Genomic DNA, 72,089 nt, shown 5'->3' on the forward strand with positions numbered 1-72,089 from the left:
AGTTGCTCTGAGGGTGCTGATAGAGCAGCGTTTTTCACCCTTTTTCTAGCCACTTGTGCTTAAAGTCATATAGAAAATCCCTGTTCATTTGTGAAAAACTGTAGCTACTGACACTCGGTTGTTATTTCGCCAGCCTATTTGCAGAAACAAATTACAGAAAATGTATTTGTTTCAAATGTGTCCAGAAAGAGGCGGGCAATATGGCAAAGTATGTCATGATTTTTTTACATACTTTAAATAACTGTTTCCATTTTATCACTTCTCTTTTAGATGATTTTATTGTAGTTTTCAGTTTCCAGACACATTCTTTGCCTGAACCTGCTTCATACAAACAATTATTCTTTCTCTCTTCATGTTTTGGAGCGCACTTATTTTGTTGAGCATTAGGTTTTAAACTTAAACTTTTAAACCACTAAGCAAACTTTGGCAGACCGTGAGTATAAATGAAGTTTTGAAGTGAGATGTTAGCTCTGTGAGCTCTGTGGTGCAGACAGTATTTGCTGTCGCGGGTCTGACATGGATCCCTCTCTCGATGGTTCTGCGGTGAAGGTGTGAGGTCAAGTTAGAAACGCATCAGGTTTAAACACAGCTGGAAGCTGCGCATGTGAGTGGCTTCTCCGCTGTGAGTGTGTGGAAGAGGAGCGCCGCGCACCACAGCAGCGCTGCTTTGACTGACGGACAGATCAGCGCATCAACACACTGGAGCGCTACTGTATAGTGTATAGAAAGACTGTCAGCGAATCCATGTGATCTCCATGTGAAAATTCAAAAACACACTCAGGTTTATGACTAAGCAACGCTCTGCTGCAGGTTTGGCATTTCCACCACACTTTATTGACTAGACCGGAGAACTCCTGTACAAACCTGGGCAGGTCCAACCTGTATTGTTGTAGAGGGCTTGTCATGAGGACAAGCATCGAAGACAGAAACGGCTGATGGATTTTGTTTCCAGACTGCAGTCAACAAAATTAGCTAAGGTAGCTAAGAAATATACCGCAACTAGACCCCAAATACACCTTTAAATTCTTTGGAAAAAAAAGCAAACGCCAATATTTATGACTTAATCCAGCATGTGAGCTTTCAAAAAAGATTTATTTGAGTAGCTGTTAGGTTAGAAATGTTTTGTGTATCAAAAATAAACACTGCTTAACATTAACTCTATATTATTCCACTTTCAAATGCTATAAATTAGAGTTGAAACCTGGAGGAAAAAAAATCCACATCCGGGAAAGTCAGCAGTCGGGTTCAGACAGTAGCCGTGATAATCTTCTTGATCAGTGAGCTGAGACCAGAACCACGCTGGTCCACCTCCAGCTGGGTGGTCCGCTGCTCTCTTGGGTCAACTGTTATTTAACAGTTTCATCTCCACAAAACATTTAAGCCAAACAACAAACAACATCCCTTACATCTTTGTTTTTATATACTTGTTTTGCCATACTCTTGAGGCAAGCCGCCTTCTTGTGTGGACATTTTACTTTGTGAGGACATTTTGGCTTGTCCTGACAAGGTTTAGTGGGTTGAAACGTCAGTAAAAGTAGTGCATTATCATCAGGCGCAAGTTTGGTTCGGAGTCCTGGTTAAGGTTAGCCATGTGTTTTGGATGGTTAAGTAAAGGGTGAGAGGCTGGGGAAAGGGTAATGCCAATGAGAGGTCCTCACAAAAACAGCAAAACAAACGTGTCTGTGTGTTTGTCTGGCCTGGCAGAGGTTTAGTGAACAAGAGGAAGTTGAGTAGATTCTATCTAAAATGCTCTTTAATGGCTCTAAATTGTTTCCGTGTCTATAAAACAGGACGACGTGGATCCTGAAGGATCTGACCAGATTCTTCAGTCTCTCATGAGGCTGCAGCAGCCTGGAAAACACCCCGAGGTCAGCCGGCCTCTGTGTGTGGCCCCGCTGGCGCTGCAGCAGCCACTCGCTCCACAGACCATTCCACCCTTCTCATGCTAACTGAACTTCTCAACCTGTTCAACATCTTGGACCAGGCTCAAGGCTACAATTGATCAGGGTAGAGCCCACAAACACTGCACACACGAAATGACTTGGCCCATGTGGACGGTCAGGGGTTTCAGATGAGCTCATTTTTTGTTGTTCTCTCCATGGGTTTGATGTATGGTTAGACTTAGACTTTCTTTATTGTCATTGCACAAACACATATCACTGTATTATGGCAACGAAATTTCGGTCTCTCTATACTAAATATAAACAAATTGAAAATGTTGCAAAGATGGCTCTTGCTGTTTGACTTAAGGACTTTGGCTGCCGAAGCTCCTTTGTTGCATTGCTCCATGGGTTTTTTCCTGCAGTGATATCATTTCTTGGCGGTGGTAGCTGAGGTGAAGGCCCATCCATAATGCTCACAGTTGGATGTATGGTTTGACAGACTAGGTCTGAGATTCAAAAGGTCGTGCCCTGGTGAGGAGAAAATAATGAAATCATTGCTGGAGGATCAATGGGAATGCGCCTCGTTTCAATTGTACTATAAATTGTATTTGCTTTTTGTTTTTTTGGGGGGGGGGTCTCTTCGGCCATGATGGCTCAAGGGGCCATGCAGTGTCCAAGCCAGAAAGTCCTCCATAGTTATGAGAAAGGACACCACGCTATTCAGCGAATGTTCTTCAGAAAGGCTTATAAATGTCCAGAAACTGAAAATGCAGAGAGGGGTATCTAAAATCTCTCGTGTCACGAAGTCCAGTCATGGTGAACAAGCACCATTTTTACATTTTGAAATAATAATAATCATTAGACGGGGCTTAAATGTGGAGGGGTTTGCTTGATTATTCCTTCATTTTAGCAGTTGAATAAAACTGATTGTAAAGCAAAAACATCGTGGAGTCTACGTTCCACTGCTCTACGGACTTTTCTATTCTCCAAACCTCCCCACCTTTTCTAGTGCGAGGTGACGTCGTCCAGCTGAAATAAAAAAAAAAAAACAAAACGCACTAATCTCATAATGTGACACTTATAGTGGCTTCAGTGCGTCCGTTGAACTCTGACCAGCAGGGGGCGCTGTACAAAGGGCGGAACCAAAGTCAGCAATCAGATCATCGCTCTGTTTCTTCTGCTCCCATGACCAGTTTATCCAGACGGCCACCGCTCCGGTCATCGCTGTGTGTCTCACTGATGGTTGTCTGTGTCCACTTCCTCTTATCTGAGCGTGTGTGTGGCTGGGTGTACGCGCGCTGTAGCTGCAAGCCATGTGTGTTTCCGGGAACTGCACAGTCGCACCATCTTTTTGGTGACCTCTCATTGCCATAACTCTTTCCCCAGCCTCTCACCCTAAACCAGACCTGGGCAAAGTGCGGCCCGGGGGCCAAATGCGGCCCTTTGACTGTATTTATGTGGCCCTCCTGGAGTCAGAGCAAAACTATAAAACTGACATTGTTGTTGTCTCTGACGTTTTGTCTTATGGATTGTTTTTTGTTTATTATGATGTAACTGAAACATAACCTTCTTGTTTAATTATTTTTCTAAATCTTTTCTGTTGGCTATTTTAGGAGTATTTCTTGTCCCTTAAAATACATCAGAATTGAAAGTAAATTTTGAAATGTATGAGCCACATTGACAATCTTTAAATGGAATGTGGTTTACATTAAATAAAACACAACAAACCAACAGTTTCTATGCATTTTTACAGTGTAGATTCATAATCACACATGATTTTTATTTTCAATTTTCTCTTGTTCTCCTCTCTTTGTGTTTGACGGCCCTTCTCAACGGTCACAATATATAACCCGGCCCCTTGGGAAATTTAATTGCCCACCTCTGCCCTAAACCCAACCATCCAAATACATGGCTGACCTTAACCAGGACTCTGAACCACACTTAGACCCAGTCATAATGACCCAGTTGTTTTGAAGTTCTCATCCTCAAATTGAAGCATAACCTTCAGCAAAAGGGCCCCACATGGAGGAGGATAGATATGGTTAAACACACACACACACACACAACCTCTGTAGCTCAGTCAGGTTGTTTTTCACTTTTATTGCACTTTTACCATGATGCAAAAAAAATCAGAAAGAATCCACAGAAACAATGTGTCGCATAAAAACACACACACAAAAAAATAGCCTCCTGCAGCACGTGAGTTGCCTCACACACACACTCACACACACGCATACTAGTGAAAAATGGCAGCATCGAACCTAAATGGAACCAGAACACACAGTTGTTTACCTCTGCGTCTTACATATTTACACTCAGGACCTTTTCCTCTCGCAAGACATTCAAGTAAAGTTCAATCATTGCACAGGCACTAGAGTTTCTATCAGACGCCACGTTCAGTGGGTGAGGCGACACACACACACACACACACACCCTGAAGAAGAATCTCTTCACAACGTTGATATGTCACAAAGAAACGACAACGTCAAACTTTCTGCGTCACATTTGGTTTCTGGGACCAAAAATGAGTTATTGTACTGAAGGGGTTTGAGAGTGCATTCACTTGGAAAAATGGATCTTAGAGCATTATGTTACAAAATAAAGAGTAAACTCTCTTTGGAGATCAAGATAGCCAACTCACCTGAAGGAAACAGAGCAGATCAAAGATATTAGCATGGCGTCTAGAAATGTTCATGAACTTGGTGAGTTTGCTTTTGTTTAAAATAAATAGAAATTCCAGTCGTGAAGAATCCAATTATGATTCTCATTTGATAACTGAGATTGTTAACTGCATGTTCGCCAACTCCAATGGAATTTTGAAAAGGTATGGAGTTTTTTTGTTTTTTGTTTTAACAAATGAAACAATTTCTCTGACGTGAATGCAGCTGTTGATGTGACACTAGGCTTGAGCCATATTTCTCTTTCATGTGAATGCAACTCGCATTATAAATTAAAAACAAACAAAAATATTTGAATTAAACAACAGGATCTGTGTGTTTGCTGTGGCTTGTAAAACAGAATCTCAATCTCTGACTTTTTATTTAAAATAATAAATAATTTTCTCTTCAATAAATAATCTGGAAACGACAATTATGGGACAAAGAAAAGATAAAGCCAGGAGTTAGCCTGCACTCCAACTCAACAGCGTTCCATTCTCGGGAACAAAATAAAGACATTCGAGCAGAAACATAAAGCGAAACATTGAGACGACACATCTTCTTCCCACTGGTCAAATAAAAGACTACGACGATACGTAGGACGCCTAGCTCTGCTTGTGGAGGGGGGCGGAGGGGGAGGGTGGTGCTGTGGCGTGTCCATGTCCCTCAGAATTCACTGAATTCAAACAAAAGGGTCCTGAAAGCACAGAGTTCTGTGGTTTGGTTGTGTTGCAGTGGGTCACGTCGGTGGTTCTGTCCTACAGGTGGGATATTCAAACAAGCCCCGCTGATTCAAAAGTCCAATGAAGTTACTGATCCAGCACCACGTCCTTCAAGACTTCCTTGACGTTAGGAAAGTTCAAAGGCTCGCTCAGTCTGGTGCACCCCCTGAGAGGTTCAGGCGATCGGATCAGTTCATGAGGTTCCGCTCGGATCCGGTCTGACTGACCCTCAGGCAGCTACCTCATGGAGCGGTCCGACCCTCTGTGGCCGCTGAGGTCGTCCTCCACCACGTAGCCGTAGCCCTCCTTCTCTACACACTCGGACAGCACGTTCAGCACCTGTCAGACAGGGAGAGATATTCCCAGGAATAACGTGAATAGAACGGCACAGTAGAGATCAGTGACAACCGACTGCACTGAAACTCAAAAGTGAATCATTTCATTCATTTTCACGATTAAAAAAATGAAAATAAAACAGATCTGATTGTATTTCCATGATTACATTTGCTTCAGTGTCAACAATTAGCTTCCTATAATTCCTTTCCATCATGTAACGGTTGTAATTTGAAGCGCGTCTCTGAAGCATTTGAAGGCGAGCTCCTGCTGCCCTCTAGTGTCAATTATACCAAACTGCAACTACTAGTCACCAACACGACATCACAACATTCCAGTAGTTTCAAGATACGTGTTGAGTGAAGCACTCACCTGACGCAGCCGTCGGTCCATGGCCTCCAGGTGAGGCTGGATCAGGATTGGACTCAGTTGGTCCCTGACCAATGATTCTGACATCAGAGAGGAGAGTTTGTACTCCTCTTTAGCCAACAGCTGCAGACGCAGGTGAGTGGACTTCCTGACCCTGAGGACAGAACAGTGGTGATGCTCATTCAGCAGGTTTCCTCAGTGAAGCCAGTCAAAGCTCACGAATGGTCACCTGCAGCACTGGATCAGAGGCACCAGGATGGACTTTTCATCGTGGGAATGTTTGCCAAACCTGACCAACACAGACATCACTGTCATGCATTTGATACTATTCAAAATACAAGCAACAAATCTTTTTAAACTATGTCAAATGATGATAAACTTCAAGTTGAAGCCAGTTGGCAAGTAAGTCAAACTTAATTTCTGCCTGAGAAAGTCTCCCAGAACGTCTGCCTTCATCATCTGGGCTCCGCCACGCTCACCAGCGGTGGTGGTCTGTGTCAGGCCGTTTTGAGCGAGTCCACGATGTAGTAAACATAAACTAAAAATGACTTGGTAAATACTAACATTTAATGTTATTTTAATGTCAGTATTTTGAATGTAGTATTTCAGATGCGACACAGAAGAAAAGAAAAACATCCCAATGAATGTAAATATACTTTTGGGATGTTGGGCTGTTATAAATATCGATGTTGGGTCAAACAAGGATGATCCAAAGTAAGGAATGAGTTGACTATAGCTATTTCATACTGACCAACTTGCTTCTGTTTCTTACGTCAAGTGCAGAAAAAAACCTAACGTACCCCCTGCCGTTATCAAGGTGGATGATGAAGGTCTCATTTCCAAACTTTTCAAAAGTCTCATAATGATGACGATCCATGTTCCCTGGGGGCGAGAAAAGAAACGTGGTGTCATTTTGAATCCCTGTTGGATTCTCACCTGTCAGTCAAATGACATGGACGTACCCATGAGGAAGTCAAAAATGGTCATGTCCATGATGTCCAGCAGTCGCGTGCCACTGTCATACGGCGGGGTCTGTTTGACCTCTTCACAGTAGTCAGGGTCAACCTCCCACCTGTGGTCAAAATCATTTGGATTACATGCAATATTCATATACAAAGATGATTTCCGGACCGTACAGTTTGCCCTCCATGTGCCTACTTGACTGTAGCCAAAGAGTGCGAGTTGAACTCAAGTGATTTTTTTCTGCTCTTACTCTGCCTTCTTGCGTTTGTGGTACGACCTCCTCCAGGGGTTCCGCCAGGTCTTGCGTTTGGCTAGAGCCAGGTCTGGGAGAAAGGCTGCCAGAGAGCCTTCTATCTGGTCGGGTTTCCCACAGAGAGCATGTTCGGTGGAGCAGTAGTACGAGCACTCGCCGTAGAAACACACATTGTTGGCTGGAAAGAAGAGCAAACAAACCGCGCTGACTGAACTGATCATCAACAGGCTTTGGACAGCAGATAAAAATAAAGATGTGGTATAAGCGGGGAGCAGTGTTGCTCCCAGGAGACACATCCTCATGAATACTATGTGACTGTAGTATCTGTCTCTGGGGAGAACCTGATCACAGGGAATAAAACTTGTGTTCTTTTAAGCAGATTGAAGACCTCAACGTGAGTCGTGTGTTTACCCGGGGATATGAAGAACGTCCTCCACAGCTTCTTGTCCCGGGTCACGTCCCGGATCTCCTTGGTCATGTTGACCACACGACCAGCTACAGGAGGGACTCGACGGAAATCCAGAATCCTGCAGGAGAAGACGGAAAATAAAAGAGATCTTTATTTGTCGAAGATCATTGTGCATGTTTAATTCACAAGTACAAATGTAGTGTATGTTTACACTAGCTGGTAATTCATTTGAATGAAAACCTGGACCAGGAGCCACTTTAATTCATTTCCTCATTGATGTCCTTTCTTTTTTTTTTTCTTTTTATTATAAATTAATGAAAGTGATTATACCTAACATTCTTGTTTATTTGAGCAAGTTGATGCAGTAGGCTTACATTTTGAATAGGAAATACTACTCTTATGAAGAAATAATCACCATAAGGAACATTTATTTAACAAAAAGGTGATTACAAAATAAAAAAAACAAAAAAAGGTTTAAATTATAAGGTTTAAAATTATTAAGATTAAAAAATTAACACGCCTTTTGAAAGTAGGACAAGAAAAATTTTGGCATTACTATCCTATATAATATTGTTTAAATGTAAATTCACCAAATCATTTGAAGAGCGAATGAAATGGTATTAAGTGGTTCGCTTTTTTACGAGAGAAAAAGGAGACACCCCAGATGGGACTCGAACCCACAATCCCTGGCTTAGGAGGCCAGTGCCTTATCCATTAGGCCACTGGGGCAGACGGCTACGAGGGAGGACACGAGGCATTACAAAGATCAGCCACTAGGTGTCAGTGTTCACCATCGTAGCACTAATGCTTTGAAGAGCGTTTCTTATTCATTACTTATTGAACTGCAGTGTGGAATTAAGATTATGTAATGAACAGGAAGAAGAAAGACGCTGACGTGTGGGGTGAATGGTTTCCTGGCGAGCGCATTTTAAAATTGAAAGCCCTCGACTACATAGAGGGCCAGGGCCTCGGGCTGCAGGAGAGATTGGAGATAGATGGAGGACAGAAGGAGGCTGCGGCCTGTTGTCAAGCAGACGTGAGGATGTGACACCGTTTGACTTTGAGGGTGATGAGCTCAGCTGCATCTTCATCACACACTAAGCCTTTCAATTGGCTGCATCCAGAACAGCGCACAGCTGGTTAAATCACGGAGATTAAACACATCATCTCTTAAGTGTGTGTGTATACGGTGGTCAGCAAAACTGGCCTACGTCTGCGTCTACGCCACATGGGTGTTCCCCAGTCAGAGTATGAAGAGAGGGTGCCACATCCTCGACCTATAGAGGTCCAGTCCAGAGGTCCAGATCCACAGAACAGGCAGGTTAACTGCTGTGGAGAAGATTGGCAAAGGTCGTGTTGTAAAATACCAGGACGTTTAAGGGAATAAACTGGGAATTTTCAAAACCGAAGATTGGCACGTCATAGGGTATTTACATAGAGTAGAGAGAAATATATTTTTGTATAATCTTGAGCAAAGCAAACAGATGCCATTCAAACACACCCGAACACTCACGCCATCCCTCAATCACGTGCACAGAGCACACTGCTTACTGGATGGATCCACACCCCCTGCTTGGCACTGTGCATGCCTCCATCATGTACATGTACTGAAGCTTTTGAGTATGACGCACAAAGACTGTTTAAAGGCACACATTCGAGCCAGTGGACTTAACAAAGTGAGGTAAGTTTTGATGACATTATGGGGAAATATATTGGTGAAATGTTGAGATCAAATAAATATGGATTTTTTTGTTTGCTGCCGATCACTGACACAGGATGCATGCCGATCTTTCACAGATCACCCAGATAACTTAACTTCCCAAAACATCCTCACTCCCATGGTGTCATACATTGACGTTGGGAAAGTTGACGTTTGCGTCCTATACTGACGAAAAAGTCATCCCATGTTGACACATTGGCAGCACGACACATAAAAAAAAGACACAGGTTGGGGTAAGGGTGATCTAAGTGATGGTGCTCCATTAATTCTATGTTTCAAATATGCCACATTGGTATTTAAAGGCCATCAAACGCTGTGTGTTTTAGCCACAGTGACTCAGTATTGTCACTAAGGAGGAGAGCCACGTAAAGGGTTATTAATAGCAACTGACATCCAGTGTCTCCCTGCTATGCTCCCTGCATTCCAGCATGCCCACATGTGCAGCTCCACACGCTCCACCATGTGAGTTATATGGAAGTCAAGCGCAAGATTCCCCGCCTGGAATGCTACGGAAGGAAACCATTCTTTCAGTCCATTAAAACAACAAGAATCATTTTACGCTGAAGGCTGCTTTTTTCCTCAATATAGTACACAAAAGTCCACTTTCCCAACGTCTGTGTATTACGCCATGGGAGTGAGGATGGGTTGAACTTCCCATGGAAATGAACATAAATGACAAACAAAGAAAAAATGCAATACGTTGGTTGTTGTGTGATTTTTAGAGAGTCCAATTCCAAATAATGCCGGCAGGTTTAGATTTCAGATCACTAACATGATGTGACATTTCAAACATTTGCTGTCTACTTTTAGTTCTTATCCAGTTTCAATCCAATTACATAATTAATGATATCACAGTACTGAGGCAGACGTGTGTGTGCGCGGCCCCCCTGGGAGGCAGCCTTAGCCTCGTCTCTGCATCACCAGCAGCTCTGCAGCCTGCTCTCACTGAGAACAGACAAAATAAGGGAAAAATATAATACACTGCTTTTGGCGAACCCTGCCTGCCTTATATTTAGAACGGGCGCAGGGCCTTTCGTGCCTTTGGTTTCCTGCGCTTCCCTTTAACCCACACATATGTCACGAGCGTGTGTGTGTGTGTGTGGTGAGGAGCACCAGATGTGTTGCAGACTGGTGAAAGCTGCTGCTGCTAATGCAATCGCTGCTGAACTGTGTCATTGCGCCTGAAGCAAGAGCAGATTCAACACTCCCGATACTCAGCGTGGCCACGTCGTGTGCGAGTGTGCGCGACCCCAGCTCCATCTTGTGTCACTGCAAACACACCCCAGCTCTCACACGATCCCTCAGCCCATAACAACACACACAGACAGCAGCGATTCTGACACCCCAGTGAAGAGAGAGCCTCATCTTCTCTCTCTTTTTTTTTTTCCATTAGAATCAGACCAGCAGGGGGCTGCGCCAGAAAGTGTTCGCTGGTGAAGTCGGGGAGTGTGTGCGGTTTGGTTAGAGCGGAGGATGCAGTCATTGTTCAGTCAGATGCTCGCAGCAGGAGGGCAGCATTCATTTTCTGTGACTCATGATTTGCCTGGGCTCCCAGTGCCACACACAGACACACAAACGCAAGCGCTCGCGATAGGAACCCTGAGGGGAACTCAACTCCAAATGGTGTGTCGACAGCAAAGGTGAAGAAGAGAGGTTCCGCCTCGCATTTTTGGTGCGACTAGCTATTGACATAGCTTGATAAGTGTTTTGAATGTAACACTGATCTCGATTAAATGCTGCTTTAGATTAGCCTTTATACAGTATTAGCTGTTCAAAGATCATGCGTTCAGTGACGCCAGTTACTGCCTCTGGATATTGTCTTCTCCATTTCAAAGTTGATTCAGACTTCTAAGTCAGTGATTCATGTATGGTCCTGTATGGTGGGCTTAGCACTGACCAAGAGCAACTTTGTTCTCATCCTGCCAGGCTCGCTGCTTTCTGTCTTCTCATTATCGCTTCCCTATAACGCCCATTTGACTGCCTCAGAATGGCACACGCAACATGGCAGGCGTGTTTGCTCATTAAAAGCTACTGTCCTGATCATGCAATGCTTTTCTAGCACACGGGAGGCCACAAGCTGTTGCTTTTGCTACATATATATATATATATATATATATATATATATATATATATATATATATATATATCTTGGCAGGGGATGGCCGCGCCTACATGGGGTGGCTGCTTCAACAGGCAGGTCTGGGTCGGCTCCAGGAACAGTGGTACAGTACTGTGTGGTCCTCTGGTCATGAATTTCTAACAGGAAACACACCAGTGATGCACAACGCTTCCTTGTTTGTTTCGACATTGTGCACTCATGTTTGACTCGAGTGTGTGTTGAGCTATTGTCAGTCTATCGTTCCTGGCTGTAAAATGATATTTAATGTCATGTAACTTCCTTGGTGAATCACAATGCAACTCTTATTAAACACATTTTGATTTAATCTTCAATTCAGCTGTAGCTTGTAACCAGTTTGTTCATTGTTCTAGCTGGGGTCATTGCGAGAAAGCTAAGAGAGTGCAAGGCTGTTGTCAAAGCAAACCCTTTCCCCCCTTCATTCCATATCATTGCTCTGATGCCTACAGTGAGAATCTGCGAGGTAAATAGTCATGAAATCATAACAACAAAAAAGAAGCATTAAATGAGAAGGTGTATCCAAACCTTTGACTGGTAGAGTACATATACTTTCACTCAGGCCAGTAACGTAAACGTATAAGGCCTGCAGCATATGCTTATGTGTCACTCACTTGTGACTCATTGGAAAAAAGCACTGCTGTCACTCATGTTGCAAACCAACATAAAGCCTTTCTTGGTAATATGTGTAATCCTCGCGCTAGACAAAACACAAAGGATTTCAAATGAAAATAATGGTATTTAGCTCAGGTCAGCGAAAAGGTCAGGTGTGGCACAGGTCAAGTGTCAAATCAGAGATGACCAATCCATGTGTACTTGTCAGTGTGAAACTATGAAACTGAAATGCTTGTAACAGAAATTTCCACATTACTATTATAATTTTAAAGATAACTTGTGGAGGATTTAAAAAAAATTCTTAGGTTTTGTCCACCAGTCAGTGCATTAATTACATAATCTTTTCTTTGAAGAGAACAGGCTTTATTGAGCATTTGGTTAAAATGTAGTGCCCCTCAAAATAAGCCAAAAACATAAGATTATTTGGAAATAATGTGCCTTGGCATTATATTTTCATTCTCTGCACATAGCTATTTGTGCTGGTATTTACTGCATAAATGCATAATTTTTATTGATTAACAATAACAAAATAAAATGGATATAACATGAAGTATTATACATAGTATCATACAGCCCAATGTGTGATCAAACCTTTTGAAATCTGCACTTCCAGCATTCAAACCTTCTTCTTGTAAATTTTTGTAAAATCTGCAATTATTATTTTCTCTATCTTAAGGTCTGTTCATTTTCAACCGACGCTCCGCATCATAGTGTGGCCTCCTTGGGAATTTAAATGTCTACTCCTGGTACGGAGAGCAGGACTTGTCTGGATCATTGCAAATGCTGGTCATGGCAGATTAGAGTGCAGCAGCACCTGTGCTGTTGTGGTCTTTCCAGCTCAAATATTTCAAGCAATGGAACTCCTGCGTGAAGCCGATTCAGTGTGAACGTGCGCGCACAGATGAATGCGGTCGCCTCATCCTGCAGGCTCTCGCTGCTTTTAGATCTCGATATGTAATGAAACCTTTAAAGCTTCACGGATAACACCCAACCTCAACTTCACCCCAGACTCTGAATATTCAATCATCTGGTTTCATCTGGCAGAAGTGATGAGGGGTGTAATGTATTTCCACTTTCATCTTCATCCTGCTCGTTTCTTTGACATTGATGAAGCGTAATCCCACCATGCTAATTAGGCAGTGGTGGAAAAAAATCCCTCGATGAGCACAAGTTTCCAATAAACTTCGACGATAACCACTATATGAGAAGACGGTATTTGCTAAACAATAAAAAGAGGAGCCAGACACAGCGGTGTCAGCTGCGCCGCAGGTTTCCCTTCCAGCCAGTTAATGAACTGATACCACCAGCAGCACCCCAGAAGAATCATAGGGTGAAGTCAACTTTTGTAGCACTTCAGAAGGAAAAGTGACGTGAGCAGACGTTCATGAGTCATGGAAGAAGTCTTCAACTTCCTCTCCTAATATCTGGGGCTCCGCCCACTGCAGACTGGAACCCACCCGCAAGAGCTGCAGGAAATTTGAGTCATATAATATGGTCATAATGTGATGTTCCCAAGGCAGGTACAGATTAAATCATCGATACATATCTGGGGCACAATATTAATATTAATGGCAATTCTGCAGTGAACTAGACAGGTCTGTGAAACTCCTGCGAGGTCCGCCTGCTATGGTGTTAATGCATTGGTGCTTCATATGTGCTGTGCTGGTGATTCTTAACCATAGGGCCGAGGCCCATGGTTGGGCCACTGAAACTTTTCTGTTTTTCACCTCTGGGCCGCGAGATGTTGAGTTTTAATACATTTGGCAGATACAGTAGCAGTGGTGTGTCATTGTATTGACTTGACAGCTGCAAATTTGCGATAGTTACCAACTATGAAGAAGTTCTTGAAAAGAAAAATGATAAAGAAAGTGATGCTTCCTCCAAAAATAAAAACTGTTCATGAAAGCACTTGTTGAAGCAGTTCTTAAAAAAACAACAACATATATATAGAAAAGATTTTACTTTCATTTAGACTTCACTTACATATAGTGAAAAGATTATTGTATTATACATACATATATATATATATATACCTTTATTATATTTATTTTATTTTGAATTTCATGACGTAGTTTTTTTTTTCTCAATAGTTTTGTATCAAGTGTATTTTTTTTAATTTGATGAATGTGACTTGCATCTGGTTTTGCTGCTGGTAGGACTTTTCGCTGACAAATAAATATCTTTGCACTGATCATATGCTTTCATGTCATCGTGTGTAAGTAGATTAAATCTGGTTATTGAACAGAAATGAAGTCAAGAGTAATGAATCAGGTCTATTGCTTGAATGGGCCCCGGGCACATTTCTTCAGCAAAAGGTGATCAAAAAGGTTGAGAACCCCTGTGCTATACTCCAGCATTCCCTGACATCAACATCAAAGTAACTGCCCTGTGTGATTCTGTTTTTTAATCTAAAATTTATGTTATCAATATAATCATTAGATGCCTTTCTTCTGTAAAATAACAAGTGCATTAGATATTTGAAACATTGTTGATGAGCTCAAAGGGACAGCAGGTGGCAGTAGCGTTCAGAAGTCACTTGCACTATCAAAATGGCATCATCTATTCCCTATGGAACTACACTCCCAGGGCACACCTGTGATCGCTCCAAGTAGGCACCGTGAGTAAAGCAAAGGAGCGCCACCGCCTGGCTTAACTCCAACCCCAAACTTTGTCTTTCTTTAACGCGACACCCAGTCACGACCACAGCGCCAGGAAATACAGCACATGGCGAAACGTGAATCAACTGAATGTCTAGTGCCTCAACATGCAATGTGGAAGACTGACTTCAGCGGAACACTTTGACCCAAAAGTCCACCTGAAGACGATCACTATGAGCCTGCGGAGTGCGAAAGTGAAATTTCAGTGAGATTAATTCATCTGTTTGTGAGTTATTTTGCGACCAAACAGACAGATAAAAGCTGACAATCACATAGTCTAGGCAGAGGTAATATTCCTTGAGCATAGGTTGCTAAAAGCAGCAGGAATACTAGCAAAAGTGATCAGAGATGAATTTGGTGCGGGTGTGGTGCTGGATTTTGTACCCCCATTAGAATTGGTATCGTAAAGCCTTCATTGTTTTCATCACTCCAAGACTTGTTTCACAATGTGGCAGAAGTATTGTATTCACTTCCCTGACGGTGTGTTGGAGCGCCAGCTGTGAGAGAGACAGATTCTGACAGGGATACAAAATCAGGCATGGGTAGCTTTGAGGGGAACACAGGTTTCAAATACAGTTCAGAGTCCACGACATGTGGGAGGAAGATGCCAAAAATAGACTGATTTACTGCTGCTCTATGTATATTGGTTCAGTATTCGATGGAACAATCTTTGCAGAACGATTTAGTTTAAGGTAATGATGTCACGGGGTAACCACTATCGACAGAGCGTATTCTTGTCATTTTTACTTTACCCATTTTCCCTGGGAAAAATAGACCAATCCCTCGTGGGTGAGAGCGCACACGTTGCTGTTCATTTCACCGTGGTGCCCTGGATGAAGAGTCATCCCTCTTCTTCAATTTGAATGGCAATTCTGTTGGACCGGACGTTTCTTGTGGATGGAATTGAATTTCAATTCACAGCTATACTGCTCTGGTTGAGCATATTTTTGAGGTCATGTAGACATGGGCACATCACTGTGTACACAGAGTTTTCACGATGTAAAGCACACTTTGAAACAGGAGAGAAAGACAAATTGGTAGCTTGTCTCTTGACTGGTTACGAAAGTGGACCCTGCGTCAAACATGACGTGTAAACATTTGTATGAGCCCAGCCATGATACATCCTCACTCTTCTCCTCAGACAGTAATACAGCGTCTGTTTCAGAATCACAGCCATGTGACCATTTAAGTGGATAACACTGTTTTTAGATTAAAGCGGGACTGAAATAAATCCAAACCAAAAAGTGTCATCGCAGAGTTGCATATTTACAGTGGTTTTAAAAGGCTTTAGCTAAATCATTTCAGGTCACATGACCAGGCAGTGACCCAAATCCACCGTACTACGACATACAAAAGCCGGCTGTGCGCAGCCCCTCACCTGTCCAGATGAAAGGCAGCAATCTCAGCATTGTGCCGCTCAAAATCAGAGAAATAGAAGAAGTCCGGAGGCGTCTCCTGCTCCCGGGTCTGCCTGCGGAGACAAACATCAGCAGTTACTCGTGTGCTCAAATGACGTGTATTAGAAATGTACATCACACGTGTCTCCATAAATCATCAATCATTTTCTGCGTCACACAGTGGACAGGATGTAGCAGCCACTGAACTGCGAGTCTGGACTGGTTCAGGCGTTGTCTTGCACGGTTTAAGCCACCAGTTCTGGACATGTATCTGCAGGGCAGTGGTGGGAATGATCATCACAACCATATAAACATCTAAGTCCTGCCAGCCAAAGTCCGGACCAATAGTGTGTGACCCTGCAACTGCCCACAAAAGCCCAGCACACACAGCAGCAACCGTCGAGGATGCAGAAAGCCAGTCTGGGCCGAAGCTGTAGTCACAGCAGCTTGAGCGTCATGGCCCAATATCCATGAAACCAGTCGCTCTAATCATGTTCTGCGGGGTCACAAACTTCCTCCCCTATTGTCGGTGTGAACAAATTTCCGTCCTGCTCTGATCCTTCCCTAAAAATTGCTTCCAACACCCATTTCTGTCTTTAAGCTGGCATGGAAGTGAAAAGTAGCTTTTAAAAGCTTAAATGTCAGAGCTGATTGAACATGGGCCAGAGCAGGGCAGGACCGCCAACATGAAAACCGCCAGAATTGAAAGGTGAATAGACGTCTCGGAGATACTGCTCCCACTACGCAAGCTGTCTTTTGCTTTTTTTAATTGATAACAGAAAATAGTTTCCAGAAAGGCTGCTGAGTGTTCGGGACCATTTCTGCCTTCGTGAGGATGAGAATGGAAACTATCTTGGCAACTTCTCGAATTTCTCGCAGCTCCCACTGGACTCATTTCTCTGTTTATCTCTGTAAAATCCTCCATCTCACCTTCTGTCCTCCACTTCCCTCTCGCAGAACTCTGCTCCACACTATTACTTTATATCAGTTTGCTTTTCTTTCCTGCTCCAGCGACCTCTTCCCCGCTCAGCTGGCTGGTTCTCTCTCTGCAGCTGTGCGTCTGACATGCACCGTCATTAACCAGACTAATATGGAGCTTGTAATCATCAGCTGAAATTCCTTCTCTCTTTCTTCTGCGTTTCCTCATCTCTCTTTGTCTTCATCTCTCGCCAGAAACTCAGCTTCGCAGACATCCGTGCCAGTTTTTGTGTTTCAATCTCAGCGAGAATGTAGAAATGCAAAGTGTAACAATGACCTGGTTTTGAGGCATTTCTCTCGCTTCTCCGCCTCACCCGTGTGTCTATGTTCAGAGTGCCAGCAGTCACAAGATAGTATCTGTCTTTGGATTGCCTTGCTTCAGCCATCACACTTCATCAAGAGAAAATACTTTGAGAGCACAGTGTCAGGTCATTTTACACCGCCGCTCAGACTGGATGGTGCAAGTCAGCCAAGAGTGACACAGCAGTTGTGCTTATCAAATACAAATGTTCCAGGCTTGAGTTGAAACTGTTGACAATGTCCTTAAGTCATACAGTACAACTATTTTACCGCACACAAACACACACACACACATCCTCGTACACTTGCACACACAGAGTTGCCATTGTTGTCTGCACATTTTAAACACCCAGTTTCCCAATCAGGATGTGTTCACTGCCATCAAGTCACATTCTCAAGTTTCCCAACAAGGTCAATTTGAAAACAGGAAGTAAAAACAGAAAAGAAAACCAGTCATATCTTTTTTTTAATTTTTTGGGGGGGAGTGATGAAAACTACATACTGCAGATCCAGTCTGCCACAAATATGAAGCAGTGGTCCCCACACCCCAGGCCAGGGACCGGTACCAGTGAGTTGATCAACCTTTATTTTTTTAAAAAACGTTTATTTTGAAAAATGACCGGATTGTCTTGGTTAAGCCTCGGTCACTTGAGAGCCAAAATGTTACCCACAAGCTTGCAAAATGAGACGGAAACAGCCGTCTTTGGAAAGTTTCTTTGCGAAGAGGAAAAGGCTCAGTGAAGAGACACGACTTCCATGAAGAAGAAAGTTTTTAACAGACAGGAGTCGTACTTGAATTACGGATTTATCATGGTCAGTGATTCCCACGTGCTAAGCACACAAGCATGCAGAGGCCTTATCTGACGGTGCAAAGTGGCAACTTCATGCCCCCCGGGCCACGTTGAAATGGTCAAATGTAGACCGGTCTGCAGTGATAAAAAAAAAAGTTTTATCATTGTTTTTATCTGAAGTTATTACTTGTTGTAATAACAGTTGCTTTTGTCAATGAAGGCTAAAGTTAGGTTGATACTGTCTTGACCACAGGAGCAGGCACAGTAAGAAACAAAAGACGCTGAGATATACCTTACCACTTATTTCCACGTCGTTTCCCGAGCTCACTATCTACATCTGATGACAAAAACGACTAGCATCTCCTCTTTACATTCTAATCCTACTTCTTCAATGAGACAGAACCGACCTTTTAAATTTGAACTTTATCAGAGGCAAGTGAAAATAGCAGTTTCAATTTGGCTTGTGGAGGTTTCACCCGAGCTTTGCAGAGCGGGGGATAATGGCGCTGACAATTCGTTTGATTACAAACAGGATTTCACACCCAGTCCAACTTAGAAAGCTATTTTAAAAACTAGAGCATTATCCACCAAAGAGGGTGAAAAGTGACAACTCCCTATCTGGCGAGCAGCACGGCAGCTGGGCGTTTGAACAGCGATCGATAATGAGAAATATCATTTGGAATCTGCAGACTTAAATGTCTGATATGATCTTAATGGTGCCTTTTCTCGAGTACCTTGTAGCGTCGTCATGGAGATTCCTAGACGGATAAGCAAACACTGTCGCGCAGCGATTCACGGCCATCCTGCGTTTAAGAAATCCACAAGCATACCTCACATGCTCCCACTACATTTCCATGAGTGTATGGGAGAAACACCACAATAAGCTGCTTTATTCACGCGGCTATTCCCGAGCTCCCATATGCACTGGGACACATCTCAGCCGCATGTGATGGGTGCACATGCTTTGTGTCGGGGCTTATCTAACACGGATACGGATGATCATATAATTGAGCTGGATGTTTGTGACAATTTCTGCGCCTGCACCGGGGCCGGAGATGTGACTGCTGTGACGTGAATGCATGCCAGGAAGCATGGAGGCGCCATAATTACAGTGATCTACGTCCAATGCAGATGTCAATAAGGTTATTTGGAGCATAGAATGACAGCCCGCTAAATCCCCACTGACCCATGCAACCAAGATGAGAGGAAAAAAACATACCGGGGAAAAAAGTAAGTTAGCATGTGGGCATCGAGGACAAAGTACTGTTCACCTGTCAATGAACAAACACGCAGTGGTTCAATGTGAGTCCGTTCCAGTAGCAGCACCTGCGTTTCACTTCCACTATGTGACCTTTTTGACACCTTATAAAGCAATCCAGCATTGCTCATGCATAAATGCAACAACACATAATAAAGTCTTGCATTTATAAATGTTTCAGCACGCAGCAAACTCAGAACCCAGCAGGGCAAAGTCGCTGGCTTTGCTCAAGAGCTGTTCATCTGTTCCACTTTGGACTGGCTGGCTGAACCTTTGAAATATTTACAAACCTGCAGTGAGTTTGGTCAGACTGATAAAGAGGAAGACAACTTGCTGTGGGCTGCAGAAGGAAGTTTACGATTCTGATCGAGTCCAACTTGGTCACTATAGGTGAAAAACATCAGCGTGTGAGTCCCACGGATCTGAGCATGCTCAGAGTCTGGCTTTGCTGTAAACACATAGTTGACACTGGGTGGCCGGACAGTTTCTTGGCTTTACCTGCAGGTCTGAGAGGCCCCGGCAGTCTGCAGGTCAGTAGCGGTCTCACAGCAGTACACACTGCTGTGTGAGAGTCAGGAAATCTACCAGTGCAACTATTTTTACTGGATTTAATTTGGCCTCAACATTAATAAGAGTGATGGTACATAATAATAAGTAGCGGATAATGGATGGATCTTGTGCTGATGACTTGTGAAGTTCTCTGGAGATTTGACCAAAACCAATAGATTCAATGCATTTTATGATTGTTTCTCACATGACTCTCACAAACACAGCTGCTTCTCCCTCAATAGCCTCTCTCTTGTTGTGAATAGGAAGAAGCCTGTCACATGGACAGCTCAAGAAGAAACACTTGGAGTTAAGGAGGTCAGAATGATGGTTTGGACATGTTGAGAGGAGGCAGAGAAGAAGTCTTTGGTTTCTACAAATGGATTCGATCAGACTTGAGGTAAAACTTGTGGGGGATCATGACCGAACGTATTTGGTTACATCTGACACCACAATGACATACAGTTGAAGTGCTTTGACATTCCAAACTTCTTCATCATCCATGCTCAAATATTAAATTTAAATTCACTCAAATTTCACCCTATTTGTCAGTGTCACATAGTAAGATGGCCTGGCATTCAAACCATGTTTTATCTAGTTTCAAAGTCACACCAGCTATCGATCATAACGCGCCCGTGGCTACTGTGTGGTCGCCTGGCGAGGAGGGGAAGCAGAGAGGAAAAAAGATGTGCGGTAAAATATGAAAGGACAAGGGCATCTTCTAGCCCCAGCAGGTTTCCACCAAAGGGCTGACTCCACACACTTGTCACACATCATCCGTCAAACCCCAAAGGCAGAGGGCTTCACTTCACCTCATACACATAACACAATATCACACTTTACTATGCAGCGGTTTTATGAAAACCTCAAGAGGGGGGTGTCGGGCTGCGAGCTAAGCTGTAAATGCATGAGAGGATAAGGCTAAATCCCAACCAGGGGTCGAAAAACCAAAAGAAAAAATCCTCAGCATCCCCCGATGAGAAGGTGCAGTGAGAGGAGGCGGAACATTGTTTTATCTCAAGCCGGTGAAGGTTGACCTTTGAGCAATGACATTTGACAAAGTGACAAAAAACAGCAAACGAGGCGAGTATACCTGCGCTTTTGCATCTCCAGATTCTCTCTGTTTACTGGCTCGATCACTCTACTGTAATTTCCTGGCTGCGATGGGTGTTGGCGCCCAAATGGGCAGGTGTGACAGGCTATTTGGTGTGAGTAAGTGCTGTGTGCAGACTGGAAATGACATTTGGTTTGTGAGAAACAGAAATACATAAATAAAAAGCACCCGAGACGAAAAAGCGCCAGTGCAGGAAGAAGCAAGCGGAAAGTGGATCTTTGAATTACAAAAAGACATCCAATGGAAGGATGGAATGAGGATGTAGAGAGGATAAAGGAGGTGAAGAGAGAAATGCCCGTGGCAGAAAAGAAAACAAACTTTTACTTTTTCTATGTCTGTAGGTAGTGGCAAAAGAGAAAGGAAACAGAACAAAATCAAATGAAACATGAATACACTATAAGGAAATCAACTGTGTAGCAAAACAAAATAACATTGCACAGTCACTGATGGTGTATGTGGACTTGAAATCATCAAAACAGATATTAGTAGGCTGGAATGGGTCATTTTTTTTTCACTTAAGGTCTGCCTCATGTCCAAGTCCAAGTCTCCTCCCTTCAAATATCCTTGTCAGCGCGGGGAAACATGAGGGTGAGAGCCCTCTAAGCTATTTAACCAATGTCTGGAGAGGAGGGATCGTGGTGCCAAACTGATGAATGCAAAATACAGGCAAATGTAGTGAAATCACATGCAGTGGATTTTAAACTTCATTCAAATCTACATGTACTCAAGGAAAGTGCAGTGTAAAAAAAATAAAAGTTTCCACATTGGCCTTCAAAGTTACGTAAAAGTCAAACTGCACACAAACATCTCACCCAAAGACTTTAACTGGCTGACCACAAACACCTCCCAGGCTACCCCTCCCACTGCAATCCAGGTGTGTGTGTTGCACTATTTAAGCCACACTCCCACAGGCACTACAGCACTCCTCCTCTGCTCCCTCGTGTTTTCAGATCCCAAGCCTGACGTACAGAGAGACAGCTGTTTCCTTCCAGCCAAACACTCCGTCTTACTCAACACGCACAGTTGAGCGGGTGTGCATGTGTACATGCAGAGGAGAGGGATTGGAGGAGACACAAACAGTACGTGCGTCTAGCACCACCACAAGCAAACCAGAGTAGGTCCGCGATGTGTGGCACTCTGACGGGCCGTAAAAAATCCATCAATTAAGAGTCATTTCTTCATCACGATGAAAATGTGTTTCTTCCAACTTCCACTACCGAGTCAGCAAAACACCTCCAGAACTCCTAAATGTGATCAACGGTATAATACAGGTGTTGTCCTTCAGCGTACCAAATAATCCAACAGCCGTACTTCTTTGGCAAAAGGGTGTTGCACTGAAGCCAATGCCTCACCCCCCTCGCACATGCTTACTTCAATGTATTGTATCGCCACTCCTGTATCGGGATTGTATTTGTTGTATTTAAACTCTATTTCTTGATTTTGGACATGGAGACAGCAGGATGTGTCTAACACCATTGTGGTCACTGAAGACACATCGCAGAGCTTTGTGCAACAATCCTCCCTTACGCTACTGAAAGATCGGCCTTAAAAAGTAAACATTGATGACAAAACTGTCTGAAAAAAATGTAGCTGTGAACCACAAACACCAGACAAGCCTCACCAGCTGCCCAGACAGAGCTCCTTGTTGCCCAAGTAGGGTCGGATCTGCAGCTTGCCAGCTGAGCTGACCAAACTCTTTAAAAACGCTGGCAGAACCCACAAACTGGGCAACGCCCTCCTACCCCAGCCCCACCTCTGGCTATGAGGAAAACTATTTGGGTGAGGGTTAGGTTGAAGACTTAACCAGGGTTAAGGGTGGTCACCAGTCTCTGGTGAGAATAGGGCACTGGCATTGGTTGCCAGGTTACATCAGCTGCAGGGATTTGCTCAACTCAACTTAAAACCCTATGCTCCCCATTACAGCAAATTGTTTATTATCCACGTAAACTATTCATGCTACCCCCTTTCTATTCACAATTTCTCACACCTATGCTAGTATGAATAAAAATAAAGCCAATGACATGAATTATGCAGTGAGATGATTTTCAAAGAAACTACATCCTGAGTTGAGTTTAGCCTCAGTCTCCTCGGGGCCAGAAAACAGAGGAAACGTTAACCATCCTGAATATATATTACCAAAAAAAAAAGAGCCAACGCCTTCAGAACACAATTTTCCCTCCATATCTGGAGCCACTTCAAAGAGAAGCAGAGCAGGATAGACATAAATGAAAATCACTGAGCAAAACAGAGCTATTAGAGGTTTGACACGTGGCAAGGCACCATGAAGAACTGGGAGAAGAGCAGGGGGGAAGCATGTTTAACTAGATTGTTATTGAGACATTTCTGGATGAGGACAACATCCTGGAGGGCAGGATAGCAAAAACATATGAGCGATTAGTTTTCATCAACATAGATCTGCTGGCCAATTTCTTCTTTTAATCCTTTATGAAGAGCGATGTGCACACATGCAACAAATGGGCTGTTCCGCGCTGCTGGCCTCAGTCGCTGACACGTCATCCCACAAACGTCCAGATAAACAAAACAAAGATGAAGCGGTGACAATTCCATATTCTATAACAGATGCACAGACAGATAAAGGCCTCAGCTCTATCTCAATCACCGTGTCACAGTTGGTTGTAAGAAGGGAAACGACCATACATCTAGTCATAGAAGCACAGCGGAAAGAGGAGTGTTATGTAGTTACTGGTTTTGACAAGCACTTCATACAGGGCACAACATGGCTCGAGTCTTGGATATTACATTTCCTTAACACAAATAGTGCAGGACAACCTCAGATCAAAATGATCATTGGCATAGTTCAATGTTCACACACTTGTAAACTATTACTACACTACTATTATAACTCTCTGTGACAATGATGACCTGATGACTCCTGCCGGTTATCTAGACGGTAGGAGGAAAATTAAAACAATCAGATATGTATTCAAAGTCACAATAATTTCCTTTCTATGTCAAACTGTGTAGCAAATGACAAAAAGTTGAGTTTGGATAAAAACTTCAGAAGTTCCCCATATTTCATTCACATTTTAGTAAGGTTAACAGAGCAAAAGGAAATGTTAAAAGAAAAGCTCTGAGTCTGATCAGTGTTTCCTAAATGAAAAGGAAAATCATTTAATCAGAGTTGAAAGCAGTAAACTGCAACAACAGTCAGCGAGGAAAAGCCCGAGGACAGACGGTATTATCAGTATTGGAATCACATTAGACGTGCATGGAGCAGAGGAAACATGGTGGAGATAACAGAGATTACTGTAAAAGACTAGTAATCTCACATTTGTTCACTGGCGCTAAAAGAGAGGAGAGCGTGCCAAAAAGATCTTAAACTAACTCTGTCGGCATTGGACATCGGCCATGCTCGTGTGGATCTGTTGTTTAATTCCTGCTACTTCAATAGCTTGGCTTGTTACTAAGCACACATCTGAAGGTAAGTGAGGACCAGCATTTGTGTTTGCTGTGTCAACTTTTTCACTTCTGATATGATATGGCTATTGCAACCTTGAGTATTGGCCGATACGATACGACATGAGCACAAATCGTACATAGTTTCACTACTCATTTTATAGTATGGAATGTTAGAAATGGTTCCAAAAATGAACTGTTTCGTTCTTCTTTTCCAGTAGTTTGCTGTAAGCTATAATTTTTCAATATTGTTGCCAAAGCCCATATAGAACCACGAACAGTAAATATTTTCACATTGACTCGTTGTGTTAGATTTCCTCTTCGTATCAAATCTTGCATCCTTTGCCAACCAGGACTCACATTCGAATCATATTAGACTTCACGGAATGTTCCGATCAGAAATGTGGTTTACCGGTTTTTGCCAGGAACATTAAAGAAACCTGACTCCTGATTGAATGAAGTGAAATAGAAGGCAGACCAGAATGAACACATTCATAGTTTGTTCATCAGACACTAATGCCGGGTGTTCAGTTCATGGTCACTCAAAACATAAAAGCATTCACGAATGATCGTTCCATGAACACATTGAATGCAAAGCTGGTGACAGCAGGATGCAGCGTAATATCTCACCGTAATTTGCTGTTAATTGTTATTTAGCTGATATTGGACCAATATCCGATATCAATGTCAGATCTGGACAGCCTATTAATCTGTAATGCATTATTGTACATCTATAATCATGTTCATAACCTGGCTTTATAGATAACACGCACTGAACTGGCCACTGACCGCCAGCTGTCTTCAAGAAAAAAAAAACGACGGATGGATATGGAGCCATTTTAAACTCACTAAAACTCAAGTACAGAGAGTGATGAAACACTTAGAACCTGGCGAAACACCTGAAGATGATCACTGCACTCACTTGAGTCACGTTATACATAAAACAAACACACAGTCCGTAGTTTAGGCGAGAGATGCTTGGTCACTTATATCACATTGACAGGTCGGTAACATAGTGTGGCGATACCAGGAATTATGAGATGCTATATGATGACCTCTGCGCTCGTCATTAGCACACGTTATTTTTGTTTTTTCTTTGCAGGAGCATACTGCGGTTGACTGACCAGAGGAAGAGTTATACACTAACTCAGCAAAAAATCACGTTTTTAAAAGGCAAAGAAAACGTGACTCGTGCTCAAATGGAGGAAAAAAATCAGAAGTGACGCCTCTGTTGGACACTGGCATCTCCACAAGATGAAGGCACAGAATGACTACACTTTTGTCCGTCTTATTTTTCTTATTTTTCACAGAAAGTGGTTATTCATAAAAGGGTGCTGATGTGCAACAAAAGCCATATTTTAGTTTCCTGTTTCATTCTAATTCAATTCAGTTATTTGCTCAGACCACAATGCACGTCGTGCCTACAATAAATATTTACAAGATAAACAATGTACCGGCCTTGAAGACTGTGAATGAACAGACTTCTGACTCTAAAAGGATGCGAGTACAGATACAGGTAAATTAAACAGGAGAGCCAGATCTTGCCCACTTGCAGGCAACTGAAGCGTGGTGGGGACTATTTACCTTGTGTGTGGTTTTGAATGAGCTGATTAAATAAGCAAGTGGACATAGTGAATAGATGGATGCATCACTTGTGTGCCACAGACTGAATCCTAAAATCTCTGTGAGAAATGCAAACATAACTCCCTGTATTCTCACCACTGAGGACGACAATGCCGCGCTTGCCTAATCTCCATTTCAAAAGCGGAGGTGGATTACACATGTGTGCGTCTCACTGAGTGGGAAGGGGAGATGATGAATTTTCTCCGTATGGCACAAAAGATGATCCTTAATCTTTGCCATTCATTTGGCGTTCAAGCGAATCCCATCAATGAGGCACAGCCACCGTCACTTGGCTCATGCAGAGCTGCTCGGGTGTCGAGCACGCGAGGCTGCACTTGACCAAGTAATCGCGTTATGTAGCACGCTAACCAAGTCGGGTTTGAAATACAGGGGACGTGAGCCCTTTCGAAGGAAATGTTGTCATATTTTGCTCTCTTTTCCAAAATCACTCCCATATATTGACGTTGGGAAAACTGACTTATGCGTACTAAGCTGACGAAAAAGAAAGCCTTCAGTGTTTAATGTTACACACAGATGTTTCAATGAACAGAAAGAATGGTTTCCTTCCGTAGCATTCCAGGCGGGGCGGCGTGAACGCAAGGAGGAGCGAGGAGGTGCGGGAATGCAGGGGGCATCGCGGGGAGACACTGAATGTCAGTTGCTATTCAATAACCCCTCACATGGCTCTCCTCTTTAGTGACGCTACTGAGACACACAGCTGTTTGATGTCCTTCAAATAGCAATCTGGCATGTTTTAAACATAAAATGAATGGAGCACCGTTCCAAGGCTTACTCTAACCACAACCTCTGTTTTTTTTTTTCATGAGACGCACTGCCAATGTGTCAATATGCAATGCGGAAGTCTGCCTTTTTATGTCAGTATAGGACGCAAAAGGCAGCTTTCCTGACTTCAATATATGACACAATGGGAGTGAGGATGGGCTTGGTCTTTCTCAAGACAGAAACTTCTTTAATTGCCAAAAACATCCAATAAACATTCACAGTAAAATCTGATTGCTAAAGATTAAAAAAAAAAAAATAGCTTCACACTCATCAAGTTATAAGCACAGAGCAGCTCTTAATGCAAGCAACTGATCAAATTTGGATTTTTTATTTAAAAAAAATTGAGCTTAAACAGAAATGTTTCTGTTTAAGTTGTTTGGTCATTTTCAGCGAACAGGTTTCGTACAGCAACCACAAAAATACTCTTGAATAGCATCATTTTGGGCCAAATAAAACAAAACATTAACATCTCTAAGTTGGGAAAGATGTAACTGTATTTTGTTTTTCTAAAGTTTGATGCTGCGACTTTCTTATAGCAACGTGGCATACAGTAAACTTCACTTTCACCGCAGACTGCAAACAATGGAGGTGGAGGTAAATCCATCATCATATTCAATTATCCGTATCTGCAATTGACTTCTTAGGGAGCTTGTAAAAATAGCCTCACTGCTCAGAAGCGGAATCACGACTGGATGATTAGGGGACAAGCTTGGCGAAGACTGATTGCTGTGGCCTTTCCCATGCTATTCTGGCTCTGCTGAGTGTGTGCCTTCCACTCAGCATTGATCTATCGACCCACAGTCCACTAAAACCTCGCTCTGACCAAAAGGTGAATCTCATTTCTGAACTCACACACACACACTAGTTGGAGCTGGCCAGCACACGCAGAGACACAGACAAACAAGCGTGTAGATTTCTGATGACAAGATTGATGTCCCCTCTTTGAATTCTCCTTGCATCGACAGTGTGTGTGCGTGTGTGTGCTGCGTGTGAGTGTTGAGACTGAGCATTGAACAGTGTTTGTGACATTGATGCATTCGCTTGTAATTGGACGTGACAGGCTGCTTGGATGCACACATCTGGCCAGGTAAGAAAATGTTTACTATATTGAGAGGCGGGTCGACACTGTCAGGTCAAAGAACAGTCACTCCACCTTGGCTCTTTAGGAACTTGCAATAATGACTTCCTTTTCAGTCCTGATTTCATTTCCAAGAAATGGCTGCTATTGTAGAGGCTGAGATTTGTACACTTCAGCTTTGACCCCGTGTAAAGATTCTCACGACTCAGCGCTCAGTAATCTTGTTCTCCTATAGTGAGCAGTTCTGCAGCAACAAAAGCGCGAGTCCCCCGCCCGCACGTCAGTGAATGCAGAGCGGCTCTCTTACAGCTCTGTCATGGCTGATCTGACTCTGGCTTTATGTCTGCTGCCTCAGGCACGGAGCAGCAGTGGGACGCTTCTTTCCAGCTCTGTATTTACAGAGCACACGTGTCGGGACCACGGGGCCTCACTTTCCTGGCCAGGTAGTGTTCCTTCCTCATGGCAAGAGTATATGGTCACATGTACACAACCTCTGATCATATTTTCAAAGAGCAGTTTGTTTTCCAGTGAAGCTTGTTTTGGATATGAAATGGAGTAGAACTGGAAATATAAACCTTACTTAGCAGACATACTAAGTTTTTCTTACACATCTCTTTGTAAGAATCAACACCCATATTTTCATGTATACATCATTATTTATTAAATAAATAGTTAGGCATTTATAAAATCAGGTTATTCAACATTAATCCGCCAGTACATTCATTGCCTTTCCACTATTTCTTGCTAAAGGTGATCCATGAATTGCACTAAGTATATCCCTTACCTGCTTGTCCTTTTCACATATCTACAGTTACACAACCATCAGTACACATATTAGGCCTTTATCTAACATACAGTATGGCTCTCATTATGAGCTGTTTAGAAGAATCTTCTCTTCAGCAGTCTGCCTTCAGCACAAAAGTACAAGCTCAAGCTATCTTTTGGGATAGTAATATCGAAGTGTAATATTTCATCAAAAAATCCGACAAGGTTAATTTTTATCTTCAGTCATGGCACACAAAGTATCCACAGTCAATGCCCTCCTCTTCCCTCCTCTTCCTCACTGAACAAATATTACAGCTTATTATCGGCTCAAACTCTCTTCGCTGCCTCCATTTTATTGTCTCTTACCAAACATCGCAGGAAGAAGCAGGGGTGTCGCCTAGTCTGTAGGATTTTCCATTATTCATGCCCTTCCTGCTCCTTGTTAAATCTTCCCTTCTTCCTCCCCTCAATCCTCTCATCGCACCTCTCGGCTTCCACAGCGTGCAGTGGATTTATTAGACGGTGTTAGCCAGAAGGCCTTACATCCTGAAGAGCATGAGGAAGGCTGAATAAGACTGTAACAAAAGCAGGTGAGGGAAGCAGTTGATTTCCGTTGGACCAGCCGCGTAAAGGCTAGGTAAAGCCAAATCACTTGTGAAAGAGAACAACACAGAACTCTTTCGTCTGATATCCAAGGGCTCGACTTTTAATTTTGCGTCACAACAACACTTGACTGTATAAAGCCAGAGCCTCACCGTTTCCACTCCACATAGCATTTCAAAAATTGAACTGCTTCAATCATAGGCCAAGAGCCTCGACAAAAGTGAAAGCAATTTTCAAACGACCATTCAGTTTGTCCATTTTTAAGTCCTAAAAAGAACATCTTGTTCACTGGATTCCCAAACTCAGTTTCTTTTCATGCAGGTTGAAATTAGATTTTTAAATGACCTTATATATAATGATTAGTTAGGTTAGGTTTGTGTTGTGTTAGGCTTCTGGATTTACTTTTTATCTACTTTTACCTTTCAAGAACCTGGGATCAAACACTGATGTTAACCAAGGGTCAACCGATATGCATTTATTAAGGCTGATACCAATATTAGGACAAAATTGAGAACGGACTTAACAGATTTGACTTTGGCATTTAGAAAATTACATTGCGGAAATTGTAATTTGTGAACAAGCCTTTCAAACAATAGACAGTATACATTCTTATACAGAATTGTTTTATTGCTTAAGATGACCAGAAAATGTTGACTGACTAACTTGCAAATACGGTTCAATAACTCTTATGAACAACATGTCATGCAGTCAGTGGCCTAGCCAACAAATTAAGGGAGAAAATGCTGAAAACACGAATAACAAAAAAAAAGACTTCACCTGCATTTTGCTAAAGGCATGAATGGGTGGTATATTGTTATGTCTCTCTAACACAGGATGACACAACAACAACAACAATGAACAAAAATCAGCATAGACTGATATGATGTGGACAGATAAGTGAAGAATGCCGATATATCGGCCAAAGTGACATATCGGTCGACCTCAAATGTTCAATTTTATCTGAGATAGTCTTCCTTCAAAATATGTTATTCAGCCTGTGGTTTTTGTGTCATGTGTCACACGATCCGTACCACATTATTTTGTCATATGCTGTCTCGTGATACACGTAGCTTTATGATATTAACCATGTTATTTTGTGATACTTCAGAAGGCAGACACTATAAAAGGTGTGGATGATTGTTAATGATGGCAACAAGTAATAATAACATGAACAATAACAATAATAAGCGACACAATGGAGATACTTGAGTAAATATAAAAATCCTAAAACACAATGTTCTCCTCATTGTTCAGAAAAATATATTTTGGCCAGCCACCTCTTCTCCCACACTTAGACCGATCACCATCAGTTTCTGTATTGTTTACACGTTCTTCTAACCTGTGGTCTTGGAAGTCACAAAACCTGTTCCACCCTAAACTCTTCTTTCTTTGGAAACAACAGACCTTTATACCACAACACAGGACCCCCCCAGGAACTGTTTCTCAACTCACTGTTTGTCATTGTGCTGCTTCACACAGCAAACACCAAGCATCTGACTGTGCAAACAGCAACTGCACAGGTTGCCAGGCACGACAAGTCGTCCAATCTCCATGCCAAGTCTTGCCATCAAATATCATGGCAAAATTTAATAACACAAACACACACACGTGGATGTTGCTAGGATAGGAGCCAGGGGATACACACAGATTCACACTAGCTCCCTGAGGATGCAGGGATGAGTCAAGGTGATTAAGCGCATGTACATACGCGCAGATATATAGGTGGACATTTGCATTTCAAGTGCAGGAGGTTTTGTGCAACACGGCCTTAATAAGAACACACAAGATAGGCCGTCTTGCTGGTTGTGGCATCACAAAGTGACGAAGACGTCTGCCTCCTCTAAACCCATCAAGCACTTCACAGCTGATAGATGAGAGCTCGCAGCTACAGGCAACACAACTGAGAACAAAGCAGACGCTCTGTGCAACATTGTACAGTCCGGCGCCAACTAAACCCCAGAAGAACCTTTGTATCGCTCTGCTCTTTGTGTCAGACTTATCATGCCTCTCCTGAATGGTGGCAACTAATAGAATTATGAGGCTGGAATGAAAGGAGAAGAGAAAGGCGACGATGTTAAATGGATTTCCTGAAGATGTCGAACGCTGTAGCCATGACAGTGTCTCGAGGCGACGTGTCTGACATGAAATGAACTCACAATCAGCACGGCAAAAAGAGATTCATTGACAGCGAGGCTGGCGAGTTATCGCAGTGTGACTCCCCTCCAAAGAGGTTTCAGTTTGCTTTATACAGAAAACAAACATGCACATGGTCAAACAAGGTCGGCGAACAGATGATTGATTAAGGCTTCTGATTTGAACTTTGGACAGTTGAATTCACCAGAACAAAAATGGTTAAGTATAACGTCAGAAAAGCAGCTGTAGAGACACAACTTCAGAGGGTGAGAACCCATGCGTCTCCACACAAAGACATGAAGTGCCATGGCAACTCTCGAATCTTTTCATCCCAACAATATTCATACATACAAAGTCTTAAGGCCCATTTATGCTATTTCGGCCCGTTTCCACTAAGCTTACAGATATGGACCAAACGGAGCACAACACCAGAAACCATGCGGGCAGTGTTGCTGTTACTACCGGATACGTAGCTCTAATGTGACACGAAGAAGAATAAACAATGGTGGGAATCGTCCGTCCTCCAGTCGCATTATATTTAGCGGCATCACCGACCACTGCTTCCTACAACGCTGCCTCCATTTTAGTACATTATCAATACCTCTTCCACAGTCAGTGACGCTTGAAACAAACAGGCACGGTATAATTTCATAGTTAAAGGGAGCATTTAAGCTTTGTTATGGTTTGGAGATGAGGCGTGGCCCCTGCTCTGTGGGATGACACATCATTCATCAGTTTGACTGTGACAGAAACAGTATATCCACCGAGCCGGTTACCTGTTTGACAGCATTTATTTGTCTGTCCATTACAAAGTTATTGATTTCAATATTTAAAAAAAAAATTGTAAATGGACTAAGAACAGATGATCACATTTTAGCGGTGTTACGCATTACCATCTGGATTAGTTTGGCTCTTACCACATCCTGCTGTGTTCAGAACAAAACACAATATAATCTATGAAACTTCATTGTGGCACAAAAAATGTATTCAATCCTCATTCAATCAATGTTGTTTCAGAGTTGCTGTAGAAAAGTACGTGAGGCTTGCCAACTCAGACACAAATTACACCATAGGTGGGAATGAGCTGCTTGGCAGAGGTCTGCATCACCAGTTGATAAATACTCTGAATTAACCATTGCAAAAACAGCCTTGAATGAGGGGTTATAATAGTTTTATGTTCATGGCAATTTCTGACTTATCAATACAGGCTAGAGTGAAAGCTTTATGGGACGGCAGAGACAGCCGCCATGGTGGTTCAGAGACAGTCGTTCTGAAGAGCACAAAGTGTCTGTGTTTGGATGCAGCTTTTGGGTAATACCAACACAATCCTTGTGTGTCGTATTCCAAGAGAATGATTTTGTCCCAGTTACATGTTGATGCCATCAGACTCCCTCGGACCCCGAACAAAGTCATCCTTTTCTGCTTCTTGTCTTTCATGTTGGATGCATTAGTGACAGGAGAGTAATCAAAGCTGCCATTAACGTCTGGCCATTTCCTCTGCCCTCGTCATGCAGGCCCACAGGGTAACGTTGGCTTCAGACGGACCAAGGGGGAGGAGGGGAGGTGGGAAAGGGGGGGTGATCAAAACCACTCAGCTAATGGATTTTCCTCATTTCCTGTGGTTTTGGACTTGAAAGATAGAAAATCTGATGCAACGAGCTGTGATTTGTTAAGTGAGTTAAGTCTGAGGCACACACACACACACACACACACACACACACACACACACACACACAATCGGTGTGACGATCAAATGTTTAAACTGACCTGAATTATGGAAAACCAAGTGTAAAGAAGACCCAAAAGACGGATTTGTTTTCCGAGACAAATGAGTGAGTCAATAGCTGCTAACTCTTCTCTGTAGTTCATAAATGTAAATAATTCATTTGTTCAGTACAAGAGAATTCATATTTATTTTATATTTTGCCCAATAGAAATAATAATCCCTGCTGTATGTAGGGATTATTTATTATACATGCTAAAGATTTTGCAAGTGGTTGAAAACAATTTTTAACTATAACAACCTACATTTTGTATCACGGTACATCAACGTAAGCTTAAACAGTTCTTTGACACAACATAATAAACGTATTGTGACATTCTAGTGTATTATGGCTGCTTTAAAAAATCCATGCAACCTACACAATTTAGGTCCTTCATAAGTACTACTGCTCCCGGACAACTGCACAAATCATGACTGATCCCCTTTCGTTTCATGGTATTTATACTTGTCAACCACCTCTTCAACATGCATTCAGCAAGTGTAGTTCCACAGTAATATTCGCTGTCGAAAAGCTATTAGCGACACATGACTGTGACAGCAGTGCAGCACAAATTGCAGCCCCTTCACAACATGGCGTTAGAATGTGCCAATGGAGCTGCCAACCGTGGGTCAAGAGGGTCATTAGCTCTCCTGAAATTTCAAAAGCAACAGGATTAGCCAGTAAATGAAGCGTAGAAATTGCAGTACCATGCCAGATGACAATAGATGACAATTTACACAACAACAATAAAAAAGCCTATATGGCAGTCGCTTCCTCTTTAACAAACATGGCGCCCCACTTGACTCACCATGATAGTTGTTCCGCTGTGAAGCCAGGATCAGAAAAATTGCAGTCCAATTTTCAGCGCCGCCATAAAACATAATAATTAATGGGGCAATTTGGCTAATGCTATTCAATTTAACAACGACCTAGCATACACCGCATGGCCACTAGCGCCTGACAGACGGGAAAATGGAAGGAGAGGTCTGAGGTGGTTGGTAAGCCACACAAAAAACAAACATAGTTATTAAACTTGGCTCAGGAGACATTCAAAATCTAGGCTTCCCTCAATGCCACATTCAGGCATCTAAGCAGTAAACCACAACATCACATTGGCCCTGCATTAAAGTGAGATACCACTCCCATCGCAGCCCTCCATTCACAACTGCTTACAATACAGGGAACACAGCAGAAAGGAACGCAAAAGAAAAATGACTCTTACATCCGCTAGAAATGTCCCATCAAATCCAGTTCAAGTGGCTCGTGCTGCTGTGCGCTGTCGGCCTTCTACATTGTCTCACGCTGTTTGAATCACATTAGATCAGTTTCTGGAAAGTCCGTGATTAAAGCAACACGGGGGAGTTACTCAGGTGTAAGTGAAAGCTTTAAAATCATTGTATGGTAGACAGATCCCTTTGCTGGAGTCGGGGATTAGTAAATGCACGGTGCTTTCGGCACTGAACCTCAACTCCTGTCTGCTTTCAGGACTAAAATTAGCTGCTTTGCTCCCACACACAAACATAACACACCCAACGGTGCATTCAGTGACCTCGTAATTATGAAGGCTGAACATTTCACAACTATGATTATGAAACATTTCTACACACTTTCTGTTTTCCATAGTGTGACAAAAGACACACAAGGCAGGTAAATGAATCGCAAATATTTAGAAGGACAACTGCTTTATCTATTGAAAGTCAAAAAATCAAATGTGAAAAGATTACATTCGGCTGAATCTATGTTGAAAAATAGAAGCAAAAAACAATAATACTGCTACTAAAAATTCCAAAAAACTGCTAAAGAAAGCTAAGAGCTACCATGGTCAAGAATGGATGGACAGAGAAGGTACTGTACGCTCGAGGATTTAACATTGATTCGCCGATATTATTATCTCACTTTTCAGGCATGTTTGCATGTTACTCGTGACACTGGTCATATTTAAAACTAATGATATTACAATATAAACATGTGCTCTGCACTTGCATTTAATGGGTGCCCACGCTTATTGATAAAACATGATGTTTATTTTGAAGCTCTGCAAGAGTCTAGGATCAAAACACAGTGGTAACAGTGACTATAATCCAAAACTGACTGTCTATTTACTCTGTCTGCTTGAAGTTGCACTTCATATTAATAATTAAAGCAAAAGCTGATTGTTCTCCAGCACAATTTCAAGAAAAGTCATTTATCATTGTCGACGTGATGCACATAAAACAAGAGAAGAGGAGGGCTGTGCTTCGACATGTCTGTCCTTGAAAGCCCCTGAGCAACAGAGAGGGTCTTTGGTGTCTCTGATGGTTTGTTGAACAGCAGAGGAAATCACAAACTGACAAGTGAGCACCAGCAAAAAAACACAGAAAAGTAGGTTAGCAAGGACGCAGGAAAAGCAAGTGAACAATAACAACTGCAGTGGGGCACAAATAAAGCAACTTTTGGTTGCATTTAGCCCAAGGAGGGAAGGAGCACTGGATGTGAGTGACCATGAACTGGGTCTGTGGTGTTCGGAATCTCAGGGCTGCGTTTGGTAAATTGGTGGGTGGGGAACATGTTGGCTGTTGATAAGCAGATAGAAAACAGGGCCGAGCGCCTATAAATAAACTATAAATACACATAACGAAACCTTGGAGCCATGAGATGGAGGGAGGGAAGAGAAGAAAGCTGGAGGCACGGAGCTGAAAAATATTCAATAGAAGTATGCAGGAAGTGGAAGAGGGATGGAGACAAAAATAAACTTCCACAGAAAAACAAAACAAGAATATGTATTAAATGAGGACTGTATTGGATAGATCCAAGTGGAAGTGGAAAAACACATTGGACACTGTGTCCCTTGTTCACAAGTTAGACTGCACTACAATAACAAGCCAAAACGGCTGAGAAGGACACAAAAGTGACCTTGTAAAGTGTTTATAAGCAGCGTCTGGAGCTTTTATGGGCAGAAGAAAACACGTTTTTCTAGCTTAGGAACAATTAGAGATGGATTCAGATTTTCCAGGGATGAGAAGGCAGAAAGGCAAGAAACTGGCTCTATGGGAGGAGCAGGGTGATTTTCTTTTGGCTGGATGTCTCATATTAAGAACAAACAAGGCTTTCAATCCTGCTTAAGCCACGGAATGAGAGGTGTGGCTCAAGAAAAACGAAGTAATGGTATTATAAAAAGGAGCGAGGACGAAAAGAGACAGTGGGTGGGTGGGTGTATTTCTCAATACAAGCAGACATGAGAATGAGGAAGCGCATTGTGCGAACAAGACAAAAGACAATTGAACAAAAAAATGACTGAATGAATATCAGATTTTCTGTGGTGTCTGACTTCCGTGCTGAAAACACAAGGTGTCATCTTTTCGGCAGTCGATCAGCAAATTGAAGATGTCTTCGCGCCATGTGTTTGTCAACACGATAAGAGTCTGAAGAAGTTTGAAACCATTTCTTTAACTGACACACATGGAGAATTCTTGTTCCTTAGCACCGGCCTATAACTTCAGAGCACCAGGGATCCATTTTGATAAAGGTTCCTGACACAGCTCAAACTTTACAAAACATACAATCAAATCACAAAAACAATTTCCATGATTCAAGAAAAGTCGGCCAGCCAGTACCATAGCCAGTATTCACAACCTGCACCACTACCGTGTCATTGCCACTAGATAACCAGGTAGCTAGGTCAGTGGCGTTTTACAGTGTTGTACTCATCAGCTGTCAAATATGTTTCAAAATGTCAATTAACTACTCCAGTTAGTTCTGTATTGATCCATATTTTTTTTTGCACTTTCAATCCAATCCGATAACCGAATTCCGATATCTGCAGATGCAGGTATTATTCCAATCCCATACCAGAGCTCTGTTTGATTCCGGTTGCTTTATTATTTTCTTCATGATCGTTGAATGGTGTATTGGAAAAGGCAACTTGAGGACCAGAAAAGACTTGTTCATCCTGTTGATGAAACGACAAAAACTAGCCACAAATAAAACACAAGGCAGTGCTTCATTTGAACAGCAAAATGACATACATATTTGAAATAAAAGTACAAAAACTGACATTAGACAGGTTTCTGAAGTACAACGACATACATCAGACTGACTTAATGACGCAATCCACATTGGAGAAGTGAAAATCTTTGACACAATGTCTGGCTACGCTCTTTGTTTACAAGCAGAGGTACCTTGCTCAACCGCGTCACTCTCCTGCATGGGATGGCAGCGAACACTGCCGCTCCGTATGAATGCTTAACCTATGTGTACATTGGGCTCCAACTGACTCAGAGATACCATAAACACTACACACCCTGTGCTGACTGAAAATGCCGGATCCATGTGGAAGAGAGGTCTCTCGGACACGGAACACTGTACACTGGATTGAGGTGGCTTGCATTACGGTCCTAGATCAGGTGGAGGGTTGGACAACCTGACTCAGAATGCAGCGTGTGCAATGGCCTTGTGACCATGGATTTGGACAGTTGGGTGATGACTAAATGAAAATTATTGCTGTTGTACGGATAGTTCATTTAAACACGACAAGCGGACAAGTATATGGCACCTGGCTGTTGGCTGACTAATGTAGCTGAACCTCTAACTGTACATTCTCACCAGACATGATGACACTGGTGTCAGTCATAGTTGAAATATATGCAATCCAATCTATGAAAAGCGGATCAGAGGGTTTTTTGTTACTGTCTTTCAGGAACTTTGAAAATGAAGCGGCTGTTTTATTGGACTTGCTCAAATGTTGAACGTTGAAGACCCCACTCCAGTACAGTCACAGCCCCGAACTGACTGTCATTCAGATATGGAGCCACCTTAACAGCCAAGTGTCCATCAACATTTCGCGTGTCACAGGTTTTCCAAAACCTGAAATAAGCCCTACATCACAGACTAACCGGGAGTTCGGAAGCCGAACAAAAAAAGGAAACTTATGATTGACTCACCGTGATTGACATATGTAAATTTCATTTTTGGAAATAATTGAAGCTGACACTGTTTACATTTCCATATTCAAGATAAAGTTAAGCATTCAACCCTCCCTCGCCCCTTTTCCATTACTGCGTGTTGAAAAAAGGAATGAGCGCTCAATAAAACTGCTTTTAATGTATCTCAAAATGCTGCAGAAGGAAATGCTGGCTTCAGAGCGACTAATAAATGAAGCGCTCACGCCGGACTCCTTTGCAGGAATATTTTATACGTGGGATTAAAAGTGAATGCAAAGATCAGTGTCTGGAGTGGTGATAATAACTTCAAATGATGAGGCTGCCACTCCCCCTGCAACAGAAGTCAGCCTGATTTGGCTCCAAAGCTCATATTTGAATAAGGACTGGACAAACATGCCATACGCGCACCTCCGCTCACCCCCCCTCCCTGAGTTAACTGAACACACAGCATCACAGTTGGATTCTTGCAGCACACTAATCCCTGCCATTTTGCCAAGCTGCTTTCTCCTCGCCGGCCAAACAATGCTGAAGTCACATTTCCTCCCTCGATCGCTCTCTTTGCTATTTTTGCAAACAACAACAAACCATAATCCGGCGGTGAGCTGGGCCATATGGTCGCTTCTTTATCCTTTCTTTATCCACGGCCCTGTGACATGAATAATCTGCACTGATATAACACATCGCAAACAGTGATGATTCTAAATTAATCTTCTGTCATATTTCAAATAGCTGCATGCGGTTTGGAAAAAAAAAAAACTAATAACATTTAAATATAAAATATGTGCTACAGTCATTTAACAGAAAAGTTATAGTGAAAAAAAAGTTTCAAAATGTTTTAAATGATGCTGTCTTTGCTTTGTTGACTGTGCAGTAAATCCTTGGAATTCAGTAAGGTTTTCACGCCACTGCTGTGTCTTGTTGGTGACTTTGTGGAATTTCTTGGCTTATTAATAGGCCGTCAGTTGGGCTGACCAGAAGGCAGGTTGGTGCAGCTGACAGTCACACTGTTAGAATTTGTTTCATGGCAAGAACTGCTAAGTTTAAGTAAAAAAAAAAACAAAAAACACTCTGTCAATGAAGGATTGAAGGTCAGCCAGTCTGGGAACTCACAAAAACATGAACACGACCCCAAGCATAGTACCAAGGCAATCGAATCTAATCTAATGAAGTGCCACGACCAAAGTGCCTTAACACAGTGTCAATTTAAAAACGTGTGTAGCTCATTTTGATGTTATTGATATGACCTTTAAGAACCACTCATCTCTGATAGAAAATACAAACCCAAATAACTGTCTGACAGTAAGAAGCAGGTGGGTTTACTTAGATCATATCTCCAGAGCACACACATCTGATAGCAGGTGTCAGAAAAAAACATAAAAGTCATGCACACATTTCTGCCACTTGAAGTAAAAAAAAACATCTGCTTCCATCCCTGTACAGTACAGTGTTTAGGCTTTAATAGGCTTCATTCAAATTAATGTGGAAATTACCCTCCTGTGTTTGGGAATATAAATTAATCATTTAAAAAAACAAACCAAAAAGTGTTGAATACAGGAGGATTACTGGCTTTGTTTTGAAAAACGTGCATAATAACTTAATCCAATAAATACTTATGATACTGCGCGCATTAAAAGTGAAGAGCTCAGTTTTAACAAGGTCTGTCAGCATACTTTTTCCCCCAAATCAACATATTTGGTGTGTCCTCACAAAGTCTACACCAGAAACAACTAGGTCACTAAGTGTAGGAAAATATCAATACACTCAAATATCATATCGTATTGATATTTTTACTGACATATTGCAATACCTTGTGTCACATTGTCTTGTTTAATACGTGTTTAATACTGAGGTTTTCCTTTTGTAAGTTTGTAGTGATTTTGTAGATTAAAAGAGCAATTCATTCCTCTGTTGGAATTCAAAAATTTAGTCTAGTTGGACTGACGTTGCAACAATAAACTTGTTTTCATGCACCTGTTATTGTACTGTATCGTCTGATTTTCCCCCTTTAAATGGTGCTCTTATTACAATGTTTTGTTGAAACAGTATCACAACATGGCGCAATACATTTAATAATCATTTAAGACTGCTAATAATAATTGAATCATTTTACTTATGTATGGGGATACATATCGTATTGCATCACAAGATACCTGCCAATAAACAGCTATTCTCCATTTTTCATTGTGCACTAAATCAAACTTCTAAAAGCATATAAAAAAACATATACATGAAATATCAAAATAAAATTTGGTCTCCACCATGGTCTCCATCCTGTTATGTAAACAAACTAAAAGCAGAAGCAAAAACCATCTAGACATGTTGATAAGATTAGCAAAGGTGAAACTTCTGACCATGAGGACAGAAAGAGACTGTCATCAGCATAAATGTGCCTTGCTTGCGTCACCAATGAATGTGTCCTTACTGGTCGTCCAGAAATCTGTTTCAGCTCTTAATTTAAATCCCATGACTTGCATCTCCCCTTCATTTGGCTCTTTTGACTTTCCACGTCGCTTATTTGTTTCAGATCGGCAGCGACGGCTATTGGAATGTGCAGATATTGAGTTTTCAAATTGGAGCTTTCCACTTCAATCAGGCTGGTGCAGAATGCAGCAGTGGAGAACAGATGTTGTTTAATCTGCATCTTTAGCGCAGCCAGCCTGCGTTCACACATCTTCTTTCCACTCTGACTTTTGCTTTGCTGTTTGCTAATTACGGATCACAACACGGCCTCATAACGCCACATTCCAGAACCTCTCACTGAGAGGGAGACTCTTACGGAGCCAGGGCAAATTCTAATTAGACCAAGTGTCTTTCTGCTATAAGGTCACGCTCAAGAAAACAGATAAATGCACTAAAAGTGACTCCCGAGGACGTGGCGTTATAATTAAAGCAGACAATCAGGAAAGTCGGAGAGTGATGGGCGTGCGTGGTATTTTACCTCCTGCCACATAGCAGTCTAATGGCCGCCCCAAGGTGCTTTTGCTGACACTAACTACTGCTTATGGAAGGGATGCGTTGCAGCGACAGTGGGAAGAAAAGCCCTAATAGCAAGTGAAGGTTAAGACAGAAGGCAAGAGGGGAAAAATCAGAGGATAAGCAGCGGGGAGAGTCTGATGCTGCTCCACCGCACCATAAAAACGCTGCATACTTGTGTAAAACTAGAGCTGTCTGGCCCTGTGGCAGGATGACAGATACTCTGTTTTATATCCACCACCATTGCTTCTCCAGGCCGCAGCAGCGCGCAGATCAAAACAGATTCCTTAAATATGTGTCACAAGCTGAATCCAAAGCACTTTTCTTCTAATTACAAATGCGTCTGAACAGAATTGGGACGAGACAATATCAAGAAAAAGGAAGAAGACGTTGATGAGACAAGGAAACTGCCGAGCCGTCCTAGAATGAGAGGGGCGGGGCGGTGGGGGGATTCACATTTATACTTATATATTTGCAATACCGTCAAGAAGAGCTTCGTCACGGAACATTGGCTAAAGCCACACATACTACATCTATTTATTATAATAACCAATTGCTGTGACTGGAAATGTCAACAGAAGATGTATAAATCCAGCTTTATGTAAAGAAAACAAGAGAAATGTTTGGTGTTTAGTTGTCAAGAAACCGACCTACACACCAGCCACATATTCTACATGGTGTGTAGGACTTGTTCATGTGTTTGTTAACCTGTACAAGTCACATGCCGACTAGTCAAATTTGTTGGTGGCTAGACAACTACCAAAAGAAGACATTGAAATACAATTGCCATCCGGGTGATCATCTGTCTGTGTCCTGTCAATGCCCAGATTTCCTCAAATAAATAAATGTGTTTGTAGCACAGTAAAATACATTTCCATAACGGACAACACTACTGACCTGAGAGGGAAACTTGGTCAGACTCCAGGCGGGCAAGCAGCAAAGGACATTGAAGGCCTGCCATCGACAAAGCAGGTCCAGAACTTTAAAATGCACCACTCTAACAAAGAGCGGCGGCAGGATGGAGAAAAGGTTTGCTGCTTGTGATCCAACCCAGCAGTTGGACACCACATGAGTGCTACTGCATCTCTGAGAGGATAAAACCGTCTAGTGCTGGGTACCAACCAGATAAAACTTACTTTGTACTTTATTATATTCATCCAGGTGCAGTTTTCTTGACATTGAATATCATTGCAGCATGCTCCCCTGTGAGTCAGAAAGTTGGGGAGTCATAAAAGCAGCGCACATCTCTGCAAATCAGTAGAAAACATCCCAAAACTGGCACACACAGACGCATGTTGACACTGAATCACTCCATTTGTTTCAAAAGACACAGTGTTATTTCTCCACATGGTTTTTGAGGAGATAAACAGAGAAGAACACTAAGTCCTATGTGTTTGGACGCAGACAAAGGAAAGAGGATCAGAGTTATTTAGGTTGGTGCACCAAACCTCCCAGGATGACAGGTCTCTAAACTTTTCAAAATCCAAACTGGCAACTACCATGTTCAGAAATGTGCTTCTCTTGTCGTCAACCTACTCCGGCTGTCTACGTCTCTTGAAGGCACCACAAATGCGTTCGGGAACATGCTCAACACAGCAACCAATAAAAAACATGTTCAACATATTTTTAGGGTCTATATATATATATATATATATATATATATATCACTAGGCCTCAAAATGAATCATACCTCATACGCATCCACAAGTAAATACATGGCAAAAAGTTGATATTCACCCCTGTTCAGAATTATTCATACCTGGCAAAATCTCAGCAAAAACATGTATTGATAAGCAATGATCAACATAGCAGTATGGATCAAGGGAAAACGTTCCGCTCGTTTTCAGTTTCTGATCATTATGGCCAAGAAGAAGGAGCTCAGTGAGGATCTACGTCACTGTCTTCTGCATGCCCACAGTAAAGGAAAACACAATAATGAATTGCTGTTGCTTGCAGTTTTGCCATAAACAGTTGCCATTTGGAGTTCCTCCTCAAGAATTGAGGATTTGGAAGTGACACTAGAGTTCCCACTTAACTCAAGCATGTGACAACAAATGCAGCGCACGTTTGTTCAAGGACATTGATGGGCATTAAAACAGCACTTGCAGTCATGTGACGTCCTCAGTGGCCAAGCATCTGGCACTGAGCGGCGCCGCGACTGCGCCAGACCAATCAATGTCAACTCCGATCTTAAAATCGCAGACAGGAGACGGAATTTTAACGTCTGCTGTAAAGCGCAGAGACAAGATGACAAGACGAATCAAAACTCCGGAAGCACATCCTGCTCTCTAAACATGTTACGATGTTTTCTTGGTGGATAAAACATGGAATGAAAGCATACATATACTATAACTATATGTGGGGGGAGGAGATGCAATGAATCATTTTGAGAATCTAACTTAAATGTTCAATAATAATAATGATAACAATTGGTTATTATTATATATAATAATACGCAATTCCTGGTCCAATAGCTAAGGGTTAATGATAAGGCAGTTCGGTTTATTCTCTATATTTGTATGTAAATATGTAGAATACTCATAACAGCAGGCGGCACAGTGGACAGAGAGGTGCTTTAGGGAGGTTTCTCAGCTCCTCATTAAAGACCATTTTAATTATTCGGAGAAACAATGACAGAGTTTATCAGGAATTATCTCGGAGTGCAGCAGCCAGGAGAGGCTTTCCTCTGCAGCTGAACTGAATTACGTGTGTGTGTGTGCGTGTGTGTTGTCCTGGCACTCACATGCACAGATGGGAAAGGAATTCTTCCCCAGCTTTGATATGCAGATGCAGACGCTTCCACTGGCCGCAACAGTGAGCTATCTCAGCTCCAACATGGCAACATTAGAGCTGATAACATTCACCTGAAGGAGGGTTGATAAGATCATCTGCACATTCCTGATCCTGGAAGCAGAATTGTTGGGATGCAGCAGGAGCGGAAAAGCTCCGGATTAACAACAGGCATGAACATACAAAACAGGAACTTGACAGCGGCACAGTTGAGGAAAAAACCTTTCATTCAAAGACTTTTTTCATTTTAAGATTCATATTTTTTTGTGTCTTAATGTGTGTTATAAAACATACACATAACATCTCGTGCTGTAAATGTGAAAAAGGTGTTGTCAAGATGTGTTACTATTCAAGTTGTAAATATGTGGGACAACGAACAAAAAACAAATAAATTATTATTAATATCAGCCATACAAAAGAATTAAAACCAAATGCCGAAGGAACTTTGTATCATAGGTTTGTGAAAGCATAACCAGCTTGGAGCTGCGTGCAGAAAACTGCGATGGTTTAATCCCACACAGAAACAAAAGAACGGCAATAAACCCGGTGGAATAGGGATTACATACGCATACGCATGTGAAAAAATGATTTTGAAAGGACGAAATATGCTTGAAAAAAAAAAAAATATTGAGTAAAGAAAAAAGATTGAAGGCAAGTCAAATGTAATTGCAGAAGAAAAGATATGAACATAAAGAACTTAAAGATTCTCACTCTCACGTCCATCTTAACCATTGTTTTTCACCAATCTATATCTATGTATATTAGTTGCATAAGTGTTTGCTGTGCACAACTGCTCAGCTTCAAAAGGAGCTTGTTTAAACAGATTTGAATATTCTGTTCAGCAATCAGTTACTTTTAAAAATTGGCCATCAATCATGTCAAAACACAGAAACTTGGCTACACATCAGCCCACATTTAGTTACACGCTATGCCACACATAGTAGGCTTTCCAAATTTTTTTGTTCCTTCCCTCTTTTCAATGCACATGTTAAAAAATGTCTGTCAATGTCGATCAATACTTCTATCAGACTCAAATGAGAAAACTCACTCTCAGAAGAACAGGTCAAAAATTAAGAAACTTTTTGAACATTCAAATGAATGTACAATTTTACATCAGCAGTACTGATATACAAAAGCGTTGATGGTGTGTGAGTAGAACTGAGCTTTTAATTTCAAGTTCAAGGTATCCTTAACTGATAAAGAAGGAGCGCTGACATTGTGAGTCACACTTTGCTATATGTACTTTACTGGATGAAAAACAGAGGAAAAAATGCCTACACTAGTGCTATTTACATATATCATACTGTGTAAATACTGGAGACAATGAAAAAAACATTTCAATATCAGTCACAAAAGACAGCTACATTCTATTCACTAACAACTCTATTTCTACATGTCATTGGACCTACATGAACAAGATCATTAAATCCTACTCACCATCAAAGGAAAAGCCATAAGCTTGACCTTCTTGTTGGAAGTTATAAACACAAATATTTCTTCGGGTCAGCGAGTGTCTCTACTGATGATCTAATCTTCATGCGTGAAATGCAAAGCATAAATGTGGCCCACGTGGATTCTGACCCTGCTGTGGCTACAGAAGTGCAGTTGTTGTTTGTCATTTCTTCGGTATTTCCATGATAATAACTTGTTCTTGCAAGCTCATAACCATAGAGCCTTTAAATTAGAAGCATGGAATTCATGCAAATACATTTACAGTGAGCTATTGTGAGCCCGCAGCCTTTATGCGGAGCTGCATATGCAATCATTCTTTGGATAGCACGTAAATGCTGTAGGTCACGGTTCAATGGTGCTGGGTATTTCTCAAGTGTGTTTCAACATTTCCGGATCAGCGTGGTGGCAGAGTGATGGTTATTGTGTGTCTGTCCTCCAGTGGTGACGTTTGCTGCCACCCTGGTTTCTGAAAGCAGCATTTCTGAAAGCATGCTGCTCTCTTCTATGTTGTGTGAATGGCTTGTCCTGGGGCGCTCTAGCTCTTTATATCCGGACTCAAAATGAAAACACGGGTGAAGAGGACCTCGTGATGCAATATCAGAGTGAACCAGAGTACACACACTGGTTTACAACGTCAAATCGAGGATTTCTTTTGCATAAACCTCACAATATAATAGGTGGAAATGTTGTGCACTCTGCATTTCATGATGTCATTCACATGTCATAGCATTTAATGGGAGTTATTTTGCAGGCAGATGCTGTACATCATTCTTGCACCTACAGCTGAGAACTGGATTAAAAATGTACACCAAAGACAGAGGCCATGCGCTTATTCTCAAATGGTTAAACGAAAATACCATATATTTGTTCAAGTTGTTTGATGGTCGACTTTTGTCTTCAGTCACCTTGTGAATTCCAAGTTGCTACAACACAAGGTGAAAGATCTTAACATCACAGTGATTATGAAAATTCGTTTTCACTGTCAACCTCTGTCAGTTGACCTTTTGGGAAAGCTCTCATTCTTCCCAACAATTGGCTCCTGTGCTACAAAATGAGTTTTAGTTACCACTTCCTGTCTGATCAATTCACATCCTCTTGCATGTTTCTTTGTAATAGCGGTGTAAATAAGGCAAGCCTCAACTTTTACAGACTGGAAAACAATGTGGACGATCAAGATGATCAGTTTCATTCAGGAGAGATGAGATTCTCCACATCTCATCTATCCCTCCGTCTTAAGCGACGCATTTGAAGGCGAATCCAGACAGTTCTGAACAAGGATAATAAGGGTTTTTGTCGAGACATGCCCTCCCTGTCGACAGCCTCAGCTTCTTCTCTCACCTCCCACAGCTGACAGAGCCCGGTGACACGCCAACTCTCACATATTTCCCGCTAATATTTCACGTTAATCGACGTCTGCTGCAGGCTGTTATGTTGTCAATATGTTATTGACGCAAGCAAGGTGACACTACGTCGCTCCGGCCTCCTGTCTCGCCTGCATGTGGCAATCAAAAACTGACACATGGGTATGGATATAGATCTCTGTGGCAGGGGAGGACGCAGTGGAAAGCACACTTCTCTCTCCAAGGAATAACCATGATTGATTGTTGCGTAACTGAGCCAGTGGGCTGATTGACAGCTGATACAATTAAGCAGAACCAGGAAGAGACGGAAGACTGTCATTATATTAATCATCGGTCCCCTGTCGATCATCTGTGCTCGCCGTCCCACGAGAGTCAGGCAATTCAATCCACAGGAAATACTACAATGGCATTACCACTAAGCATATAAGCCATCGTGACAAAGAGGAGAAGATAAAAAACAGTTTGTGTAAAAGTGTTTTTTTCTTCAGGTGGCAGGCCACGCGCACACGACATTCTGTTCACGTACAGATATTTTGATCGCCTTTAAAGAATCCCATGAATGTACGTTCAGAATGAGTGACAGGAAATGGGACGGTGTTGTTTGATCTGAAATGTAAACAGCTGGAGGCAAAACTGATTCAAATATGGAACGTTTATCTACACCATTGTCACACAAAGCTGAAGGTGATTTACATACCAGGCACGTAATGTCGCATGAATATGCTAAATAACCTGTAAATATTATCAAGATAGATAAAGGATTCTTAATACAAAATACCGTAAAATGTCTACTCACATTTTATAATCATTTAAATCTAATACAATATTACTATGTTCAAACATTTAAGGATAATAAAAAAAGCAACTATTGTAGGTTCACAATGAAAAAAAAGTTATTATTATTTTATATCACACAATTCCTGCTCCTTAAACTGTCAAAATGACTCTATTTTCAGTCTTAATGGATCACATGACTGCGTGTTAAATGACCATAAAAACATAAAAAGGAAACTTTCTGATAACCCTAAAAAATAAATCTACATCCGTTCCGAGCACTGGCTAAATTTCGCTCAAAGCAATGCCGGAGTGATAAATTATTTTTTTACGAATACAAAGCAGAAAATATAGAAAAAAACTCCTGGAAAATTCCTGCCTGAGCTCGAGGCAAAACTGGATGACGAAGAGCATAATCCGGCCGAGTCATCAGGCGGTGCGCTAGTCAGGTTACAGTGCTGCTGTTGTGACAGAAAACACAATAGTGGTGTTTCCTGCTGCATCCTTGAGCAGCACCGTCCTGAGACGACTGCAGCTGAAGCCACGAGCGCTTTGTTACTTACAGATATTGCTAGACATGTTGTGGCTCACTTAAGACTCGCATGGTTTTCGTCTGGAGAGCTGAACCGCAGACGGTGAATCAGGGCTTTCCTCATGCTCACCACAACAGTCTTACTGCACAGATATTAAACTAACAATACTTAACTATAATCGATGGCTGAACTGTGCAACGTATGCACTAACAGTTGCTTTTCAAATTCATTTCTTTGCCGACATGCGTATAACATTTTGGCCCTATACCCCACCTATACACTTTCGCCATATCTGTGGGATTGCTTTGAGTCCAAATCAAGCTTCATTCATTATGTTTTTTAGACTAATGGATTTGACTATTTTAACCGTAACAAGGAAAAAAGCTGTGTATCTTTGGACCAAATTACCACAGTGGGCGTCTCACTACAGTAGACACTCAGAGTGACAGGTGATTGGACAAAATGGGCTGTTTTCTTTCACATGAACTGCCTACTCCAAACAAAAAAAAGTATTCCTATGTTGACAGAAGCAACAGTATGTGAAAAAAAAAACTATCTGGAACCCTTTGAGAGAAAATACACAAAGCGAGACGGCAAGGTGGATCAATAATACAAAGATTTTGTGTTCTGTACATGTGAGAGAGTGCCGATTGAAAACAGATTTCTACCGAGATGGTGCAGGAGTGATGGAGGGTGCCGAGCAAAAGAAAGGCAGCGCTGATAAACAGATAGAGCCAGAGAGCGAGGGAGCAGTTTTGCAGTGATATGGTTGGTTGGAGGGCGGATGGTTAGCGTACATGCCGCCTGCCTTGCTGCCTGATTGCCTGACACACATTTGCATCAGAGGGGAGCAGACTTTGATCTCGCAGCCTCTGTCTTCAGAATTCAGCGCGTGGAAACACACCAGCAGTGGAGGGGAACGACGGGATGATGATGGCTGTTAGGAATGTGACGTTTCATGGAGCAGGAATGACTTTGCGTATCAGTCAGTTTCTTGAGGTCGGTGCTAAGGAGCAGACACATGGCAGCACGCGCTGCTTTGTTTTGCTAAAGTGGAGCGGATTCAAGCAGAAGGGTATGAATCCCCCCTCTCTCCCCACTGCTCTTGCACACTCTTCTCTTGCTGCTTTTGCACTTCAGGATTATCAAGCATCCGGAAATGACATCAGCTCTGATGAGCGCAACTGTCAGGCAGCACATTTGCTTCAACTTCCTCACCAAAATGCTTTTGTCGGGAATTGTCATTTCACATTTTTGCATCTGGATTCTGAACATCGGACAGCGCCTCTGATGGTGCATCCACCCCCTGTCCTCTTCTTGCTTTAAGGCCTTAAATGTGTGGGTATTTTGCATAACTTTCCAAATATGGTGATGATCTGAGCTTATTATTGCAAGATATACTGGTTGGATTGGTACAGACCAGCCACTAACCCAAGCAAGTGAAGCCTCGATGCACCTTCTCAGGCTCTTCCTACTCTCCTGAGGGTATAGTGAGGAGTGCTCAGGCAAATGCGAGCAGTCATCTCTCAAACATGTCCAGGAGCCTAAACCACCTGCGGCAATGGAAGCTACTCCGAGCTCCTCTCAAATGACTGAGCTTGATACTGAAGGAGCAAAAATCGAATGGTAAATCTCTATCTGGCGACTCATTAAAGCAGACTCAGCATGGAATGGATACCATGAACGCACCACTCCTGCGTTTGGCTAAGTGGATCACCGATCCTGCCAGTGAGACCACCGCAGTTAGTCCTGCCTGAGGCTCAATGTTGAGCTTATTTGTTGCATTTGGAGTCATGATTGTCACTGACATGTCAAACGCCTTCCGAGGATTAAATTTGCTACAGAAACGCGCAGAAAGGTTTCGCCATATTTTTGTGATTTTGAAGGAGCCACATGTAGCTTCAGACCCTCATGTTAGATTATGGAGTATACAATCGCTCGAGTATACACTCTACAGACATGTTTATACTTTGTCATTGAAGGTCAACCCCACAAGCCGTGTCACAAGCAACTGTGAGAGATTTCTCCCTGGACTTTAGAACATCACACATTCTGCCCTCTTCTCACTCTTCATTTGCCCTCTGTGCGTCTGACCTTGACACCAGTGGCCCCTCTTGTTCCTCCCTGCCCCGCCATCCTGTCAGGATGATTTAAAGCTGGTTGCGTCTGGGGTGACTAAGTGTGGTTTCATTTGAAGTGGTAATTACGACAGTCTCTGAATAGCTTTTCCTCCCACGGAGTGAAAAAGCTCCACTACCTATCATCCGCAGGCTTAACCCTGCTCTCCATGCCGACTCGCCGCCGCCAAACACCGGACTGTGTAGAGACCCATTAACCCACAATTAAATTACCGTCCCCATAACAAAGACAGGGTGACAGTTAAATCCACCAATCAGGGACGGATTAGGAGGAAATCACACTTCTCCTGGGATGACTTATCGTCTAAATATGACAGCGATGGAAAGCAAATCCAACACCACATCCAGTATTTTCTACTGGGTTGATTCATTTCTGCTGATGTTAGGCAACAGAGGAAAGGCAGACTTCATCATATGTGGCACATATTTGACACGATCCAGAAGTATGTGTGAAGTAAAGCCTCAGCTCTGTTATTAGCCTGTTATGTCAGAAGCTGAGGACAGAAATGTGTATCCTGCCACTGAGTCACCATCTTTTGACTGTTAAAACAACACATCCAATCGCGCAGTAAAATTGCCCGAAACGTGTCAGTCTTGGTGGGAAGCATGTTACGGATAAGAGCAGGGGATTGGTGACAACTTAGAGGTGATTGGATTTGATGGCGTTCTGTAGTTCCACATGGATTTAGGAAGGTTTTACTGTATAGGATTTTTCCACACAAGCTTCATTCAGAACTAGCTGAAAAAAAAGAAAAAAAGTAAAATAATAAAGTTTTCCTTCTGCTTTTTAAAAATGTAACTCTCAATTTCTGTCTCTCCAATAATGAAATATGCAACATATTACAGATAATTTAAAGGCATGTTGAAATAATATTTCGTCACAGAAAACATAACACCAAAATGCCCTTCATCACAAATAGAAGACTTCTTAATTAAATGTTCTTGCATGTACTTTAAGACTTTTTTTTAAATTAAAAAAATATACAAATTATTTTTTACACCATTAGAGAACTAGTACTAGTCTGGCTTACATCAAAACTGGAATAAAATATTTTCAATTATGTTCAGCTCTACTGTACGACTGTACCGGCTTGTTAGCAAACTACCAGCATCTGTCCAAGCAAATGCATTGCTTCAAGCCATTTCATAATCCAATGTGAAGAGTATAAAGTGATTAAATGTTATTTACAACAGCAGCGTTGATCAGCAGCTGTCAAAGCAAACAATGCTTGATATCGGATGAATGAAAGCGTCGCCTCAGGACTGAAGACTGTCTACACCGACTGAGGGATGAGAGGTGTCATCTGAAACAGCCCACAAGGTGAAAATTCCTGCGCAACATTTAGCTGTGACACAGCAGAGTGATGTCGGCCTTCCTTCCAGTGTGAAGGTTGTGCTGAAATGAAAGCCATTTGATATTGCTGGAGAGCAGAATGAGGCGAGGAGATTGGCCTGGTGAACAGAATGAGTAGGTGGTCCGCGAGGAGAGAGCCAGCCCAGGTGGAGAGCAGCATACCTTGATGTTTTCAGCAAAATGACAGATTTTTTTTTTCATCTTTCTTTTTTCTCTATATAGGTGACAGCACAGCTTTCTCACCACCAAGACGGATGAGAGGACAGATGGTCCGGAGTGGCCCTTTTATATAACTTGACGGCATGAAACTGCGCCACAGACGGAAGAGCAATGACACTTACTTCATTGGTTTGAACAGAGCCTGGCCGTAGTTGTGGAAGGTCATAATGAGTTTGAGCTGAGTTCCTCCTGACTTCATCGCTGTTGGAGGGAAAACAGACCATCAATATCACCATTCAATATTCACAAATAAAGGCGTATGCAGTAGGTCAAATATTAGAGCCACTTAAAACTGGCAAAAATGTGTTTTAAACAGATAATATGTCACAGTTGAAAGTCAGTTTGTTGTGTGTCTTAGGTGTTTTTGTTCTCTCTGATGTCGTATTACACAATAGTGTAAAACAATGGGTAAATTAACATATTGAAATGATCCGGATCCTAATTGAGTGACCATAATCACATTCTCCCGGGGATAAAACAAAAAAAAAACCTGTCACTTAATAGCAAAGTCAACACATATCAACCTTATCATTGGCACCTCAGGTTGCCAAGACAAAGAAGCCCCAAAGAAAACTGACAGATCACAGAGACTACACTTCCCCAACAAGGTTCTCCACAACCAACAACTATGTGGTCTGTTTGCAAAACAAAATCCAAAATTCAAGAAGGTTTTCCTCCTTCAGTTGTATGGGTTTTTATCACTGCGGCTCATGCACTGGCTTCTTTTCAGAAATAGAAAAAAAAAAAGAAAACTCGACTTCATAAAACAGCATACATACAACTGAACAACCAAAATAAATCAATCTTTTATGTGACTATGGCGACAAAGTGCGCTGCTGTTGTTTGACTCCAAGAGTTGAAGCAATGATCCAATATCACTGGCGGCATAGAGGTTAGAATTCCGAGCATTCGCCAGGTTTCAGATCAGGGAACTTAATTTGTGCTGTCAGCCAACAAAAAAGTCACATTATGAATCATTGCCATAATGCTTTCCACTAGGATATATACGCTTAAATGCACACTCACTGTTTTACCATGCAATTTTGCTAAATACATTTCTTGTGAACGCTACATAAATTGTCTGTTGAGGTCACGTGGCATTCTCGATGTGTATTTCAAGTATTGGAAATTTTGTTGTGAAATGTGATGCACTACTTAATAACCCAAAGCTCTGTTGTTATAATGATTCAGCAGTAATAAACTTTATGGAGCAGGCAATTGAAATACAAGCGCACTCCAATCTGCTGCATCGCTTTATTGACCGGCATGATCCACATGTTAGAGTCCAACAGCAAACAAGGGTAGGACAGAACCGCAATACCATTGACACAAGAGTTAATGAAAGGATTGATAAGCTTGAGTGGAGGTAGTCGAATTACAAGATGCTTCATCAGCAAAAAAAAAAGGTCATTTAAATAAAAGAAAAACAATGGTTGATGATTGTTGCTGTTGAAAACTTAAGTCACTACTTTGTGTCTCACTTTTTTTTTCTTTGAAACGGGTTAGGGTTAGTGTACAGAGTTTGGCCCCCTTACCTCAACAGTCACTTAATGTTTAACCTTCTCCATGTTTGAAATTCTAAACTCCGAATTCAGTTCCTAACTGTGTTGCTTTCATAGGACTGTCATTGCTGGTCACACTGGTCTGCATTTATTTTTAGACATAGTGACGCGTTATACAACCCAAATTCCTTTTGACAAGCCGAATGGTGTTTTCTTGTTTGATATTTGTCCCTGTGCCGTGTGCGATAGCAGCACGTAAACAGCAACCCCACTGATGATCTTTTTTGGTGTGACGAGGAATGAAAGTGAAGGAGAGGAGAAGGACGACGAGCGCTCACCCAACACTACCGCTTCCTCTCCTGTTTACCTGCCTTTTTTATTCTCTGGAGAATTGCTTTCTCTTCTGGCTCATATTTCTCTCTTGAGCCGTCCTGTTCTCTTGCTTTTTTGAAAAACATATAATGAATTCAAAAGGCACTTGTGGGACTTGGGCAGTGGGAATAACAAACACTCCAACATTTGTTAAAAACAGAACATAGAGCGTGTTATTCTCAGCTGATATAATTGGAAAAGGTGTCTTTCTGTGACATTTTACTCCAAGGAAATCAATGATGTTTCATTGAGGGGAAATGTTTTACAAAAGTCAGTGTGCAAGACAAATCAAATGCACAGTCTCAGCCTGAAGTTTAGAAAATACCAATTTGAAGAAGCTTTTTAACTCGGAAAGGTCTGCATTGTTATACTCGTATGGAACATCTGTTGTCTCTAAATTGATTTGAAATTACGTTTCTGGGCGTAAATAAACATCCAATAAGTCTTTGTTATATTGTGCAATCACGGAAGCCCAAGTTTTGAGTTTTGGGCTCGACCAGATTTAATTTAACCCTTCAAATCTTCATGTAAATCAAAAAATATTGAAGCAATGTTGATCAGCAGAGGTGACCTTTTCGAGCTCAGGTCATTATTGCCAGGTTTTATATGTTAAATTTTCCTTTTAACTGAAACTTGATTCAAATATTTGGCCCTCACAACGCCGTACTACCAGTGTGTAATGAGAGTTCAGTATGAGTGCCAGAGTGGAATTTTTTTCTTTACAGAAAACCCAACACTAATGCACACTATGAAGTGATGTTTTGGTTCAGATGTCCTGTTTTAAAAAGCTACATTCAATTAGAGGAGCGATTCATTCCTCTGTTGGAGTGTGAAATTTAACTGAAGGACTAGCTGGACTGACATCATAACAATAAACTTGTTTTCATGCACATAATACTGTCCTGTACTTGCATTCTGATTTACCCTCTTAAAACGATGGCTCTAATAAATTGGAACGGTATCACCACGCCCTTATCGGGATACACAACTTACCTGCCAATATACACAGTAGCCCTATTCACTTGCTACTTCACCACAGTCTTGTATATGTTGACAATCTTTTATATCTGAATATAAACCAGAAAAATAAAATTCAATGGCGCTTGATGTTGTGCAAAACTGGTCCAATTTCACCTGGCATATTCTGGCAGAGCGTTTGTTTTCATGTTACAAGAAAGTGGTGCGTGATCAGGTCCCAGGACATTAGGGCAGTTTGTCGCCACCAGCTACAGGAACTCCAGAGGGACAAAACCGACTGTTGAGTCTGCTATTATTATCATGAAAAGTGTGTATATATATATATATATATATATATATATATATATATATATATATATATATACACATACATACACAGTGGTACCTTGGTTTTTCAACATCCCGGACTTCAAACAAATCTGAGTTTGAATAAAAATGTTTTTGCTTCGGATTTCGAACGAAATCCAGAACTCGAACGCCCCCGAAAAAAGCTGGAAAACCATAACGTGCACGGACCGATCAGCTGACCCACGACGCACTTTGTTATTGTGTATAACGCAGCCTCTGTATGCAGACGTGTCCCGTTAGCTACATTTACTGACTGTTTTTTCTTCATATTGAGGAGTAAAAACTTTCCCGTCTCCGCACTGGACCGTGGTAGAGTGTCACAGGGGAGGTGCTCGCTCTCCACACCTCCGAGGCTGGAGCGCTCACTCCAGGGTTTGATGTCCTGTTGTGGGCTGGAGCTGGGACAGGGATGAGGCGAGTCTCGGACAGAGTGTTACTTGGTTTATGACTTTGTCACAGCCAAACTGCACAGAAGCACACATTCAGAGCTGGACACACACCGGGCACCTCTTCACTTCTGGAGAGACGTCACTCACTCGGCAACCCCTCCCACATGCAGCGGCCACACACATAGAGGAACAGCGCACCTGCAGCAGACACTCCACATTCACTCCTACAAAAGGCTTGGAACGCATTATTTCTTTTTCCATTCATTGTAATGGGAAAAATCGATTCAGATTTCGAACAAATCGCTTCTGGAACGACCGTCTGGAACGGATTGTGGTCGAGAACCGAGGTACTGTGTGTATATATATATATATATATATATATATATATATATATATATATATAAATATACACACAGTACCTCGGTTCTCGACCACAATCCGTTCCAGACGGTCGTTCCAGATATATATATATATATATATATATATATATATATATATATATATATATATATATATATAAAGAATAACAAACATTGACTTTCAAGTAGTTTTCACATGTAAATCAGAAACACTCAATGACATTTCTGTTTAAGGAATTGACTGATGTGCTGATGTGACAGGGTTGCAATCAGAAGTCACTGGATGATTTCACGAGTCACTCCCAAAGAAAAACACATGACTGACTTCGGTGAGCTTTTTGATAATGACAGCTCAAAAGAATTCATACTACATAGCATGAGGAGGCACCCTGTCCTTTTCAATAATAACCAAGTGCACGAGGTTTTCCTTGGTATCCCGCCTGTGTCACTGCCATATAATTACTCAACCGTGTACTTAGCTAGCTAGAGACACCGCTTGCACTATCCACCCTGTTAGAGATCAAGACAAATCTCAGGAAAGCAGTCCATATTTTAAGTAGAAGGCAGGGAAAACGATGAAAAACACATTTGGGTTTTCCAGCAGGAATGTCTGCTTCATAAATCCCACTGAGTAATTAATCTTTGCTATGGGCCAGTTAAAGCTTTGTCATTGGCAAATAAACCTAGATTCTGTAATCGCTTTACACATCCAGAGCAAAGACGGGCGACCTTGAATCCACCAGCGTGGAATGTGGGATGTGGACTGAGCCAAAAAGAGAAGACAATCTCATGTAAATGTAAGCAGGGTGGTGGGGATAGAGGACCAGAACGGGGCATGCAGCCGGATTACCGTCTGGTTCCAGTGCTGCACACACGTATACGTAGATTTACAGCATGCTTGTCAATCACATTAATTGAACATCACAACACTATTGTATGAAGCGCTCTGGTTTGATCAAGATTTTGATCAACATTTGTTGGATACAACTGTGTACTGTTCTATTTTATACATCACACTATTAAAGGGTCAAAGACTCATCACTGCTGACGCTATCGGAGGATTTAATGACCTCCAACAGCTGTGGTCACAGACAGCAAACAACTAGCTAGAAGTCTCCCATAATTTTGTTTTTTAAAATGAAATAGATGCTGTGTCACCCCTCAAGTGCGCCAGAAGTTTACAACATTCAGAAGTTGTTGTGGCCAAAGTAAACAGACACACAATTCAAAACCAAAAAAGATACTGAGAGACGCAATCCAGAAAGTCCAGAAAGAGAATTGTTTTTTTTTGAGCGCTTCAAATTATCATGTATACTTTCTGTTCTCACACAAGCGCTGAATGAAAATTGACATGGAGCAGCAGTTCAATTATTGCTGCCCCAACTATGACACTGTGGTTTGTTTCCAATCACACAAACTATCTCTCAAATCTGTTCCACAGGAAGACCAGGAGAATTACATGTTGTGGGGCAAGACATTCAGGGTAAACATGTTAACTCCTCACCGACACTGGTGATCCTCTGTGTGACCAGGTCCTTGAGCAGAGCGTCGACAACAGGGTTGTGTCTGGAGTACAGCTCATATCGATTAATTCCAATATGAAAACGTAGCCAGTTGGGATAGGAGTCGACCGTCAGCTCCCCTGTCGGGCTGAACTCCTCCAGGTTGCCTTCCACATTCCTGCACTCAGGAGAGGTTGGGGGGAGAGAGGGAAAAAAGGAAGATTGGCAGGCGGTTTAGAATGAAGTAGCAGGACTGATGTTTTGCCAAACTGCAAACACCTGAAGCAGACAAGAGTGAACTTGGAACAGAGACTAGTTACTCAAAATCAGACCAACGTCAAGTCAGACTCTTAGTACTTCCTGGCTCGATCGTCTGGATCATCCACATATCTGAGGTTGGATGGTGAAGGCAGCAGCTGAATTAAAGAGGCCCAGACTTCCCTTTACCCGGAGCCCCCTACTGGGGAAGTACCAAGGTGTTCCCTGAAAAACCATGAGACATCCTGTCTCCAGTGTGTCCTGGATCAGCCCCATGCCCACCTCCTTCCAGCGGGTCCAACCTAAACTGGCTTCTCTGGATATTAAGTAGTAAAATATTTGTTCAACTTTGAGTCAGCCTGTCTCGTTCACCTCATAACACCTCATATCTGCGATATAGGCTCCACACAAAGCTGGAGATGACTGGTGAAGGTTTAAAATTTAGAGCTTCACCTTTCAGCGCTGCACTTTCTTCACCACAACAGCTGACTAAATGACTGAAAACATTGCACTGATCTCCATCATAGATTCCAGCCTTGCTTCACTCGCAACTCCCCAGATCTCTTCAACCAGAGGGATCCTCCAACTTGGACTTAAAACCAAGACCATACATAATTCAAAATGGGGGACATACAAATTACAAGGTCATGTCCTGATAAGAAAGAAAAAAACGTGTTTCATCTAAACTGAGTCATGAGAAAAATAAATAAAAAAAACTATCTCCATTTATAATATCATTTGAAGACTGAAAATTCATTTTAAAATGATCATTAACAGGAGGAAAAAACGTTTGCAGACATAACTTCGTGGATCCAGAGTTATGAATAATGAATAGAAACAAATTAAGTGTCTATTTTTAAAACAAACAGCATAATAATAATAAGTCTAACCCTCCATTCCATTACCCATGAACAGGTCCTGATCTCTGACCAGTATGTTTTAGAATCATTCACGAACTTGATGGGTCAAAACTATTCCTCAATAATGGATGGCCAAGTCAACTTGAAGCAGGTCTCCACTTAATTCACATAATAGTTAAAATAAAGGCAACACTGTGCACCTTCCAAAATCACTTTTTAAAGTAGTTTCCCAGCTGATAATACCAGTATAATGATGTATAATATTAGTATAATTACTACAGGATCACTAGGGTTAGGGCATTTCCGTTTTAATAGTTAACTGGTTCTCAGTTTTGGGGGGTCCAGGTGGCAACTAATGGTCGGGAACTGACAAAAACACTGCGTACCATTCCTGTTCAGCCGCCTTGGGGTCAAATCTGATGTCGGTGTTGACGTTAAAAAGCGTGTCCTCGTCCGTCAGCGTGGGCAGAGCTCTTTTGTACAAGGGATGCTCGTAGAGCGCCGATAACCTTGAACCTTTCACCGGCATGTTCTTGGTCGCTATGGAGTCCTGGATGAACTGTCTCCTCCTGTCCCCGCGCTGCTCGAACCGCCTAAGGGCTTGCGTCTTGTCTCCTGTCCCCGGGACCTTCTCCAGCGAGTGCGAGGACACGTTGGAGCTGGGCTCGTTGCTGAAGTCCTGCAGGATCCGCAGCGTGTGCTTGTTGTTCCAGCCCTGCTTGCCCCAGGTCTGAGGCTCCTCGCTCGGCGCGTGCGAGCACGAGCAGCCGCCGCTGCCGTGACGCTCGAGCTTCGGTAACAAGTCGATCATGATGTGCATGGAGCACGCGACCAGGAACACCATGAGAATCAGGAGCCGGAACTTACGCAGCAGGATCATTTTCATGGTCTCCCGTTTGAGCAGATGCGAGTACTTGCTGCAGATGATGAGCACGCAGATGAACAGGCTGACTACATCGCTGATGATGTTGATCAGACTGGACGCCAATCGGAACAAGTAGACGTTGAACACGAAGGAGCCATCTTCACTTGCCGTCTTCAGTAGCGGATTCAGTGTTCAAAGGTTGGATTCAGAACAGAGGCGAGCTGCCGGGCGAAGCGCTTCGGAGGGTTGGCGCAAACCACATCTTCCTCCTCAGAAAAGTCTCAGTCCGGTCGAGCCCGAGGATGGATGCGCTCGTGCGGTGTCACCGTCCCAACTCGGTCCTTTCCGCAGGAGCAGCCATCAAGTGTCCAGCGAAGTGCGCGTCAAAACAAGTCCGATAACATTCCACCGCCACGTTCCTGGATAAGTTCGGCAGGTACTGCGGGAGCGACGCTTCACCTCCAGCATGTGCGACTGTGGGTGGGTGTGTTAAATACGATGGGCGAGCGGAGATAGAGCCGCCTCGATCGCAGCGTCACCGCTCGCAGATTGGCTGAGAGAAAATCACACACACAGTGACACACAGCGCAACGAAATGAATGTAGAGGTGAATTTTCTATTCACTAACATACAAGTATAGTCATCAGGAATTCACTGGTCTTACTCACTCGATTTGAAAAACAAAACTGCATGAATGAAGGTGAAATTATGTTTATCGTATATATATTTACAAACCAAAATACCAAAATAAAAACGTTCATTTTGTACAGGACTGAAATGACTTAATCAATCCCAGACAGGTTCAATTCTCCTTTAGCACAATCCATACGGAGAACGTGACCACCGTGACCCAAAAGGTCAGGGTCATTTCATACATTCTCTTTACACCACATTTTGAGTCACAATTCAAGTTCCAAAAAAAAAAACATTTAACGCTATACAAGCCTGTACAACACTATAAATAAATGTTCTATTTTTTAATTCAACTGCAACACTATTGCAGCCCCAATTTTGTACGTGTAATATTTGATCCATTCTTGGTATTTAAATTGTAGCATTTGGGGATTTTATTCTCAAAATACTGTCAGTTCATGTTTCTGGCATTAATCTCAAACACTTGTGACAACAGCTCAGGTGTTTTAATAAAGCCCATACTTCGCTCCCTCTGCTTGGAAGTTGGCTTGAGGAGGGACATGAGCAGGAAGTGAAGGTGTTAATAATACTCACACATAACTCTGCTACACAGAACAAGTATGAAAATCATCAAGTGGGTGCGTTGCGTAGCATTATTAAGAAATGTGGTGTTTTATTTTAAACAAAAAATTGAAAGAAAGTTGGTGACTCACCTGATCAACCATCGACTGGCTGTAAAGGGTCGCTGCACATCCTTAGCGAACAAGAAGAGGGCGTTTGACCACTGGACAATACATGCTCTGGCACGCCGACACACTCCAGTGTTCCTCCTCTTACCATCTGAAAATTCATCTGCTGGAATCTCGTATCTGATATGCCTCCATCGATGATACATTAGATGAGTCTATTAGTCCTCTCATCTGTCCGAGGATCCAGTTCCATCTTCCACTGCTGCCGCTCAGTTCCAATCACGTCTCAGATCATGTATAAAAGCTGCATGAAATGAAAAACCAGGGAGCGCGTTTCTGAAGCGAAGAAGGAATTCATCTCCTTTTTTTCACTCCTTTTAGCTCTGACCTTTCACCTTTATGAAGCAAATGCGTTTCCATTAAGGCTGGAATCCCTGAATGTTTTCTTTTTCACGGCTAATTGCCACAGCGCCATGTCTCCATCCATACATTCATGGACAAGCTTACATTATATGGAACGCACGGGTAAGCGATGGTGCTGTCTGTGATTACGTCTGTAGATGAGTTTATAATTAAAAGAGCCGCCAGAGAGCAGGCTGCAGTTGCGCTCACGCATCAGCTGAAGGCAAAGAGGGACAAATGGAGATGGCTTAAGATTGCTTCCATGGGGGTTGACTTCATGGTACAAAACAGTGGCAGAGATCGTTCTTTAAGTTAACATTAAAACAGAAGTGTCGGGATGAGAGCTAATGTCGAACTCAAAAGTGTGTGAGAGGAGCTTCCTGTGTTGAGCGGGGATGAATCAGGAGTGTCTCGTGGTTAACACATAATTCTCTTGGTAAAGCTGAGGATCCAGAGCAGAGGAAGTTGAGATCTTATTTTAAAATAGTGCTTATTATGCCTGTTATGTATGGAATGTAAATGACAATGGAAACCTATATGCCAATGGATTCAATTGAGACAAGCTTAAAACTGAAGTCTGGACTTAAAATATGTTTCTATACTCATAAACATCCAAAGAAGACATTAGGGATTAATAAGGCCTTTTAAAAATGGAGTCCTCCCCATCAGAGACAATAGTCCATCAGCTCCATTAGCGTCTGATGTCAGTGATACTCTGCAAGACAAAGTGATGCTTGTCCAGCTCCAGGTTAGCTTGTGGCTGACTCACCTGGGGTCAAACAATCAGAGACAAATGTGTATTGATGTTGGCCAGACATGGATCACAGCTGCCGATGGGTCAGTGCTTCCTCACAAGGACCTGTCTTGTGTCGCCGAAGAGCCGGTGAGGAGGAGGAGTCCAGTTGTGAGCTGTGCCACTACTATGACATCAGCTTCTCCCCTTTTCCTCTCTCCATAGAATTCTCATTCCAAGTTCTGTCAATTGACATTACAGCTTTGGCTCCAGTAATGTGACTGGACCGTGGAGAGATTTGCAATTTATTAATCCAACTCTATTATGAGGGTGAAACTTGAGTGCAAATCTGGAAGGACCGGGGGATTTTACAGAGTCAAATATCACCCTTTGTGACGCATTCTGAATAAGCTTCTATTTTGACACTGGCCTTCAGATCACAATCTTAAAACATCACAGGGCGAGGAACATAATCTGCAGATATTGTGTGTATCAACAGTATCAGAAGCAACAAGACCTTGCAGAGACAAGATCAGCGGGAGGGAGAGGGAGAGGGCGTCTTAACAGATAGCTGACTACAGCACAGGCTGTAAATACACAAGATTGATGTTCTCAACGCTTCACAGTGTTTCTTTCATGAGATTTAGTGGATCTGAAGGTAGGTGTGCAGCACACTCGGCCAATTTGACCTGATTTAACTGAGAATTTTTCACAAAAGCCAGTGACCATACAGTAACAATCTTGGAGCAGTAACATCAGCTGTCGATGATTCTACCACTCGAACCTGTAAACATGTATAGTAAGTGACTGAAGGGCATATCTGAAAAAGAACACCATGAATTACAGCTATAGCTACTGGAACAAAACTGGAAACATCTGATTAACATCCAACAATGGATTCTCTTTTCACAACTTCCTTCTAGAATATTGATGATGACGGGTGTATGAGGAAATAAAAGATAAAGTGGTCATCAGTGCATGTTCCTCCATTGGCGCGGTGTACAACTGACCTCAGGGCGCTGCAGTCCTTTAGCCTTATATGACTGTCTAGTCACAAATAATAAGCAAAAAACTACTCTAGTCTTTTTCAAGAATAGTACTTTTCCATTGCAATAAATGGCCCTAACAACATCCTAGTATTCATTATAATGTGACCACTACTCAGACATGTAACTAACCAGTAGGGTTCGGATGCAATGCATTTGGCCCAATTCGATATTTTCCCGATACTGATTCAGTTTATATCGCAATTCTGGATCATATTGTGATTCTTTTTCTTATTCGATTATGTCATGATTTTGATTTATTAACGTAAAAATATATAGAATAATAAAAATATGCATTGCTGTTTTGGTCGAAGTGCTGAGCGTGGTTGTATTTATGTATTATTCACTATTTATAAACATACAACATTCTGACAGTAACATTTTGGGGGCTAAACTGTTTCAGCAATTGAGAGCCTGCGTGATCACAGACCAATGCGCAAATGCAGCAGGAGAGAAACGCAGTGGGAGCTGGATTAAATAACTTCCAACTACCTTCCCTACAGTTTCACAGCCCAGGACGACAATCCATTTCAAAGTTAGTGTTATTCCAGTATTTACTGTACAATCCTCCAGAGCTATACTGAGCAGTGGATAAGAGAGCACTGCCACTTCTCTCGTGACTGGTGTAAACTCTCACTAAAAGGGCTTTTGTCAGGCCACACTTCCCATTTGTCTCATCTTTCTAGCCAAGTGACTTAATATGTAACTGTATTATGAACGCAGCCCGTGGTGCCCTCGTGAAATGGTACTGTGCAGTGACAGTTGGCTGCCTGATGTTCCAGAAAGAGCCGCAGTGGGAGCGGGTTTTTGTTCCAACCCATCCAGCACACACAGTTAAACCAATCGGTGTCAGCACCAGACTGAGAGTCAACTTATTACAGTCTCGCAACATCTCATTGGTCAAGCTGTGTGCGCACCAGTTGGGTTGGATCAAAAACCTGCACCCGCTGCAGCCCTTGAGGACCGGTTGGTCACCCCTTAGCTCGGTGAATCCAGCAACAACTCCTTAGTGTACATTTGACAACAGTTGGCATTTGAAAATAAGAGCTTGTCACAAGTGTCCTTGAGTGTTCAGAAAGGCGCTTTTAAATAAAATGTATTATTATTATTATTAAGTATTGAAGTTGTGCGTTTCATTGGCTGCTCTGTTGAGCAGGAGACGTGTTTGAGCTCAGCATCCCAACTGTGAACAGGAAACGGGTATGATGTTGTGTCTTGCCACCATCATAATGAGGGGGAAAATCAATTGTTACCTCACGCTGACTGACTTCTTGCTGGCACTTTTGCCACATTGAAAATAACCAAATCAACAGGGCGAACTAAGATATTCATATTTAGATGAGATAAGATTAGCCTCTATTAGTCCCACAATGGGGGAAATTGAATGCACAATGAAAGAAAAGTGGATCAACCATTCAACTATTGCTGGCTCTCCAAGTTTTGTCTGAGTGAATTCATTTGTCCCAGCCTGCCCTCGGGGTGACCAGGGCTTCGTTGGAAGCAAGACTAATTTCCATTCTCGAGCAGCGCCACACTCCCTGTATCCGATATAACACATTTGAATGGGTATTAGAGATAACAATGCCCTCTGTTGGCCCCAATAAGCATCAAGCTGCTCCCAGTGCCTCTTCATCTCCTCCATCCACCACCTCCAGCTCGGAGTCTGTCAGACCTTCCTGCCTCCATTTACACTTGCTCCCTTCACAACAATAGTAGGTGCTTGCACTGTCAAAATATTGACTTTGTTTCCGCATATCCAAAGAGTTTTTTGTCCTAAATCATCCGGCATTTGCTCTGGCTTGCCCTCATTCCCAAAGGCCACTGAGTTCCTTTGTTATCCTTTTTCATCTTTCAGTCTGAATTAGCTGTCTTTATTTCAGTATCATTGTCAGCACAGAACAAGTTTGACTTCATGCCTGATTGCATTTTTAGCTTGTGTTCGGGAAGACGTGTTCTGTTTGTGATCATCATTCACAGAAGGAGGAGAAGTTGGTGATAAGAATTATTTGGCATGTCACTTAGACAAAACACATTATTCAGAAGGAATTCATTATTTAAAAAAGAGAGTCCTGAAGACTTGAACCAACAATAAATGTTTTTGTGATTGTTATTACTCTGTGATTGACAGAAGTGAGTAGAAGTGGTAATAGACCTCTGTTTATGCTTTTGTTCATTTTGAGGACAGAATAATGTATGTTGTGGAAATGAGCTATCTCAGAAGAGGTTTGACTGTGGTCGTGTTATATTGGTTCACTTGGATTATCGAGTGCTGTCAAGTCGATTTTCAGTGAGATGAAAGGCACATCTGACTGACATTGTGACTTCACACAACACTACATACAATTGTATCACTATAATAAGTCAACGTTCATGGTGAGGAAATGTGGCTTTAGCTGGTTTTTTCATTCATTTACTGAGCCAAGCGTCGTCGTTGTGTCTCCTTCATGCCTTTGTAGGACCTTTATAATGCTTCGGCCACTTACTGTCCTATTGATCTCATTGTACTCTGATTATTATGGACACAAATTATGCCGGACACATCTTTGTAGGGCAGTAACACTGGGTAAAATCAATGCTGGAGACAAGTCAAGAGGATTGAGTTTCACAGCTAGCAAATGAAGGGAGCAAGACTAAAATGATAGAGAGATTCATGACCTGACCTCAGGACTGCAAACCTCCCACAGACTCAGTAGGCAGGGTGGTCATTGCTCATACAGTACAAGTAAGATCCGACTTTCTCGACTTACTTCCACTGGTACTTACGACCATGGCCAGCAGATGCTTTTTATTTATTTATTTTTTTATTCAATGTCTAGCACTGCAACACGTAGCAGCTTGTCATCACGTACAACAGTCAGCACAGTATCCCAGCATCTCAGCATCACACATCTACCACCACAGTAGTACCTATAACTCTCCCATCAGCTATTTGGAATGGCATTCGACTTCCAATCTGACTTACAACCGTTTGGTCGGAACCAATCTCGGTTGTAAGTCGGATGTTACTTGTATCTGGTAGTTGCGGTTTGGGCTAAGGTAAGGGCGGTGATAGGGGATTGGTAGTAGATAAACCCGTCCCATTTCAAACAGACCGATGATACTTGGCCCCAAATTGCAAGACACCTCTTGAATAGGAAGGCCCTGCTTTGTGAGCCAGATGTGTTGCATTTTTTAATGTAGCCAAGGTTAGCATCTAATATTTTGGGCTTTAAACTGAAAATGTTGGACATTAAGCAGTAGTACAGTAGTCACACCCTGTGTCTGGCCACAGTACAGATCTTCCTCACCAGAGACAATGTAATAATAATGATAATATTAATAATAACAACGAGATTCCAAGAATCAATGTATAAAATCCAAAGTTCAACATCAAAAGTGGTTTGTTTTCAGATTCAAAACCGATTATAAATATGACAAAAGAGGAATTCCACCTTGCATTCGGCAATAATTCATTATCCACCGCCATCAGACATGCCCCTCCACACAGCCAGAGTTACACTTAACTGGTTTATGTGTTTTCAAGCTGCTGAGCGTGTTCTGGAATATGAAGTGTATGCCCACCATTTGTGGTGAGGAAGAGAAAGACAGGCTTTGTGTGAGCACTGTCAGTGCAGCGGAGTGTGTGAGCCTCAGGGTGGACACCTGGGTCAGTCGGTCCACTGATCAGTGCTTTTGGACCAATTGAATACGTTCAGAGTGCTGTGTTTGTCCTGCTGTTTGCTGTGTAATCCTATAATTAGAGTCAGGGTGGACCACTTTAATGGAGGTTGGCTTGGATGGATGACTGTTCCTGTTTGTTTCAGCACAAGTGTGTGTTTATTTCAGAGTGCGGGCACTGTTGACCACCGGTCCCAGCGGGGCGCTTGATGTGCAGGTCCAGATATAGATGCGACCTCTGTCGTCTCGACTCCCTGAACCATCTATACATTGTTGGTCTGACTCCAATGACCTCACATGCTCCCTGACCTGAAGAGTCTTCTGCAGGGACAATGCTATTTCCTTGTGTCCAAAAAAAAAAACAGTTCAATACACAATGAAGCCAGTCATTTCCTGTTGTGCAAACACCAGGGGTGGTGTTCAAGTTAGTTACACTTGTTCAAAATAAAAACTTATTTGCAGCTTATCTCAAGGAAAACAGTTGGAAAATAAAGTTAGAAATGGTGGTTTTCATCACATCCACCATGTCGGGAGCTCGTCCCTAAGCCCTCAGGAGGTCTGGCGTATTGATGATATGAAGTCGATGTGTGACTATGAGCAGCTTTCTAAAGGTCAGTGGCGTCTCAGTGGGGACAACCCTCTAACATCTTGCTGGACACAGCAGGTTGGTTAGGCTAGTGAGCTGATGAAGGACTAAGCTTCCCAGGAGACCTTTCAGTCAGTTGCATGTCGCCAGTTGAATCAAAATACAGCAGCGGTTGTTGAAAACACCTAGACCACATCACCTGCAAAAAGTTGAGGACACCAAAGTGAACAGTCCCATAGAGCCCTGACAGAGCACACATTTCACAGGAAATGAACTGAACAACTTGGAGTGTTTCATGACCATGAAAAAAATCACACTGATTCTAAATGTTGGATGGCTCCTCTTCTGCAGCATCCCTAAGAAGATCTGAGACGGAGGAGTTGGTTGTGAGAGGCCCTCCAATTTTTCATGCGTCTGAGCAAACACACAAACTCTGTGAGCGGTCACCTGGACCAAGTTGAGACATTTTGACCAATCCTGAGTGTCTTTAAGAGGAATCAGCTCTTAAACATCATCCAGCTCCAATAGTTCACTTCAAATAGCAGCTCTTCTAGTTGCTGTTCGCCCCATTGTGTATGTAGCGATGTTAGGAGCCCTGTAGTCCGGAAAATGCGGTAATTTATATTCAATTCAGGATGAATTTTTGTTGCGCAGCGTAGATATTTTTGTGCGCTGTATCAGCTGTGCGCAATTGGGTGCGCAAGCAGCTTAGATGGAACATTGCACACAAGTATGTCGGCCATGACAGCCCCACATCTTTCTGAGTTTCCCTCACGGACTGAAGGTGAATCTTGCTTTTTTTCCACATGTACTACTCACAGTCTGTCTCCATACACAGGTGTCAATTCAGAGGAGAGCTCACAGTCATGTGACTTCTTAGTAGTACAATGGTTGGAGCACACATCCCTGTGGTTCACAAGGTTTTTTGTTTATTTTAATTAATGCATTTTACCGTGAGATATATCACTTCGATAGCAAGGGCATTTTCTGTTGTTTTTAAACAACCAATCGACAATCCTAAAAGATTCTAATAATACATATCAATTTCTCTCAGTGCTGGGTTTGGTAACAATGTCAACAGCCTGAATCTCACCTTCAATACCTCAATACTTGGCCATCTTGCCTCCACCATTGGACCCATCGCCTGCCTTCTTGAATCCTAACTTCTCTGATGCTTCCTTTATACCTTATGCTATAGAGCTTTGCAAAACATATGACGCTAATAATGTAGGAGGATGGAGATAGCACTATTCAAGGTATGGATACAGCAGTCTGGTGTCAAACAATGAACTGCACCTGGCTACTGGAGCTATGTGAAGAGTGAGTTAGGTAGAGCTATCAGCTGCTTAAAAACACCGCCGCGGCCCTATGATCGCACAGATGAATGTTTTGTTATTTAAGAGAGGCAAGCATGCGGTAAATTTCGGGAGCTATGACAGTTGAGCAAAATGGAGACTGATCTCAATGTCGTTAAGTCATAATGAGAGAGAGAAAGAAGGTACCTCAAAGACTTGAATCCCAGCCAACGCCATTAGAGAGGATGATATATGAACCTATTCCATTCTGGATCTTTACTCAAAGCTGAGTGTATATGCCCCGCACGCACCCACATTCACACACCAACACACTTCTGCTTACCTACGGGAACTTCACGTGCTGACTATGGATCTTGCTTCTCTTTTGTTTTGTTCTCTTGTCTCTTCAGGTGCAGTCAATAAAGGCAGATGAAAGCCTGTGTATGTGCTTCGTGTGTGCTTGTATCCTGTGTGAAATGATGACAGCAGACTGACTATACACGCCTCATACAGCTGAAGTCACATAGATGCAAATGTTCGCACCAGAATCGTGTGCTTGGAGTGTGAATGTCACTGACTTTAACCCAGTGTTGTGACTGTGGTTTGACTGGCCCATCAGTAGATGATGAATCAACTCAATAGTTAACAATCTTGCAGGTTTATTTGGCTCTTTGGGCTAAGTTGGTCCATTTTTGAATAAGCTTCAAAGTACTGATACAGAGCAATTGATCATTTTCAAAATGCAGCAGCCATAAATGACATCAACATAATCTAAAAATGCATAGTATTAGACATAAATAGACAGAAGCACTACTAAATAATTTAGAATTCAACTGGCTTTTTTTCCTTGTAAAAGAGTAAATATCAAAATGAATCAAGTGAAAGTCTTATGACTGACTGGTTGCTGATGAAATATAGAAATAGTAAAGCTTTTTTGAGGATGTGTGAAATAGTGTTAAAATGTGTGTATGCATTATGGTTGTGCGAACAAATGTGACTTGAGTCTTGAAACCGAGATAAAGCTTTCATCACTGTCATATTTAGACTGTTATGGCTGTAGAACTCACTAAATGCTATTGAGAACGCATGATGTAGCACAGATTTCTGTACTGCGTAAATCAAACTTGGATGCACTAAACTATGCTTGTGGTTGACTTTACAGTCCACATCAACCCGCTTCAAACGTTTGGAATCTTCATTTTCTGCTGGAAAGGCGTTTCGTTTGTTTCTATTTTGTGTTGACATTTCTAATCCTGCTTTAAAGGTTACTCACAGATGTGTTTAAGGGTGAAACCACGCTTCCACCTTGAGAAATGAAACTGTAAATGTGAAAGAATGTTTGCATTTCTGTAAGATAGCCATCTATATTCACAAAGATCCAAAGGTCAGATCGCTGTCATGGCATTCTCAACACCTCAGGAGCACAGGACGGCGAGCTGCTGATACTGTAAGAGAGATGAAGGCGGCATGGAGCGCAATTCCATGGGAGGAGTGTTTTGCCTGAATAAAGTTTCCACGAGGGAGGCTTGACCTTTAGCCATAGCCACAATGTGCAGCGCTTTCCCCTCTGGGCAGCAAGAAAAGGCGCTTCCATGCTTTCATGCCCTCAATGGGGGCTTTATTGAATCGGGGGAAAAAATAAAATAGTTGCCAATTTCTTCACCAAATGTCGTGCGGAATGACAATGCATGCATCTTTCAGAACCTTAAGCGTGAACACCACTCATCCCTCTACAGAAACGGGCCACAGTGTCCACAGGCATGATGGCGAGAGAGGCTGTTTTAAAGTTTCTATGCCTCTAAGTGACACGTTTCATTGTACTCCCTAATGCCCGGTGAAGTGAGCCGTGGAACACTGCATGCCTCGTCTGCACTCTGTGCATCTGTAATCTTATTATTCTTGCACCTTCTGAGTGCACCTAACAGGGTTTTGCTTTATGATATCTGCTGCGATAGAGGCAGCCAAGGATATCATCACTGGGTGTAAAATCTGGCAAACCTTGAGGTATTATTGCCTCATAAAACCTTTAGATCAGTTCCTCTTTCCGCTCTTTCCATTAGACGGACGATCGTGTGAGACTTTGCTGTTTGTTCCGAAGACTTCTTACCATTCAAAGTGTTATTGATTTGTCTTTAGACAAAAGCGTTCATGTCTTATTTCCCAGGAGACCACGGAGACGGAAGCCTCTTGCTGTAGATATTGAACTGTAAGCTGCAATAGGTCAGAACACAGAGGACCTTCTCTCTGGCTCATATAACTCATGAAGTCAGTCAAGTGAAGATTGTGATGCTGATTTGCTCTGTTAAGGCTCCAAGGTTCCACCTCCTGTCACATCATGGTACACTGCAGTTAGATGATGATTGTGAGTCATATGGGAATATATTTCACATGAAAACACTTGAATTGTGTGACATGGAGTGGGTCTAGAACTAGTCTGTCATGGCACAGGTGCGCCGTAAAAAAGCAGATGATCCAGTTTCATCTCATTTGTCCGGAGATAGAAGTAGGCCATATGATGACACTGAATCATAAACAATTAGAACGTGTTGACAATCTACAAATGTGAGGCGATGACATGGATTCGCTTACATTCTTTCTGTACACTACAGATCTATGCTGATGCGTTGACTTGTTCATCACTCACCGCAGAGCTGCAGAGGATGCTCTTTCCCCCACACACACTCACAGCGGAGAAGCCGGTCAAATGCGTAACTTCAAGTGCCTCTAACTTGACCACACACCTTCACGACAGGAGGACCCGAGATGCCAGACTGTCCAAGCTAACAGAGCTAATAGCTAACGTGACGACTAACTTCAAAACTCAGTTTGCTCCATTGTTTAAAAGATGGCTAAAATAATGCCTACCAACCAAACCAAACCAAAATGTGAAGAGATAAATAATCCAGCCACCCCACTGGCCACCTCACCTGCCAGTCGTATAAAGCATCGGTTATGCATTTCATACGAAATGATGATTCATTCATCCAAATGATTTATCCCAAATACTGTGCATTTAACGCACAGCCAGCCAGGCAAGCCGCTCCTTCGTATATTTATATTTATATTTTCTACTGGCCTGTTTACTACAACAGTATGATAAAATCCTGAAATTACAGCTTCTAGTTTTGATGTGCCACACCAAGATTTTAAGTGGCCCCATCTGGCCACCCCTAAGAAAAATTTCTGGAGGCGCCACTGGTTAGCTGAGGCAAAAAAAAAAAATGTTAAAGATCTGTCTGGAAATTCCCTGAAGTAGAATAAAATCGTGCAAAACTGATTTTGATAAAATCTTAACATTAATTGAAAATAAATCTTGAAATTTAATTTGCCCACCCCTTCCTGGAGAAATTTCAAAAAAATTTTTTTTTGCTATTTGCTTCTGAAAATAACATGCTAAAATAGCCCAGTGTCAGTCGCTACAATTTATCACATATTAAAAGAGATTTTTCTAGAGGACTTTTGGCAGAGCACAATTGGCCGAGGTTCTGTTGGTGGTGTGCCCGGGATTTTGTCAGTGAACAAAGTGCGCCGCCAAAAAGGTTGAAAAACACTGGAATTGTAGGAGAGTAAGTCAGCCTTTAAATTGTCACCTGCACTTTCCACATTGTGGATGAATTGATACTGGGTGTGAGGGGACCAAGAGACATGCAGGAATAGGGTGAAGGAGACACCACCACGTTTGATTTCCTATGTGTGAAGAGGACACCAGCAGGACAGTGGTTGGCTGAGAGATGACCAGCAAGGTGTCTACTGTATAAATGTGTTTATAAAATGTCCATATTGATTTGAAGCCCATATTATCGTGTTGTAGTCAAGACAACTGAACCGTGTTCGAGTC

General features: G+C 42.2%; 1 protein-coding gene and 1 non-coding gene across 2 annotated transcripts; both read right to left on the reverse strand.

Annotated features, from left to right (window-relative positions):
- Nucleotides 1-3,904: 3,904 nt before the first annotated feature.
- On the reverse strand, nucleotides 3,905-59,687 carry fam20cb (FAM20C golgi associated secretory pathway kinase b). The gene is made up of 11 exons (XM_053864468.1): nucleotides 58,732-59,687; nucleotides 57,230-57,405; nucleotides 51,900-51,978; nucleotides 16,094-16,186; nucleotides 7,592-7,707; nucleotides 7,178-7,358; nucleotides 6,927-7,036; nucleotides 6,765-6,846; nucleotides 6,194-6,253; nucleotides 5,968-6,118; nucleotides 3,905-5,601 (listed from the first exon to the last, which is right to left on the reverse strand). The coding sequence occupies exons 1-11, from the start codon at nucleotides 59,229-59,231 to the stop codon at nucleotides 5,500-5,502; spliced, it is 1,650 nt and encodes a 549-aa protein (XP_053720443.1). The 5' UTR covers nucleotides 59,232-59,687; the 3' UTR covers nucleotides 3,905-5,499.
- trnar-ccu (transfer RNA arginine (anticodon CCU)) lies at nucleotides 8,246-8,318 on the reverse strand. Its single transcript has one exon. It is a non-coding gene; the product is annotated as a tRNA-Arg (tRNA).
- Nucleotides 59,688-72,089: the final 12,402 nt, after the last annotated feature.

This window comes from Synchiropus splendidus, chromosome 1 (assembly GCF_027744825.2).
Source record: "Synchiropus splendidus isolate RoL2022-P1 chromosome 1, RoL_Sspl_1.0, whole genome shotgun sequence".
In the NCBI taxonomy this organism is placed as follows: Eukaryota; Metazoa; Chordata; class Actinopteri; order Syngnathiformes; family Callionymidae; genus Synchiropus; species Synchiropus splendidus.

Excerpts from the sequence above, each read along its gene's own strand:
- fam20cb (XM_053864468.1), bottom strand. The coding sequence starts at position 59,231 with ATGAAAATGATCCTGCTGCGTAAGTTCCGGCTCCTGATTCTCATGGTG. Across the intron at positions 51,979-57,229 it reads ACAGAGGATCACCAGTGTCG|CGATGAAGTCAGGAGGAACT; the intron begins GTGAGGAGTTAA and ends TCCCTCCAACAG. Across the intron at positions 6,119-6,193 it reads CCTCTGATCCAGTGCTGCAG|GGTCAGGAAGTCCACTCACC; the intron begins GTGACCATTCGT and ends TTCTGTCCTCAG.